The sequence below is a fragment of the Tiliqua scincoides genome, chromosome 1 (genome assembly GCF_035046505.1).
Source record: "Tiliqua scincoides isolate rTilSci1 chromosome 1, rTilSci1.hap2, whole genome shotgun sequence".
NCBI lineage: Eukaryota > Metazoa > Chordata > Lepidosauria > Squamata > Scincidae > Tiliqua > Tiliqua scincoides.
In genome coordinates, this window is record NC_089821.1 from 55,361,048 (window position 1) to 55,433,136 (window position 72,089).

A 72,089-nucleotide genomic window follows, 5' to 3' on the forward strand; every position below is an offset into this window, starting at 1 on the left:
ACCACTGACTGTTGCTTTTATGAACAGAACAATGGTATTACTTTAAGAAAAATAAAGTGGATGTTTTTAAATCCTTGAGAGAGCTAACCCCAGGGCCTGAGGATTAGGTGCGGCTTGCAAAAGGTTTAGTGGAATATTATTTTTCTTAAGTTGCTCTAAAAACATGGCAAATGTCACTTGCGGCCACATCCTGAATATCACTAAAACTAATATAATTTGTAATATATAGAGAAAGGGACCAGAGCTAAGGAAAAGCAGACAGTTTTAAAACTTGGTGTGAAAGAGGGTTATCTTAGACGTATCTGTGTGGCTTCAAAGAGAGAGCTGAGGGTCATGATAAGAAATGCTGGATCCTCAGCATGGTGGCCTTTAATGGGTTGTTTTTGCAAATCAAGTGGTGGGATCTTTGGAAAATGTATGAAATCTATCGGAGTTTTACTAGGAAGTAGTGACTTTCAGTCTCATGTCTAGGATTCATTACAGCTCATTTCAGTTCAGTAAGACCTTTATTGGCATAAAATACAGAGAAAGAACAAAACAAAACAAAAATATACAAAGACAACGCAACATAAACATCAGTCCTTTTCCCAGGGCTCTGCCTGACTATTATCCCGGATAGAAAGGAAGCGACATTATCCAGGGTCTCAGGATCAGGTGTGGAAAGGAGAGAGTGAAGCGTGATTGAATCCTCCCAGCCCTGCATCCTAGCTAACAATGGGCCTAGATATTTCTTGTAGTGGACAGTAAAAAAAGGTATGTATTAGAGTCTCAATGAAATCCCTACCACACTTGCATTTCCTCTCCGAGTAGGGAATACCGCTGAACCTGCGTTACATCTTGCAAGTGTGAATGCTCTCCGAGCCTGCGGGCACTCCAGGTGGTAAAAGAAGGAGGCTGGTTTTCCAAAACTGACTAGAATTTGGAGATGGAGTGGAGAGCATGTGGTTCTGGTGGCACTAAACAGCTCTTGCTGTTCAATATCAAGAATTCTTTCTTTAACGATTCTGTAAGCTGCATCACAGCCAATCATACCTAACTCTGCAGTGTCCAGCCCTATTGACTTAAATTTGATTCATTACAGCATTAAAACAAAATATGAGTATGACAAAAACAGGTCCAGTACTGGTTTTGCCACCTCATATGCTTGTCTGAAAGCACAAAGTGTAGTCATATGGTGAGCGATTATGCATTGCTGTCGCTGCCCTGAATGACTCCAATGGTGAATGGGAGGGGGTGCTTACACGATGCATTGTGGCACCTCCTGTACTTACTGCACTGCCTTGGCTAGATTACTAGAATGTACCCATAGTCCAAACCAAATGAGCAGTTAATCTATGGGAAGTCACATCTGTGAGTTTCCAGCTACACGGGATTTGTGACCACATGCTCACTGCAATCCAGGGATTTCTCTGATGAAAAAGCAATGCTATTCCCTCCTCCAGTGATGCCAGTCATTCTCCTGCAGACTTCCTGTGTCTGCATGTATCCCAGCAGCACTTATCAGGACTTTCAAACCTTCCCCCTGAGAGTCTGCCTTTCTGAGGGCAGTAAATGCCCTGCCCTTGACAGTGACAGTAGGATTGATGTACTGTTTGTTTTCTGTACCAGTGTGTACAGGGCTGACCCATTCATGCAAGGACAACCTGCTGACCACTCTTTGGGGTTTATACACAATTGTGCATCGCTTAATGACAGGGATGCAGACCGGCACCCTTGTCATCAAGTGAGGCCTCCAAAGACAAGGGGACCTGTACCCCCCTTGCCTCTGGAGGCTTTTCCAAGCCTTGCAGAGGCAGTGCACATCCAGTTTCCATCGGGAAACCGGAAGTCACATCATCAGCTTCAGAGGCTCCGCTTCAGAGGCTTGTGAGGGGGTGAACAGGGACCAGTGGTGTCCGATGCATATGTGGCCCGTTGCTGGTGGGAACGTCACTAAGTGATGTTCACCTGTATTAATATAATATTCCAAACCTTGTTGAGCCTTGGTTAAGCCTTGGTATGTTTGAATGGCATCCAGTTCCCCCTCCCTAATGCACTTGTGTATCACAAATCACCTTAGCTTATCTTGAATGTGTTTGAAAAGTGGACTGTGCTGAATGTGGGAGAACAGCAGCATCCGTCATACTTCTAGTCATGAAGATATTTATTGCTAACAACTCCCAGGAAAGTCTGGCACAAAAAAACTCACATTGGTGGAGGGAGACACACATAAGCACAAAGTATCTGTGAACCGTCTCTTTTTTTTTCAGTTCATTTGGATCCAGGACTGAGGAAATCATAACGGCAGAATCGCACACACAGGTTACTGCTATCAAACCAGCATTATTTTTTAAATAACAACAACAACAACAACAGAAGTCATCTTCATTTTGACACCCTCTGGACTTGTTGAGCCCGCTCATAGGAAGCTTTGATCTTGAACTATATTAAATACAGTATTTACAAAAACTGGGCACTGTAACATAAGCTCCAATATAATTTGGTGATCCTGTTGTGTTATGGGAATCAGCCTTTATAATTCCTTTGCCCCATCAGTACTGAAAAACGTGACACAAGCTTGGTCAGATGTGACTACAACCCCAAAGGAAGATTACAGGAAAGTGTTAAAATAACTTTTCTTCTCCCATTATCAAAAGAAAAAGAATCACAGACGAGATAAGCCTTGTTTAAATATCACAAGTAGCAGCTGAATCAGTGGGAGCCTTATACTGGAAATGTCAGGAAGGAATTTAGATTCACTGAGCAGTCGAGAGCCTGCAATTATCTTAAGTCACTTGTGAGGACCTCTTGCCCCAAAACGACTTATCCCCAGGAGAGAGAAAAGAGGGGGAACAAGGGTCCCAACAGTGGCAGGCAAAGTGACTCAAACTTGACCCTTGCATAAGGGTACAATTCAGACCTCTTCAGGCTACAAGCAAAGTTTCTGCACTGATTTTTTAATTCAACACAGAAACCCACATAAGAGGGAAAGGAGAATAGAAAAGGGGAGTAGAAAAGATGGGTAGTAATTGTGTAGCTACACCTCCATGAATAGAAAATTAAGCGAGGTGTACAGAGAGATTGTGGTGAGCAGGAGCAACTAACAGCCCATTCTAATGGCGCTGCCTGTGCTTCGGTACAAAGGCACTGAAATGGCCATCACTGGATCCCACAGCAGCAGGAAGACAGACAGAGGTCTCCTTGAGGTCAGGGAACATTAGTTCCCTTATCTCATGTCAAGTCTTGCAGCCGCTATAGATCTACTTGGATCTGTACCAGCTCAATCTCTGGCACAGAACCAAGTAGCCCCATACAGGGCCTTCTGGCCCAGGACTCAGAATAGGATCCAGTGGTTGCCTCTGCCACCATTCCCACCCCTCCCAGGCCTGACCGTCTTCCCTTCCCTCTTCCACCCAGTGCCTTCCACTCCTTGCCTTCCCCGACTCTCCCACGACCTGGAACTCCCTGCGCTATTTGACAGCAGACTTGAGTCTGATGGCTCATGGGGTTCCTCTGACCAGTGCAGAGGTCCAGCATCCACTGGCCTCCCTGCTGATGGCTCTGTCTTTTGGGCTACCACAAAGTGCCTTATGGCACTTTTTTGATGACCGTCTCCCAGGCAGTGTGCGCAAGACCAATGCTGACCCAGGTTGAATCCAGTCATAAGGCTGCAGTCCTATACACAATTTCCGGAGAGTAAACCCCACTGAACTCAATGGACTGAGTCGACATGAATAAAATTGTTCTCTTAGGGGACTTTAGGGCCCTATAGCACAGTCCTAACTTGCGCTGGAGCAGACAGGACAGCTGACCTGTACTGCATCCAGCGCAAGTTTGGGGCCAGAAATGACACAACCTGAGGCAAGGGGAAAACTTTCTCCTTACCCTGTGTTGTGCTGTACTGGCCCTAATGGGTCCACTAGGACCTGTACCACCTGAGGAGGTGGCACAGATCCGAGCAGAATGGAGCGGCCAAGGGTCACTCTGTGCCACCCAGGAATGGGGTCAGGATCTGGCATAACCACTGAATCCTGGCCCCGCCTCCCACTCCCCACTCACCCACCCCAGGAACACTCGCCATCCCCCGCTCCAAAATGCCTCCTCCCTGCCTCCTCCCTGCCCTCTCCACCCCCCCCCCCGATGCCTGTAGCTGCTGAGCTCGGCCGATGCAAACATACCCCGCCAGGCCTGGATCCAGCGTGGGGAGGCCAACACAACTCCTTGCACTGGCCTCTTCAACTCCTGGGTTGGCACAAACGTGCCTTACAGCACGTTTGTGACACCCCCGGGTTGGTGCAAGTGACTTGTGCCGGCCTAACCCAGGGGTTAGGATTGTGCCCTTAGGGAAACAGCCTGAAGATGGTGTTGTGGTGGAAACAGCTGGAAGGAAAGGGTGGGGCTAGGGCAAGAAAGCAGAGGGGGATAAAAGGGCCTTGGAAATGTTGACGTCAATTAGCGCATTGAGGTACTGGCCCTTTTGTAAGAAGTAGGGGATGGGGGGCATGACTCTTGTGGACTAATTTTCTTTCAGAGGTCATCTCTGCTTTCTTTTGGGGCAGGAGGAATATCTCTCAAATTCCCCCCCCCCCCAGCAACCATGAATAAGGGATCAATAACCATGAATAAGGGAATACGTATGTATGACTCATGTTACATTTAAGACTTCAATCCTCCATTCATTTGATTGGGAGTAAATCCTGTTGAACCCAATGAGACTTGCTTCTGAGTAAACTGGCATAGGTTAGCATTCTATATTTTATATTTAGTTAGGATACTTTTTAATCTTGTTTTTCAAATTTTATCCATTTGCTTTAAAATTATTACAAGCCTCTCCAGGAGTTTGGATGAAACGAATTAGATCCTTCAATGCACTGCAGTAAGTTTCAAAGTAGAAAAAAGAGACAGGAGGAAAAAACCACTCTAAGAAATATAATGTTGATTTTTGTTGGTGAACTTTACCACAGTTCTACTGCAGATGTCTCCTCAAACTCAATGTGAAGAAGAATCCAGTCAGGCGAGCTGGCAGTATTCAGTGTTTGCAGGGATTTTTTTCTAAGTAACGTACATAAGAACTCAGCCAAATGTATTTAACTGCATTTTTATTTCATTGACTTCATTGAACCTATGATGAAATCGGAGTGGGGATTTCACAGCCTGAAACAAAAAGAAAAGCAAGAGAGTGGACATTTGATTATGTGCAGGATGCTTTAACCAATGTTTTCAGTCTGAGAATACCTGAAGAATCCAATGTTTCACAGGACCAGAATCTGTGAGTGCCTATATACTATAGTTGTTTATATATTATCCTGCTTCATAAAAAGGATGTTTTCAGCTAACACCAATTTTGACCCATGAACATGAATTTCTGCCAGTGATCTAATTCATATCTAGGTCCACTGACATTATATATTACCTCACCTACGTTTTTTCATTGTTGGTACATAAAACGTTCTATATTTAACTGAGCATGACTAAATATGGCTCTCTGTGTTCAAAATGGTGACATTTCCGTGAGTCCAGACCTTTGAACCTAGAATGATGTTTTTCTTACATCATGACAGGTCGACTATTTCTTGCTTTAAATCAACTATCAGAACAGACATGGTAAAGTCGCTGAGTAAAACGTTCTATATTTAACTGAGCATGACTAAACATGGCTCTCTATGTTCAAAATGGTGGCATTTCCGTGAGTCCAGACCTTTGAACCTAGAATGATGTTGTTCTTACATCATGATGGGCTGACTATTTCTTGCCTTAAATCAACTACCAGAACAGATATGGTAAAGTTGCTGTATCTGTTGTTTCTGTGACTGACTATAGACTATAATCTAAAGTAGCTGTTCCAAAACTTACTGTGGTCAATACGCCCTTCCTTCATGATGGCTTCTTCCCGTCTTTCCCAGTTGCCAACATCTTGGATCTCACGAGATTTCACATGATTCCCACAAGATCTTGCATGATCCAAGATAGTGGCACCCAGTTGCCATGGCACAGAGTTTCAGAACCACTGGTCTAAAGGATGAAAAAAGGAGCAGAAGGTGAGGGGCAGGACAGAGGATGCATGCATTTCAAGAACATAATTATATGTTATTGATACATTAAATAATGCAGCTAACAGTGACAAATGACTTTATAGGAACTGGAATATGCACAGCTCTTTCTCCTCTGTCATTTCTCATGTGCACCTGCAGCTGCAGCAAAATCATGCTGCCTGTGGAAAAGGTAGTAATATATACAATGATGTGCGGTAAACATCCATTTGTGGCATATCCAAAGCAAGCTTGGTGCTTTTAGCCATTTCAAATATTTCTGCATAATTTGATCATTATGGAAACTATGAAGGCCATAGTTCTAAAAACAAAAGACCACAGCAACACACATCTGACTGTGACATGCGTGTGGAGATCCTTGAAAAGTCTTGGGGAAGCTCAGTTCCCCCTCTTCTCCCCAACCCCTTGGAAGAGAAGAACAGGGCAGAACAGAGATTCAAATACAAGGATTTCCAAAGTCATTTTCCTCTTCCCTTGTGAGTCTTTTGCTGGCACAAGCGCAGCCTCCCTCACTCCTGAATGTATCTACCTGAGGAGGGCTTGGGCTTCAAGGAGCATGCAGCTTCAGAGCTCAATTCGCCTTCCCCTTCCTATTGTTCCATTGTTGAAGCCTACTGAAAGGACTCATTTTCCAGGAAACACAAGGCAGGAGAATCCTTCAGATTGGTCCTAGGCTAGAGCTCTTGGGATGAAGCAAGGGCCTCTCTGTACTCATTCCACAGACTGGTCCTTGTGTTGGTTGAGAGGAAGTGAGCTGCTCTTTCATTTCTCCAGCCAGCACAGTTGAAACCCACTCCTGGCTCTAAGGTCACTTCTGATAGCATTAGGGAAGCATTCTGAGTTTGTAGGAATTTATTTCTAAGAATTCGGTCATAAGTATTTTAGGGCGCAATCCTAACCCCTTATGTCAATGCTTTCTGGCACTGGCATAGCGGTGCCAATGGGACATGTGCTGCATCTTGCAGTCGGGTGTCATTCACAGAGACCTGCTCAAAGTAAGGGAATGTTTGTTCCCTTACCTCGGAGCTTCATTGTCCTTATGTCAGTGCTGGAAAGGGGTTAGGATTGCGCCCTAACTGTATTTTTATTCCAGTGACTTCATTGAACCTTAGGCATGCCTTAGGGCAGGAATGTCAAACTTGTTTCATACAGAAGACTGAGATTAGCTTTCATGGTGCCTGCTGAGGGCCGGAAGTGACACCATTAAGCAGATAATGGCCAGAAATAAGCACTTTATTCTCATATAGAAACTGATGAACTGCAAATGACAGAAGACAAAATGTGCAGTTCTTATTCATATTTTTAAGATATGAGAGAGCCCGATTATTAAGCTGGGAGAGCCCAATTATAATGGAGCCATATAAATTGCTTCTAGGGGATGCATTTGGCCTGTGGCCTTATGTTTGACACCCCTGACTTAGGAACTAACTAGACTTTAAGGAACAGTATGCATGTCTACTGCTGATTCACATCACTCCAGCATGTCTCTGTGGTAATGTCTAATAGCATAAGTGTGTGACCTTTAAAGCCATTCATGGTTTGGGACCAAGATTTCTAAAAGACTTCCTCCTTCCATTTCCCCTAGTCTGTCTCCTAGATACCAGTAATAGCCACTGGAAAAGTTGCCATGCTGGGGTGAAGAGGGACAGCTGCTCTCCCCCTTCTCAGTTTAAGAGAAAACCCTTGAAAAGATGCCTCTTTGCCCAGTTAGCAGGAAGCTAACTGTCCTAAATGCCAGTGGCTTTCATTCTTCATAGACACTTTTCATCACTCCAACTTTGATCACTATATACAGCAGTGCCAATGTACATATTCTTTGCCTTCCAGCATAGACACTAATTTAATATATTATTACAAATAAGTATTATAATGATTAATTGTTATTTAATTTAAGAATAATAAATTTCCTGAAATAACCCAGGAGGCTGCAAAATATTTAACAGCTGCTTGTGCTTTTCAGTGCCATTCGCTCAATCAGAAATGGGTAAGTATTGAATGTGTTTAAAAGAAGGAACAGGTTGAGAGAAGTTGAAATGAGAAATCCTGCCAGCTGTAATCACCCATGATTCCTTGTCACAACACGGCTGCAGATAGGCCTGTTGGATGAATGACTTTCTAAGAAGATTGGAACATCAATTATTGTTTGCGTAATTTGTCCAAAGCTCTCAACCACGGTAACTGGTGATTTCTTGTGAATACTAGATTCTAAAAAAGGGAACTCAGCATTGAAGAAGTCCATGTAAGTAAAAGATCTGCAGAACTCTTGAACAAAAAAAATTCCCATCTCATAAAATATACTATTTTACTTGTTTAGGCTTAAGATATGTTTTGCAATAGCTAATGTACTCAACTCCTGAAGGAGTGTCTGAAAGTAATTGCCACATATGACATTAGTGATTGGTAAGCTGTGTTGAATAGATGTGAGTTCTTTGGGGCTGGATGGCTTCCATAGGACAATACTAGTGGAGGAAGACTTTCTTCTTTTGGAAACCAAGAGACAAAGCTAGCCAACCTCACAGGCTCCTGGGAGAATTGCATCATTGCTAGTTCCAATATATCTGCACTTAGTAGGTCATGCCAATGATTCATGCTTGCACTTTATTTTAGCTATAGTACCAGAGCATTATTGGAGGAGAGGGAGCTCAAAATACAATCGTCAGTCTCTCAACTTTTCTGAGTCAATGGTGAGTTCAGACACCTCTATAGATCTGTTTCAGCTCAACACGGGCATAGCTGGGTTTCCCAAGCCACAAGCACTTGCTGCCATTGCTGATTCCAGCTTGGACTTCAGGATGGTCTCAGTCTACATGGTATTGTTTGATGCATAAGCCAGCAGTATAGACTCCTAGCCATCGGTTTTTGTGGAATGATCTGCCTGGGTGTTACATAGCACTGCATGTATTTTATCCTCCTGTGCCCTGAACATTGATTATATGGCTTTCTCTGACCTTTTGCCTGTTGTTCTTTTGCTTTCTGTTTGTAACTGAAAAAAAGTTTTATTAAAAAAAGAAAAGAAAAAAAAGAAATATGAGCAGTGAGGAGTTTGCCTGCTATAACTTATTCTAGCATCCTTCCTGCTTCTGCCTTTTTGCTGCCAGGGTTTGGAAAGACCAAATTATACTTAAGTACTTCTGCATTGATTGGATATCTCTGTTTTGGACAGGATACCAATATGACATTTCAAAATTTTTGTTTGCTTGCTATCTATTTTCTGATCCTTCTTCATTTCAATTCTTACAGTAGCATTTCCAGCACTGGGAAGAACTTTTTCTTTTTCTTGCCTTGAAGTTAAAGCTGGTATTTCCTAACACTTCCAATGAATGCCAAGCTGCCTTGGGGCACTTATAAGCAGCACCAACAATTATGGCTTAGTTTTCATATATATTTATACTAAATCAGTGGTTTTCAAACTGGGGCATCGCGACGCCCCAGCCTGAAGGCGCTGGTCTCTTTCCCCTTAAGGGGTAGGGGCAGCGAGGAGGCAGGGAAGAGGCAGTGGCGCCATCCCCAGGATTGCGTCACTTACAGGGCTGCAGGGACTGGGATGCACTCACCATTCCCTGCAGCAGCCATCCTGGGGTGCGGGGAGCCCTGCACGAGTGTCTGCAGGGCTCCCCGGCTCATCAGAAGTGAAAGTGGAGCAATCGCGCTCCACTTCCAGTTTTGCGGAAGTGGAGCGCAATCACTCCCCTTTCATTTCTAATGAGCAGGGGAGTCCTGCAGGTGCTTCCTGCCACTGCTTGCACGGTTGGGCAGCTGGGCATCCTGTGATACCCTGGCGAAGCTCTCATGATGCCCAGGTGTGTGTAATACACACGTTAGGAACCTCTGGTCTAGGAGGTCCCACTGCAGGTCTTTCACCCAAGGGCCCACAGAAACCTGGAGATGATGTTGTGAGAATCTCCTGCAAAAACGCAGGAGCAGTTCTCTTTCAAAAACATTTGTGTATCTCAAGCAGGCAACTCTAGAATTTTGACTTTCCAGCCAGTTGCCCGTTTCCCCCCTATTTCTGATCACCAGCCCTGGGACTGGAGCCAGGAAATGCACCCCTGGCAACCTTTTCCAGCTCTCTGCTGACCCAGCGAGCACTGCCACTTTAACAGGCTATCTTTGGGCATGTTCTGAAGGCATAGTTAACTCTGTTAACTGCGTGGTTCCATTAACTTTAATGATGCAACTCCAGAACGCGCAGTCTGCAGACTGCAGAGAGTTTCTGATTCCCTATATAATGTGACACTGCAAAGTTTGGAAAGTGATGTGGACTTTAATTCTATTTTTTCCTGTTGTTGTTCACATCTCAGAGAGGTTGCCAGTGATGCCGAGGCGTGAGGTATCATTATGGGTAATTAAACTCTATCGCTTTTGGTTCTGCTGATTGGAGCTGCAAAAGTGGCATGGCACTGTTTTATAGTGAAAGCTAAACTGTGCTGTAATTGCTGCGAGTGACAGACTGTAATCATTCAAGATTGTAGGAGAGGGAGGGAGAGAGACAAAACTGCATGGAGTTTGGCAGGACCTAGGAGAGGGGTGTAAAAGGGGTAATTTGTACCCGGGCCTAGAGTCAGAAAGGGGGCCCAGGAGGGGGCCCAGAAAGTTCCTGGGATCTTACATTTTCCTATCTCACCTGAATTTGCTACCTGTACATGATGCTGGAGACACAATCGCCACTGCAAGCCATACACACCGGGCCCAGGAATGCATCCATGACCCTCCTTAACACAGTGTCAAATCTGGGAAGGAACAGGTCTGCTGCTGTAGCTCTTTGGCTTGTGCATCCCATAACCATGAAGGAGTGTATAGGAGCTCAGGGACCCAGCTGTGGGGCTACAGCTGCTGCAGAAGTTCATTTTGGTGCACACAGCACACTGTCCATTCTAGTATGAACCCAAATATGAAGATGCTAATTTCTGCAGTGGCTTTTCTATATTTCAAAGATTTTAAAGAGAATTAGGAGTGTGTTTGGTTTTCCGTATTACTTTATCTAGCTGCCGGTGCAGCATGGTCAGGTAGACCTGGGCTCTACATCAAGAAGCCTGGTAGACCTGGGTTCAAAAAACTATTCTAGCTGTCAGCACCTTCATCCTGCCCTATTTTGCCCTGCCCTTCTGCCTACCCCTATTGCCCCTCCCCCTTTGGGAAGGGGCCCAAAAGAAACTTTGTACCCCCTGATAAAGTTCCTCTCAGAGGCCCTGGAGCTTGGGCATCATGTATGAATATCCATGAAATCTTGTTTTTGTCTCCTCCCAGCTGCAAGCAGTTACCATGTTCACAAAAGTATATACAGCTCTTGAGAACTGAGGGAGCCAATGATGGAGAACTGATGGAGCCAATACAAGGCAAGTGTGGCTTTTCCTATATCTTATGCTCTTCTGTCAACATGTGGAAAACAATCTAAGCCCTCCAATGGATGCATATGCCCAACTTTGTACATGCACACATGGCTTCGCTTGCAGGGAGGGAAGTGTGCATGGAAGGGGAAGGGTAGCAACAGAAGCAGGGCTGGGTTCCCTTAGATTCGATGCTTCTTTGGGGTGGCACCAGTGAGTAGGTCTACATGCTAGAGACCCACCGTCTGCAAGCGGGCCATCCGCCCCCTGCTAGGGATGAGTTGAAAAGTTAAAGGCATATGGTGACTCTAGACATTCCATGTACAATTTATACCGCTTGTATGCTCTGAGTGCAGATGACCCCCGAGGAGCAAGTTGATAGACTGGGAGGGCAGAGGAGGAGGCCATCCCCATGTAACTCTCACACAGGCAGTTCATCCACCCTGGTGGCCAATCAACTTGTTCACCAGGGACCCCAACAACTCACATCATCACTAAGAAGGGATTCCCCATGCATCAGGCACATCAGGTGTATCTCTAACAAGTGATGGGGTGCAAAAGGTCCCAATCCAGGTTGGAGTAGAAAATATCCTGCCTGAAATCGTGGATCATCACTTGATAGGCCAGTGATGTGACTGATAAGGTAACCTCATATGTTCAACCACATAAAGTGAACATTAGAAAATCAGGCCTGAGGTCAGTCCCTATTCTAGGTGCAGTTCATTTAATTTGGGCAGCATGGCATGTATTACACTCTGCAGCAGTCTCTGAAGATGCTATGAGGTGCTGATAGCGCACTTAGAGCCCAGTTCTATCCTTCTGCGCCTCCCACTGATGCAGCCATGCCAAAAACTTGTGCACTGAATCCAGCAAAGGGGGGTGGTCCTGACTGGGAGGCTTCAGAGGCGAAAGGGGATTGAAATACCCTCATATCTCCATAAGCCTCCTGCACTGCAATGGGTCTCCTTGGACCTACTCTAGCTATTTCATTAGCACAAGTCTGAGGAGAGAAAAGGGGCTGCAGGGCCCATGATAGAGGGTGCAGAGAGTAATTTGTGTCCAAGCCCAGGATCAAAAAGGAGTCAAAGGAGGGGGCCAAGAATTTCCTGGGATCTTACATATTCTGATCTCACCTGGACATTTTGGTATACACAGGACACTTTCCATTCTAGTGTGAGCCTAAATAGGATGATGCGAATTTTTTGCAATGATTTTCTATATTTAAAAACTTTATAGAGACTTAGGAGTGTTTTGCTTTCTGTATTACTGTATCTATAGCTGCTGACACCGCCTGGGCAGGTAGACTTGGACTCCAATGACTTTTACGGCTGTTACCACCCCTGTTTTGCCCCCTGCATGCCCTCCTTCTGCCCACCACTGCATCCTCTCCCTGCCCCACACTGTTTCATTCCCTCCCCTCCCCCATTAGGAAGGCGCCCAAAGGAAACTTTGTACCCCCTGATAAAAATCCTCTCAGAGGCCTGGGGAGGCAAGGAGGCTGCAAGAAGGGGAATAGGATCTGGTATGAGCCATCACCATTGGATTCACCCCTTCCACAATCTCCCTACCCTATTGCACCCCCTTTCCACTCCATTACACCCTACTCCACCCCTTCTACCTCTCCTGCTGACCTACCTGCACTGGTGGGTGGTGGGAGAGCCAATGCTGTGTGCGGGAAGACTCCGGTGTCCCAACAGCACCATATTGAGTGTGCTGCCAGGAAGTGCTGTACAGAGCTTTACTAGCAGTTAGTGCTGGTGGAATGTTCTTGGTAAGCTTCCATGTGGTCCCACCCAGGGCTCAGTTGGCCAGTTGGAGTCCAGTATTGTTCTCCTGGTGGATACAGCAATGGGGCATTCCCTCTAGTATTTTGAGACCGAACAACAAATGTTGGCCCTTAAATCCTACCTTACAGCAGCACCATTGGGTACAGGGTGGTCAGGAGGAAGAGAAGGATATTTTCAAATGAAAACTTGAACACATTGGTTTCAAGATGATGAGAGAGATTAGAACACACAGAGATGAAGCCATGGCAGTGAGGAGACAACTGTGCTAGAATCCTCAGCTCTCAGAACTGAACACACAATGCAGGTGTTTGTGGAAGCCACATATTTTTTGTCACAGTCCATGACACCTCCCAGATTGTAAGAAAGGGATGATTTGGTGGCTGCACTTTTGCACACAGTGCACTGTGGACTGAATGGCACTTGCAAGCCACCAAAGAAGGAAAGGAAGTAGTGGCTGCCACAGGTAGAGCAGTCCTGGGCATCAGACCCCTGTGAGAATACTGGCCTGATCTCTGCAGATTCCATGGACTTCTGATACTTAACCTGGAATTTAATCATTCAGGGATTTTGATCAGACAATCTCTGAATCCAAGAACTTCAAAGAAGGCATTTGATGAAGGACTATAAGATGACAAAGGTTAAATTAATCTGCCTGGCTCTACAGCTGAGAAAGATTATCCTGTTTTTCTTCCATACCACTATTAACCTAATGATATGAAGGCAGAATAAGCATCCAAAGGATTGACATGTTGCATTTGATAATGTCATTTCTTCAAAATCCTCACCAAGTGGGGTGTTCTTTCATGTGTCACACATAAAAAGAGTCCTGCTGGATCAGGCCAAAGCTCATCTAATTCAGCTTCCTGTATCTCACAGTGGCCCACCAAATGCCTCCAGGAACACACAAGACAACATGTGACCTGCATTTTGTTGCCACTCCCTTGTACCTGGCATCTCATAAGAACATACGCCCTGCTAGATCAGGCCAAATGCCAATCTAGTCCAGCTTCCAGTATCTCACAGTGGCCCACTAGATGCCTCAGGGAGCACACAAGGCAACAAATTACCTACATCCTGTTGCCACTCCCTTTGCACCTGGCATTCTGAGGTAGCCTACTGCTAAAACCAGGAGGCTGCACATACCCTTCATGGCTTATAACCTGCAATGGACTTTTCTTCTAGAAATCTGTCCAATTCCCTTTTAAAGGCATCTAAGCCAGACACTGTGTGCCACATCCTGTGGCAAGGAGTTCCACAGACTAATTACGCGATGGGTAAAGAAATATTGTCTTTTGTCTGTTCTAACTCTCCTGACACTCAGTTTTAGTGGATGTTTCCTGGATGTCCCACACACTTCATATTGGCTTGTCTTTCTTCACTAACAGAATGACTTCCTAATCGGCACAGACCCAAATGCTAAGATGGGCAGGCACCCCAAGTCACCGTTTGCATGAGCCCGCAGTTCTCCAGGGAACAGCTTGCCTCCTCAGGCAACAGCTTGCCTCCTCACCTCAGTCTGATTCAGCTCAGCACCTGCCTACCTTTGCAGGATTACCAACTGCTTTGAGGTGGGGGAAGGAATATTTCCTTTCATCCCACACTGGCCTTAGAACAGGGTTCAATGGTTACCAATGGAAACCCCAGAAAGCCCCATCAAGAATGGAAGGGAGGCTGTAGCTTCACATTGTGGAGGGTCAGTGCATCAATTGCTTTTAGTGGTGAGATTCAGATGGAACCTCTGGGTTCTGAAGTTGGGCAACTGACTATCCGATACTGGGGAGAAGTTGAAAAAATCAAGCCTACTATATACAAAGAACAGTTTGCCGTGGAGTCTCTTCCATTTATATTTAAGGGCGGGAGCATCAATGCAAAATATATCATTATATCATTATATTTCTTTCAGAAAACAGATCTGTGGGACAAAGTTTGCCCTCTCCTGAACTTTATGTTGTCCCTTCCCTGTCTCCCCCCCCCCATTTTGTTCTGGTGGCACCCGTGATTGCAGCACCTTGACTAGGGATCAGGTCCAACTAAAGAGCTCCAACTCCATGCACAAGAATTCAGCTTCTAAGGTCATTCTCCCTCCTCCCCCAGTTCTGTTCCCCTTCCTTCACCCTTTCCTGTGTAGCCCTGGGTGAACAGAACCATGCTTCTCAGCACACCAGAAGGCCAGCGTTTCCTGCAAATGTTTCAGGAGACCCTGAAATGTTTTAGCCATTTTGCCGGACATTTGCTACACAGTCAGGCCAGCCAAGTGAGAATCTTACCCATTTCATCAGCTCACCTCAAGGTCCCACATGAAAGTCCTAGCTGCTGTTTACATTTGTTTGGTCTCTTTTCCAAACCCATATGAGTAAAGACCTGTACCTCTTCTTGTTTTTGCTCCTTCATTTGCTTGCTTGCTTGTTGTTTGGTAGCATGAAGCTACCTTTCTTATAACTCACACTGAAGTAGCATAATAGGAAATAAAGCATGCACACGAGAAGAGCAAGCTGCAATCAAACACTGGGCAAATCTTTTGCCTAACAAATATTTTTTGGTTTCAGTAGAAGAGCCAACACTGGATTCACAGAAGCTGGGTACCTGCAATCTTGCAACGATTAGATTTAATTGGACACGAGTGCTTCTTTCCTTCCTCCTCCCCTTTTCTCTCCCTCAGGCTGAAGGGAGGGAGGTGGAAAGAGGGAGATAGGAGAGGGTCTTTGACGTCAGACATGTCCTATAAAAACCCAGAAAGAGAAGGGAAAGCAACAGTGAAAGCAGAGTCCGAACACCAGCAAGAATGCCAACCCCAAACACTTCCAGTTCTTCAGCCAAAGGTTTCCGGCGAGCGGTGTCAGAGCTGGACTCCAAGCAGGCAGAGGCCATCCTGGTAAGAAAAGACCCCCCCACCCTTCCCAGCCTAGGCACCTCCGGCCACAGCACAGGGTTGGTTTGCAGTGTCAGGCAAGGGCAGGCAAAAGAGAAATCTATGTTCCTCTGTAGAGTATCATTCTAAGAAGGAAGACCTTGAAAATGTTTTAGAAATGTTGTAAGAAACAATGATAAGAGTTGGGCTCAAGCTAGAACAACAGCAAAAGATTCTATTTATTAGTGTCACTAACTGAAACTTGAGATGCTGTGCAGATTTTTGATTTCCTAGCAAAAAAGTGGGAGATAGTTTCTATTAAAGTGTAATGGAAGTCCGTGTTTTTATTAAACTCCACAAAACAGTGCAAATAACAGAGAATTCAGGCCAGTTGCTAAGTGTTCCAATGCAATACTGTGCCTTTTAAATTTTGCCTTCTGTTATTTTGAACTTTCATGTCTGAGTTATGTCAGGATTTTGCATAGAGCAGAGAGGCAAGGAGAAGAGGGGAGAAAGTCCCCCATGACTGCCTGAATGAGGCAGAACCAGAGTCTTGCAGATTTGATAGCCAGGTTGGCAAGACATGATGTTTGGTTTCCATTGCCTTCAGCCACCTCGTTTGGCTTATGCTTAACTTTGCCGTTTTCCATAGATGTCAGTAACACTTGGGAGTCATAGATGCATGTTCACTGCTACACATTAGTCACTGTGTTGCATGTGTGGCTTTCCCAGCTCAGTTCCAGCACCACAGATAGCACCCATCATAGGCAATGCTTTTCAGGGGACTCGGGATCAAACATTATAAGACATGCATCCTTAGCACTTCCATGGAGTTTATTTTTTTTCTCCTGTGAATAGCAGCTGCAGGGAGTCTAAACAGATTTGGGCTATGGCATGGAGGGCCTTAACCCTTTGCCCCCAACAGATTTGTCCCTAACAATTTGTCCAAATCCCATCCCACCCTCCTGGCACTGCCATTTGTCACAGAAATAAAGCTCCTACTGGCAATAATGGGATTTTCTTTCTGGGCAAATCGCAGCTCTTGAGGGAGGGGCTGATTCAACTTGGGAGCGTGGCATGGGGGAGGGGAGGCTTAAAACCTCCTCCCGCTGTCGTAGTCCTGATCTGAAATTTCTCCTGCTTCTGGCTGCTATTTATGATACAAACATGTAGGACCACTAAGCACTCACTTCTCATAATGCTTAGTCTGACCTTTAGTTCACGCAGTCAGCTGTCAGTTAAGGGAAAGACCTGTAATTATTTTGAGGGGTTCAGACTAGCTTCACAGCTGTGCCTTGTGGCTTCATAAGACACCTGAGAGACTGTTTCCCACTTGGATGTCTTCTGCACAAGCCCCAATGGAATGCATAAGCATTGCGCAAGAATCTAGAACTCATCTGCATGGATCTTGAATAAGACAAGTTTGTGACTCTTTTGCCTTTGAATGAGTGCTTCCATTCTGATTCTGGAGCAACACTACTGATTTCCTACATGGAAGTCATTTCCATGTAGGAAGAGTGTACAATTTCTGTTTCAGATGGTTGGGGTTCTACAGAGGTATAAATGATTGAACGTACACATCGTCAGTAGTGATAACCAATTGTGGCTCCCACCGCATTATTATTGTACAATCTTCCACTTCCTCAGTCTTTGATAGACTGTGATAGAAATCACATATTTTCCTACATGGAGATGATTTTTTTTAAAAACAAGGAATTGATAATGGTCAGTTCCCAAAGATCCAAGGAATGAAACTGCTAATCCCAAAAAGGGGTTTAGAGGCCAATCCTATGCATGTCTACTCAAAAGTATGTTCCATTATAGACAGTGAGGCTTACTCCAAGGTAGTGTAGATAGGAGACTAATGGTCCAATCTTATGGGCCAGCTACTGCATCAGATCTAACCATCAGCAGCTGCAAGTGACCTTATGATGGCCCAAACATTGCTGAAGACTCTGGATGCTCCTCCAGAGCAGGTAAGGTGGTGGAGCATAATTCATGGGCATATTGGGGTGGGGAGTTGGGAGTGGGCCAAACTAGGGAACGGTTTGAGGGTAGGAGGGGGAGGATTGCAGCAGCAATCATGCATGCTGAATTCTCTCCCCCTTTCCCAGCCCAGACCTGCCCCCTTCCTCTCCTCAAATTTACACTAGTAAAATAGGTAATGTGGGTCCTTTGGTGATCAGACGGCCTACCAAGAGGTAAGTAAAAGATACTTTTACTTACCTCTCGCTGGCCATCTGATAACCCCCCCCCCACCATAGCATGCTGTGGGCACCGCATTGGCACAGCTGCATTCTATGGACTGGCAGGGGATAGGATTTTCTGTTTGTCTGAAACGGCAGCCACTTCCCCTTCATGGCAAACTGCTTTTGAAATTGAGGCAATTTTCAAAACCAGTCTGCAGTACGGCAGGGGAAAGGTCAACAGTCCAAAGAAAAATAGTCTAAAATTCCACCCTTCAGAATGTTAGCACCTCTGTTGATCCCAGTGACTTTGTGCCGTCTTGACAGCTAATATTTACCTTATGATAAAACAACTGCAGGAAAGAAATGCCAAAGTACCTTTTTATTTGCATTTAAATTCAAGCAATATAAAGTTGTCTTTCCCCAAGTGCAGGACATATGTCTCAGCACTTTGGATTTAATTTAGTAAGTGAGGTTTTACTTTCAAAAGTACCCTGCTTCCCTGATTTAATAATTTCTCAATCCAGCTTTACACTGCTGCCTTCCTTAGAAAGAAATCCCAGTTGAATTTTGTTTCATTTTACTCCAGAAATTAGAGGAAAAAAAGGAAAATACACAAGAGATGCTATTTTAAATACATTTTGGGCCCAATCCTATCCAACTTTCCAGTGCTGATGCAGCTGTGCAAAAGGAGCATGTGTTGCATCCTGTGGTGGTGAGGGGAATCATGGAGGCCTCCTCAAGGCAAGGGAATGTTTGTTCCCTTACCTTGCTTCTGCATCAGTGCTGGAAAGTTGGATTGGGTTGGGCCTATAAAGACTGCTCTGTAAAACAGGGTCATTCAGAACTTCCCATGTACTGGATGCAAAAGAGAGTCCTTCCTCCTTCAGTGCAATTTATTTTTCTAAGGCTAATTTTTCTAAGAACAGAGGGCATGCTGAAAGAGCAGGCTTGCAGCTTGGGGGTTATCCTGGACTCACAGGTGCTCCTGGATGCCCAGGTGTCGGCTGTGGCCAGGAGCGCCTTTGCCCAGCTTCGGCTGGTGCACCAGCTGCAGCCGTACCTGCCTCAGTCAGAACTGGCCACGGTGGTCCACACCATGGTGACATCAAGATTAGACTATTGCAACACGCTATACGTGGGGCTGCCCTTGAAGACGGTCTGGAAGTTGCAGCTAGTGGTTGCTGGAGGTTGGCGGTTTGACTCTGTCATGCCACTGCTCCAGCAGCTACACTGGCTGCCCATTTATTTCCAGTCCCAATTCAAGGTGCTGGTTTTGACCTTTAAAGCCCTATTGAGAGATCGCCTTCTTCCATATAGTCCAGCCCATCCTCTTCAGTCATCAGGAGGGGCCCTGTTGGCTGTGCCGCCATTGAAAGAGGTGAGGGGGATGGCGGCCAGAAATAGGGCTTTCTCAGTGGTGGCTCCTGTACTGTGGAATTCCCTCCCCTTTGAGGTTCAAACAGCTCCTTCTCTGTTAACTTTCCAGCAAGGCCTGAAGACTCTCTTATTTCAGAAAGCATTTGATGCCTGATAGAGGACATGATGGCTGCTTTTTAAACAATTGCTTTTATACTGCTTGTTTTAACACTGCTGGCCTTGCTGTTTTATTATTTATTTTATTACTGTATTTTATAATTTTATGTATTTTATGTGCTGTTAGCCGTCTTGGGTGCCCTTTGGGGAGAAAAGCAGATTATAAGTCCAATTAATAATAATAATAATAATAATAATAATAATAATAATAATAATAATAATAATAATAATAATAATAATAATAATGCTTGTTTTGTGCATTCTAATATAGTTAGGGTCACATTTTAACTTTGAACTGCTGAGGCTTGTTCAAGAAGACCTGGCTGTCAGCGCAGAAGCCATGGGTCTCCATTCCAATGCCATTGGGTTACATTAACTCTCTACAAAGCCCTTCTGAGCTGCTGCCACCTGGAAGACTCAGAGGGAGAAAAGGCTGAAGGACCTTTGCCTTGGTTGTTGTGAAATGATGAGGGTGACTTGTTTTTCTGACTTTCTCCTCCCAGTCCCCCCAGTTCATTGGCCGGCGGCAGAGCCTGATTGAAGATGCCAGGAAGGAGAGAGAAGCTGCAGCCGCTGCTGCCTCCGAAGCTGCTGAATCAACTGAGACCATTGTTTTTGAAGAGAAGGATGGGATGGCCATGCTGAACCTCTTGTTCACGCTCAAAGGCGCCAAGAATTCATTGCCATCTCGGGCCCTGAAAGTATTTGAGGTGAGTGGCCAATCTTGTCTTTTTGGCTAAACACCAAAGTGTCACTTGGGGGTGAAAATGAATGACTTGGTCCAGATGTTTTTAGATGGCTGGACATAAACAAAAGGCAGGTCCAGCCCTCCTTGATAGGAATGGTTAACAAGAGCCCAAATTCATGGTTTTTGGTATTCGTGGGGGGAAATTACATTTTCCATTGGTTTACCTGGAACAATTTCACTTTTAAGGGCACAGTCTTATCCAACTTTCCAGCACCAATGCAGCCATGCCAAAGGGGCATGCACTGCATCCTGTGTTGGGGAGGCAGTCTTGTAGCCCTCTTCAAAATAAGGGAATGTTTGTTCCCTTACCTTGAGGCTGCACTGCAGCTGCATTGGTTTTGGAAAATTAGAGCACAATCCTATCTACTCACACAGTCTACGCATTGCATCAAATAGGGCTTACTCCCAGGAAACTGTGGATAGGATTGGGCTCCAAGTTCCTTAAGGACTCTTGAGCTGAAGGCATCCGGATCCAGCAATTTGTTCAGATCAATTTGTGAAACTGTCTGAGAGAAGGAAGAGTGGCTTTTGCTCCAAATGGCATTTTGAGCTTTCAGAGGAGATTTACATTTCAGATTTAAGTGGAAAAGCTGCCTCAGTTTATTGTGAAGAGAGCTTACGAAAAGCAAACACCAAAGTATGTCAGGCTTGCACTGCAAAAGATTCATTTCCCTAGTCCCTCCGGCACTGCAGGTACAAGATATGAGAACAGATGGGTGTAATGACATTTGCCTCCTGATGAAACAGGCTGGGGGGAAACCGGTTTCATTTGACTGTTTTACATTACATACAACTCAAGCAAAGGTAATGCAATCAGGTCTGTCAGATGTAATGCTAAGATATTGATTGTTGTGGGGGGCAGTGTTTGAAAGAGGCAGTCGAAAAGATGGGGCTAAATTGAATTTGTTGGTGACACTGCCTCTGTTCCTTTTTGTCTATCTATCTCTGATTAAGTAAAAATTGCAGCCTTTCCCCCTGCTAAATCTCTAGGAGGAGACGGGTTTTAACTCTTTCAGAAATGCAAACTAAGTACCAGTCTTCAGCATGGAACAAAAAGAACTGGGATGCCATCAGGAGTTTTGCACTAGAGTCACCCACATTTAATTTCAGAGACAATTGAGCAATTGAGAAAATGTGATGATCTAATGGAGCACAGAGTGGTAAGAAGGATGTTTAAACCATCTGCCATTTTCCCCTATAAACCCCCCACCCCACTGCCTCTTTTTCCCCAGCTGAGGTTTGGTCTGCAAGAAAATGATTTGGCAGGGGAGTGGCAAAGCACATTGGGGAGCCAGGTACAACTTGGCAAGCTTCATCTGTTCCAATGATTCTCCCCTGCTAAGCAGCCCCTCCTAGCACTGCTTTGCAAAGGAGAAGCAGCTTCTGGGGTTTAAAGCCTGCAATGGAGGCAGGACGTGAATTTTAACTCTTTTACGTTTTATGTTCAGCACCTTGGCCAGAGCAAAGGACCCAGGATGTTCAAACAATGTATAGAATTTTGGCTGCTTTCTGGGAAAGATCCAGAATTTCTTCAGCTCAAAAAGAGCCTTTTCCTCTGGTTGTAATGCTTGGACTGTATGCATTTGCTGTCCATAAGAGTTTCATGGCTTGCTTTTTAAGTAATGCAATCATCACGGTTTGCATTCATACGGTGCTTCATCATATGTTCTCAAAGGATGGCAGCAGACATTAGCTTAGCAATCCTTACAAGAACCCTGTACGGCAGGCCGGTGTTATTATCCACAGTACAACTTGGAGGCAGTTGCCACTTGGCAACTTGGAGCCAACTTGGAGGTAAGTGGCTTGCCCAAGATGGCTGAGCAAGTTGATGGCAGCTCTGAGATTTGAATTGGGACCTTCCAGGTCAGAATTCAGGTCCTGACTACTATGCTTCACTGTTCATATCAGTCATGAGCCTGCTGCCAAAAAAGTGCTCCCTTGATATTTCCCCATTGTGGTGAAGATTTTTACATCATGATTAAATGCATTCAAATGAAGCTTTTCTTTGGGGGTTGCACAGAGCCTCTGTACCTATAACTATGAGGGGAAGGGAATTTTGGGAAGATGTTGCAGGCAAATAAGGGCTTGTGCTTGTCTTTTTGGAGATAGGCCTGGCCTGGGGGAGGCCTTTGTCTACTCTTCCCTGTGGAATCAAGAGATTTTGCTGGCTTCCTACTAAGAATGAAGGAAGATAGTGATGGAGTAGCACAGCAATTCTCAAACTCTCCAGGAGTTTGGGAGCCACAGTAGATCTTTGTGCGGGAGGGGGGAATGTAGCAGTGCAATCTGCTGCATCGCTGCCGGGGGCAACAGGGATTTCATTTTACTCACCAGCAGCAGCAGCCTCTGGGGGGTGTGGCGAGCCCCACAGAAGCCTCCTCAGGGCTCCCCAAGCCTCAGAAAATCCAAAAATAAAAATTACAACCTGGTTTTTTATCGCAGTTTTTGTTTCCAGTTTTTGATCGCTAAAGCGGAATTGGGTCACTATCCTTATTTTTAGATATTCCAAGTCTTGGGGAGCTCTGCAGAGGCTTCCGTGGAGTTCCTCACACCCCTGGGAGGCTGCAGTTGCTGGTGGTGCGTAAAATGAATACCCTGTTTACTCCTGGCAGTGGCACGATCCTAGGGATCGCCTTGCTGCATTTCCCCCTCCCTGCTTCTAAAGGGGCAAAGACCTTTAAGAAGGGGCAAAGACCTCAGGCTGATGTGTTGTCACACCCCAGTTTTAGAACCTCTGGGGTAGCATGAAGAAGGATAATATCCTCTTTCTGATCTCTGAGACTCCACCTAGAAGCAAGTCTGTACCATCTGACATGGATGGTTATTGGAAGTACCAGGATGGGGTGAGGTGAGAATGTACAGGCAATGAAAACAATATGATAGTTGTCAGTGAGGCTGTTCTGCTTACAAAGTATCCATTTAGGGACCTTCCAATGTTAGCATATTTAGAAAGTATTGGAAATAAAAGTGGCCCAATCTAATAGGCACTCTTTGCCGGTGGAACATGCATTCCATTGGCATAATGCACTCTGCAGCTATTGCAAACATAACACCATCATAGCACATGGTCTGGCTGCTGCCCTAGTGAGTCTGTGTGAAGATGGACTGAGGATGTCCACTGGTGCAGGTAAGGCTGCACGGGGGTCAAGAGGGAGACAGGGAGGGGGGAATAAGGAGGGAGTGGTTTGAATGGGCCTGGGAAAGGGGGGTTCGATGGCAGTGGTGCTTGCCAAATTCTAATCCCCTACATAGACCTAATCCACCTTCATGGGTCAACGTGGACTCGCGCCAGCAATATCACTGGTGCAGGTCTGAGTTGACTCATGTCAGCAGCTGGGGCTTATCCCAGGGCAAGGAAACAAATGTTCACTTACCCCAAAGAGGTATCAATATGCTGAAACTCCCCTCAGGATACAGTGGATGCTGTGTTGGCACCTCTGCATCACTGCGAGGGGAGTTACAGTGGATTGGACTGTCTGTTTTGCAGTTGTGACAGTTTATTACATACCCATAACAAATTATTAAAAGCAAAACTATGGAAGTAGTACTCATGGTTCAATAGAAGGAATTAGCAAACCAAGGAAAAAACAAGTATATGTGCATAGGCATCATAATCGACAGGACATGAAGGACAAGGGTACATAGCACTGATAAGTAATTTGTGTTGTCCACCCCTTCCCATACTTTCCCTTTGCTGAATTGTAAACTGGAAATTAAAATAAAGCTGCAGTCCTAAGCATGCTTAGTTTAAAGTGGGTGCCATCAAAATCAATGGGACTTACTTACCATTGATTTATGTTTAGGAAATATATTTAGGATGGACATATCAATATTAAAAATATCACTGTTTCTCTTTCTGAAATCTAACATGTGAGATGAAGTTTGTTCTCCCTTGAAATGCACTTTATACCTTCTGTGACCCCCTGATATTTTTTGGCTGCCGTTGCTGCCACTGTGATGATCAGAGGATAATTGAAAACAAACCCTTGCTTCTGTAGGTCTTTCTCCTGCTTGAAAATGGCCTGTTTATTAAAAGTGGTTTTTGTTTTGGGTTACCAAAAATGTCACTGTTCAGTGTTTTAAATTATGCTTTCTCCCTTCCTCTCCTCTGTTCTCCTCTCCTCTCCTCAAGACATTTGAAGCCAAAATTTACCATCTAGAAACAAGGCCTAGCAAGAAACTACGAGAAGGATCTGCTGATCTGGAATACTTTGTGAGATGTGAACTCCACAGCTCTGACCTGAGCACTCTCATCAGTTCCCTCAAAAGGGTTTCAGAAGACGTAAGGAGCACAAAAGAAGACAAGTGTAAGGAGTCTAGCTTAGCTATTGCAACATGCAACCCTATGCACACTTACCTGGGAGTAAGTCCCATTGAACTCAGTGGAGTAGAGCTGCATAAGATTGCACTGTGAGGGTTGTTTTGCACATGACTTTTTCTTCCTGGCATGGAGAGGAACTCTGTTAAACAACTATATAAAGGGTGAAACTTCTCTTTAAGCCTGTGCTTGTCAGACAGAGATTGCTGGAATGCTGAGAATGTCTCTTTGGGAGGGATCAGTATGAAACAGAAGAGGCAAGTGAAAGACTTTGGGGCCAAACAATTCTGGGTCTTATTAACCAAATGCCAGGTATTAGTTTTCCCTTAGTCAACAGTCATAATTCGAGTGCTCTCTTGGAGCTGGAGGAGCATTAACAGGTTAGAAAAGACCGCCATTCTCCACTTCTGCAAGGGGAGATGCCTTCCAGTTGGAGAAGGTGAGAATTCTGACAGCCCAATCCCAATTAAATTTCCCTAAACTGATGCAGTAGTGCTGATGCAGGCTTCACTGCATCCTATAGGGGAATTTCGGCTGCTGGAGTTCTCCTCAGGGTAAGAGTACATTCGTTCCCATGCTCGCTGGCGCAAGTCCACATTGATCTGTGTCAGTGGATCAGGCCCAGGAAGGGGGTTAGAATATGGTGCATGCCGGCGCTGCTGATCCCACTCTCCTCTGGGCCCAATCAGTCTACCCCCATTGATACCCTCCCCCATCTCATTTCACTCCTCTCTACCACCCCCCTACCTCTGCCTAAGTCCAAATGCCATAAGATAAGACACACTCAGCCTCGCTTCCTCCCACTTCACAGAGCTCTTATTAACTAATTGAATAGGCTGCTCTCTGAAGGCTGATCCATATGGATATTTTATTCCTATTGATTTGTAGAGAGCAGAACCCAATCAAAAGTTCTTAGAATTTGCAAAGCATGTAGGAGCATGGCATCTGATTTGGCCATGTGTTTGAGGGTTTATCCAAAAGTGGTGCTAACCAGTGAAACTCATAGAGCTCATGTATTTCACCACTGTGGGGATTATGAACACTACAATGAATGTTCAAGAAATGAATGCACCAGTGACTTGTACCTCAATAGCTATTTCTAGGTAATGTTGAAAACCAAGCAATCAGTATTAAGATAAGGAAACAATTTCTTCCTAGAGAGTGCTCTTTTTTATGATCTCACATCCCTGTCTGTTTCTCTCTTTGGACTGTAGTTCACTGGTTTCCAAGAAAAATCTCTGAGCTGGATAGATGTCACCATTTGGTCACCAAGTTTGACCCTGATTTGGACCTAGATCATCCGGTGAGTGAGGAACTCAGCCATCACAAGTCCTCATCCTCTGAAACAGGCTTCCTTTCTCTACTGGAGCCATTTTAGCTATCTCCTTGTGGGATAGCTTGGGCTGCTACCATCTTGACTAGACTCAGGAGAGGAAATTGTCAGTGTGTAGTAGCAGAAATATCTGTACCAAAGTAGCAAAACCTGTCCATGTCACCATTGTAACATTCTGTAGAATCCTTTAAATTTGGGCATTTCAAAAGGAAGATGTGTCCTGTATGTTGACTTGAAGATCATGTTAGCTCTGGGTACAAAGAATGGGAGGTCCAGTTGACAGAGAAGCAGCTCCCAGTGAATGCATCTTGGCCTCCGCAGTTCAAAGAACCTATAGTCAGCATTGTTCGTTGCCATGATTAAAACTTTTCAGTGCAAAAATGTAAGATAACATTCTTGCTCTGCTCTTTCCTCCAAGGGATTCTCTGACCAAGTATATCGGCAACGAAGGAAAATGATAGCCGAAATTGCCTTCCACTATAAGCAGTAAGACTGGCTGCATTGCATAGCATCACCTGCTGAGAACTTGCTTCTCTCTTTGCTCTCCATGTTTTGACCTTTCACTCTGTCGGTGCTTCTCTTTCACTCTCTTGCTTTGTGTTTCCAGTGCTCCATGGTGCCTGATTCCATAGAGCTGTTGCAATCATTGCTGAAGGGCCCAAATACAACAGTGATTAGATACCCAGAGAAGTGAATGTAGCTCTCATTGAAGGCGACCATTTGTGACCTATTTAGGGTGTCTGCTTCACCCTTTGTCCCGGACAGCTCTGCGATAGCAATGTTATTATGACTGAAGAAACTGAAAACATGTAGATTTGGAGATTTAGACATTGGACTGAAATGAAAATCAGTAAAGCCTGCCACACTCAGATTCAGTGCTGGTTTCTGCTCTCAGTAGAGGGGTCCAAAATTGGTAGCCAAATTTGAAATTGAAGGAGTGAAAAACTAAATTGTCTAACTATTGTCCTTCCCCCCCTCTATGATTTGCATTTGTGATTTTAAATTGAAATGTGTTCTCTGTATTTGTTTTAGCTTTTTATATTGTATGCTTTCTGTATGTGTGTTCCCTTATTTTAAATTCATCAACCCCATTGCAAACATTATAGACTTATTGTTAGGGTCAAACTGGATATGACATAAAATGTATCATCTTTCTGGTTTTTTTATTTTTTTAATATTCAAAAATAACAACTGTGTAAGGGGGGGGGCACTCTGGACTAGGACCTTGGCATGGGAAGATTGAATTTAACCCTTTCTTCCCACACCACTGTGTTGGGCTCCTGAAAATGCTTTTGCCCTGGTAGGAAAGCTGCTATAGACACAAAGAGCAGCTTCCCTTCTGGGACAAGTAGCTGCTTCAGGGGCCAATTTTTATCTGTGTCCCGTCAGCTACTTTTAAAAGGAAGCATGAAAAAGGCCAAACGATGGTGTATTTAATGTCACATCTGGTTTGACCTCCAGCCCACAGTGGGTCACACTGGAGGTGTATCATGGGAACCTATGATCAAGAGTCCTTGATCTACACTGCATTCGTGTGCAATTGGAGACACCAGACTATTGGTGATGGACAGTTTTTGACTCAACAGCATAGGGTAGCATCTAAAGAGTTCTTCCTCTTATCTGGCAGCGGCTTCTCCTGCTTCATGAGAGACCACTTCCAAAGTCTCCAAAGTTTTGTAGGCACCTTGTTCAGTGACACAAGGGGCTGCTTCTGGAGCCCGAGAACTCAATAGTGCCATAGTGAGTGGTGCAGTTCACTGCATGGCACCTTGAACTAAAGCCTGATTCTTCCTCTGATCTTTCCCCCAATGTAGTATGACTCATCAATTTGTGATTAGAGGAATTTAGAAATTTCTTTAAAATCTTGCTCAACAAGTGGTCAGTACTGAAGATGAGAGTTGGAGCAAGGTGGATTTCTGCTAGAGAGTGAAGGTGTTTTTCCCTTAATCATACTCTTTGGAAGGTCTAGTTTTCTCATGCATTTATTTTTAATTATATTGGAGATCTTTTATTTTTAATTATGTCTGAGATTATATCTGAGATAAGGGCAAAGAGGGATTCCACATTTTCAGATGATTTGGTGCCTCCTCCTCTACAGGGTGGCATGGCATATTTATTTGAGCTTCCTAGGGCACAATCCTGACTCCCCGTTAGGCTGGCACAAGTCCCTTGTGCCAGCCCAGGAGCGTCACAAATATACTGTAAAGCATGTTTGCCCCTCCTTGGGAGTTGGCTAGACAGGTGCAGGGACATTTGTTGGCCCGCGAAGGCTGCATCCAGCCTCCACACTGACTTAGGGAGGAGGGGTGGGGTTGGCCGAGCATTCTGGGGTGGTGGTGGTGGAGGGTGGTCCCAGGGGCAGGCAGGGAGTGGTAGGTAGGTCTGGGACTCAGCTGTTATGCCAGATCCCAACCCTGTTCCCCGAGCAGTGCAGAGTGGCTTGCAGCTGCTCTGTTTTCTTCAGACTTATGCCACCTCCTGAGGTAGCACAAGTCCGAGGAGACCCATTGGGGCTGTGGTGGCTTACCTGGGGGTAAGGGGAAGAGTTTTCCCTCACTTCCAGCTGAGCCACTTCTGGATCCAATCTTGCGCTGTATACAGTGCAGGCCTCCTGGCCTGCCTGTTCCAGAGCAAGGTAGGATTGTGCTGTCAGTCAGTTAATACTAAAATTATTGTTTATCTGGCATTATTTTCACAATAAAGGATCATCTATCCCTTTACCAATCCTTAACAAACATGTTAAGGGATTACTGAACTACATTATAGTCCTTAAATGTGCACTTTATAATCTGAATGATGTAATTTTGTATGATGCGGGTTAATTCTGGTGCCTGCTTCAGTCTGGTGTTTTCTGCCAATCCTACTATTCCTGGCAGTGCTATATTCATACATGCAATGCTTCTGCTTCCACATTTACATCTGCAATCATGAAGGATAGAACCTGCTTTTTTGCAAGTAGTTTTCCAAAGTGGTCTTTGCCCTCATCAATATGCCTGAGGAGCTTCTCATCTCCATAACAGAGAGGTCTTGGTCTGGTTGGCAACCTTCAATCTCGAAAGACTACGGTATAAGCCTACAGCACCCGGTATTCCCAGGCGGTCTCCCATCCAAGTACTAACCAGGCCTGACCCTGCTTAGCTTCCAAGATCAGATGAGATCAGGCATGTGCTCACCTATTAGGAGATATGCTTTCAGTTGTTCATTTTGTGATTCTAAGTACCATAAACCTTATTGGCTTATACCCTTTTCTCTCCATTAGACATGTGATAACTCTGTGCCTGAGTCTCAGGCATGACTGGGCAAAGACTGAATCTAGTTATGTATAATGGTGTTGGCCTCTAACATTTGCTATAGTATTTTTTTAAATCCCTCTTTGCCCTAAGCTTGTATTCCTCTTGCAGTGGTGACCCAATTCCTCAAGTAGAATACACAACAGAGGAGATCAGTACCTGGTGAGTGTGTGCACCTTTCGTAGCTCCTTCTGGCTAAAGTCAATATGACTCTCAACAATATTTGTGCCCCACTTCATAGGCTTTCTCACACTCTTTCTGGATCTTATGGGGAGTCCAAACTATTTGGGTGCTTCTGGCAATGGATCTCCAAATCTGCCACCATAAGTGCTGGTGCAGCGCCACAAAAGGTGCACCGCTGTCACATACCACGGGAGTACCAGCGCATATGACCAGAGACCCCGTGCATGCACCAAAAGCCCACCCAGGTTGCACTGGAGTGGAAAAGGTGGCAGCCCAGTTGAGTTGTGGGCAGTTAGGGGGAGGATTGGGATGAAGAGTGGGCCAGGCAGAGGCAGGAGGGAGCAGAAGGGGTGGTTCTCAATACCTGCAGCACATGTCAGGATCCCATCCCCCCCTGATACTCCTTGGACTTATATTAGCTAAATAACTGGCATAGGTCTGAGGAGACCCAAAAACTGGTGGGGGAGAGTAGAATTGGGGCATAAATGTCATATATGGAACATCAGCAAGAAGAGCCTACATGTATACTGACCTATGTGTGCACTGTTTGTGTGTATACTGACCTATGTGTGTAGGCTCTCTACCTGATGCTGAATCCTGATCATGCAGGGTTTCTGATCAGGTGTTATCTAAACCAGTTTGTCTTCAACAAACAAAAAACAAAATATGAGACTGGGGACCACCATTGATCCTGGCCCCACCTCCTGGGACCCTATCTGCCTATTCTGTCACCACCCACTCCCCTTCCTGTTCACTGTAACCAAAGAGTCTTATTAGAGTTGAAAAAGTTATCATGGAGATTGGCACTAGTGAAAGCTATTTTATCACAAGAACCTGAGCAGGACTGGGACACAGCCTCCTGGTATCTTAAGGGGTACACCAGATGCCTCCCTTTAACTGGTGATGCTCTAGTCCTGTTGTTTTTGCTGCAACCCCACAACTGAGGCTTCGTGATCCCAAGGTACACAGATACAGAAGAATGCACATAGGTCCCCTTTCTGATGTTTCACTGAACATGCTGGGAAGGCTAGTCCCCCTTCCCCCTTCACGTATACAATATATAGACAGAGGGGCATTGTGTGCATACCGGGGCCTTAAACAACCTCTGGTTGTTTCCAGCTGTGTTATCTTGAGATTTACAAAACTCTGCTCATGTCCTTACAGGTCTGGCTCCTTCTACAGTCCTAATGCATTATTACCTCATTAGGGCTTTTGCCTACCAATAGCTTAAGTTCCCTGGAAAGGCAAGTTCCCACCATGTACCTCTGATTTCTTTGACTGAGAACTGTTTGGGCACAAGGGTAGAAACTCTTCCAGCTCCTCAAAGAAACTGATCCCACCTACTAGGGCAGCACAGAGTGGTGAGGGAAGCTTCCCGCAGAGCTTGGTGAGGGAAGGTATGACTTGATGCTGTTTTGAGCACTTTGGGCAGCCTCTTGACTTTGGGGGAGGGATGGGGAGATCAGCCTACAATCAAATAATCTGTCTGGGGAATTTCAGGCTTTCAGATGCTGCTAATACCAAGTCCTTTTCGACAGACCCACCTATCCTTTTCCTATAATGATTGCCCCTTGTGTGGTAGACAAACTTCATACTGGGTGCAACACTTTCCAAAAACAGAACGTTGTGGCTTTCTCCATTTCATACCAGTAGTCACATGGAAGAACACGGGGAACTATGAAGACGATCTGATTGGGGTTTACCACCTTTGGTCATTCAAATACTCCTCCTGACTTTTTAATCTGTCCTTTTGAAGGAGGGAGGTATACAGTACACTGAAGAGTCTCTACCCCACTCATGCCTGCAAAGAGCACCTGGAGGCCTTCCATTTACTGGAGAGATACAGTGGTTACAGTGAAAACAACATCCCTCAACTGGAAGATGTCTCCCGCTTCCTCAAAGGTGGGCCTTGAGGCACTTGTAGGATCAGAAGCAATCAGGGCCTGTTAACCAAGCTGCAGCCAAGTGCTCTCAGTTGTTCTTTGAATTCAATGTGTTCTTTGAATAAGCCAACTACTCTTGGTTTATTCAAAGAACAAGTGCCATAAATATTTGGAGCTTGGCTGTTTGTTGGGTTAAAGTCTACAAAATGGCAGACGATGCGATCAGTTAAATAACCGTAATATTCTTTATATTGATTCATACAGAACACTCAAGGAGGTGTTGTGGCTAAGTGGCAGAGCACATGTATTGCATGCAAAAGTCCCAAGTTCTGTCCCTGGCATTTCCAATTAAAATGATGCCAGACAAGATGGTTGGCAACCTTCAGTCTCGAAAGACTATGGTATAAGCCTACAGCCCCCAGTATTCCCAGGAGGTCTCCCATCCAAGTACTAACCAGGTCTGACCCTGCTTAGCTTCCAAGATCAGGCATCTGCAGGGTAACAGTTGAACTGGGAAAAACTTTGGAGAGTGACTGCTAGTTGCAGACAGAATAGGTGGGCCAGAGTCTGACTGTCTCATCCAGAATAGAGCAGGTATGTGTGTTCAGGTGTATAAATATCACCAGGATGTGACTGATGCTGCCACCAGAATTTGCTCAGGTCTGATAGGAAGCCTTTAAGTGGTTCCTTAGAACTTTTGTATGGGTGCATATCCTAAAGAATATCACCCATATCAGGAAACCTAGGGGCAGTCTGACTGCACAGGGGCCTTGCCACAGAGCTCAGAGCACCCTGGCACCAGAATTGTCATACAATATCCATCAAAATGAATTCATAAGCACACACAGTTATAAAAATAGTTTATCAAATAGTTCTATACAAAGGGTGGACTGTGATGAACTGTTGAAATAAACAATTCCAATTAGATCACATGCAAAGGCAACTTCTATAGTAATCGACATATTTCCATAGGAATAGAAAAATGTTAATTCATGATGGTCCTTTCCCCCCAATTGTTTAGGAATACACATTTTATAAGTAGAAATTGTTCCTATTGATCAGGAACAATTGTACAGCTCTGTGAAATGTGGCCCAAATGACATAACCAGTTTCAACAGGTGATTTGGATCATTGCAGAGAGAACTGGGTTCCAGCTTCGACCGGTGGCTGGTCTGCTATCTGCTCGTGACTTCTTAGCTAGCTTGGCCTTCAGGGTATTTCAATGCACGCAGTATATCCGGCATGCTTCTTCACCCATGCACTCTCCAGAGCCGTGAGTACTCCCTAGAATCATGATATTAATCCCATTAGATCATATCATTGGCACCTGGTTTGCTGCTCCAGCCCCCAACAGCTGATCTGTCCTCCTCCTTTCTGATGCCAGGGACTGCTGCCATGAACTCCTGGGACATGTACCAATGTTGGCAGACAAGACCTTTGCACAGTTCTCCCAGGTAAGTGAGATGAACAGTGCAGCATTTGCTTAACTTAAAAATCTCCAGAGCTCTTGTGTGATTCATTCAACCTCCTGGAGGTACAATTACTCCAGGAATGGGCTAAAGTAAGATGCTGAGTACGTGTGTACCATTCCTGACTTCTGTATCCTTCAGCTTTTGAAACAAGTCCTTCAAGGTTCTTTGAACCACTCATAAATAGATCTCTTATAAAAATTAAAACCATTACAATCAATAAGGCTTCTCCTATACCCCAAACTTTATAGCCCCAGGACCCACTTTTAAAAATTACACTCTACCAGGACCACCTAGCTTTATGAGACAAAAAGAAAACCAATTTCACCTTATCATCTACTCAAGCCTCTGCTTTTATCCCTTTTATTATGGTATAACTCCCCATCTTTAGTTAGCAGCTGGGGTTGGCAGAACAGGGACCCCTAAAATCCTTCCCTACAACCCTTCCTTTTTCTGATTTCCTTGGATGCACCAAATACTCTTCACACACAACCACCATGAAAGCTAGGTACACTGGATTCAAGCATTAGGACCAAGAAATATCATTTCTCCATGTGCATTATTTTTACCTTTGTTCTTTTGTAACAAACCATAATCTTTTGTTGAAAGTTATCTTTCTCTGTCTCCTCTTTAAGCAAAAGGGAATTTCTCTGCATTATGCCACCTTGTTATCCAGCCTATGATCCTCATGTTCCAATAAGGGCAGTGTAATAATTCCCCTAAACAAAACAGCCCTTTTGGTAACACCCAGATATACGCAGCAGGTAGACCTGGGTTCCAAGTCCAGATGGGAGCCCAGGTCTACCCACCCAGCAAATAACCACAGAGGTCATAAGCTTAATTAGGAATCCAGGTCAACCCGGTTAACCAGGTCCACCTGGTTGACCAGGGCTCTGAAGGTAGTGCTCAAGGCCCCCCCCCCCCAATACAGACACTGGATCCAACCCTGGTTCTAAGGAGATTCAACTCTCAGAAAGATAGGAGAATTCAGCTCTACTAGGTAGATTCAATAATTCAAATCTTCAGTACTTTGCTTTTTAAAAGTAATGAATATTGTAAAAAACTAATGTTCCAATGGCATTACTGTATTTGACTTGCATATCTTTCCTCTTGCTTTTATGTAAGTAAATTTTATTTTAGTATGTTTCAATGTATCAGCAATGTGTCATCAGCTAATGAAAGGCTTTCAATACAAGCAAATACTACCTGTATCACACACACAAAAAAAACTGCCAACCTGTATCACAGTGATATGTTTTACTTTTGCAGGGATGCAAACCTGTGTATTGTGCTGGTGTGTAAATTGAAAGGATATGTTGCATGTTATTTCTATGTAGACAAATACATTGCATACAGAGATGCATTGATTCTATGCAAATTATTGTTACATTGCTTTACAGATAATGAATGCGTGTTTCAGTAACCCCCCCAAAATATTTTCTCTTCATGAAATTTGGGGGAGTTACAGGTCTTTGATGTTTCTCCGCACATATCCCTTCATTTTGCACACCAGTATAGATACCCAACATAACTGCCCCCCCCCCAAAAAAAAAATAGTCCCCCCCATCTCTAAAATCCTGGCTACGGGCCTGGTGAGGGAACTATTAGTCAACAGGGCTTTAAAAATGCATCATCTTCCGAGAGGCCTAGAGAAGACTGCTGAAAACCTGAATTATAGTACACACAGGTGTACATACTAACAATTTTTTTTTTTAAATGGCATGCCCAACATTTCACAAAAAGGCAAAATAGGGGCAATACAGGGACAGAATTTTACCAGGAACAAATATCAGAAAATAGGGACAACTGGGTATGCAATGCCACTAAACACATCATTTCCTCACTCTAGCTGAGCCACTGCCTATAATGTGCTCACATTATTTTTAAAAAGAAGTATTGGCACTTTATCCAATAGACAGTCCCATCTGTACCAATCCTAGGCTAACTGGCAGAATTATGAAGTTGTCTTCGCTCCAGTCTTGCCTGAGGTAAAAACCTCCAGTCTCAGTCTGACTCAGATAACACAATCCCATGGAGAGCAAGGGGTTTGCTCGAGAGGACTGTAGCTTTTTTCCTTCTCTGGTAACAGCTCATTCATCTCTGTGACCTGCCCCAGCCTCCCTGGTGGGGAAAGTTCATCAAAGTGCAGGAGTAGAAGTCAAGTGCAGACAACAAGCAGGGCACGCTGAATGTGTGAAGGGGGCAAGTGAGAGGGCAGCAGTGAGCTTCACCTCTAAGCTCTGTGCAATCGGCTGAAAGTCTGTACAGAGCCAATATGCAGACCACATTGCAGTGCGTTGGTTCTGGAAGTGCCATCAGGAATGCAGAAAGCTGACTTTCTGAACACCACTCCAGGCGTTTTCTCCACTTCATACCCTTATTAGGAGGAAGTATGGAATGGAAATCATAATCTGATCTCAGGCGACCTGTTGCCAATCTGTGAACCCTTGGCTCCAGTGAGATGATGAAACACACATGTAAAACACATGCCCATTAGAAAAAAATAAATCTCGTCTTTCTTGGTTTATACCCAATTTTCTTTCTTTTGGTCCTAGGACATTGGACTGGCATCTTTAGGGGCAACAGATGAAGAGATTGAAAAACTTGCAACGGTAAGGACCAAATATTTCATCTACTTGATCCAGGGCTAAATATACAGTATTTCTCTTGAGTGCAACTGTACTAAATGCCAGGTGAAGGGGAAATATCTCCTCAAGTGGCAGCTACTCCACCTGCCAGGTCTTCTGAGTAAGTCCGATACTTTCCTTTACTGACATCTATCTGGGAACTTTTGATCCAGAACTGGCCTTCCAGTATCACCCAGACAACTCCTACCAGGACAGCTGCTTCTTCCAAAAAAAGATCATGGAGGCCAGTTGTTTTGTTGACCACTGACCAGTGGTGTAGCCAGAGGGGGTGGCTCAGTACTTTCTGCCGGCACTGTTGTAAGCAGCCTCGGCCACTCGCTGTTGGAGGCATTCTGGACAGTGGAGGACACCAGGATGCAGGTCTCTTGTTATCTGGTGTGCTCCTTGGGGCATTTGGTGGGCCGCTGTGAGATACAGGAAGCTGGACTAGATGGGCCTATGGCCTGATCCAGTGGGGCTGTTCTTATGTTCTTATGTTCACATTGCCCAGAATGGCTCTGATAGGAAGTGGGAGGAGCTGCTTACATTGCACTTTGTGGTGCCTGCAGTATTTATTTGTGCTGCTGCACCCTCTGGCTATGCTACTATCATTGACCTGTTCTATCAGCAGCAGCAGCAGAGTCATCACAAACAGGGTTGACCCACCCATGAGGCCAACTGAGGCACTCAGGCATCAGATTGGCAGAGGTTGCCCAGTGTCCACTTCCATCTGATACTCCGGCCTCCGATACACTTCTTCCTCCTGCTCCCTTGATTGGAAAAATAAGAAGGGAATGAGTGGGACAGAAGTAGAGAGGAGGGGTGGAGATGGAGAAGGAGCAGCAGGGTCATGGGGAGAAGCATTTTGCATGAGACCTCAGGAGCCAAGAAGTCTTGGGTCAGCCATGACACAGATGTCATGAACCCCGTTCCTCCATCACCCAGCAGGACTGGAAGGGACCAATGCCTGAAGATATCTAAAATTCCTTTTCTTTCTCTCCCTGAAATGATGTAATACTTCCTGTCCAACACCATCTCTGTACATGCTCCATTCATTGCCGCTCCGCTCATCCACTGGCCTTCCAGTACTTCCAGAGGGACATTTCACAAAGAAGGTGCACTGTGTAGCTGCTGCCTGATGTGAACTGTAAACAGGAGGCAGAAAATAAAAGTCCACAGATTTTTATAAATGGTGGGTTAAAACCAGAGGCGTATCTAGGGTGTGGCAAGTGAGGACATCTGCCGTGGGTGCCACTTGCCCACCACAGCCAGTGGTGCATTTTGGTGGAATGAACAGGGCTGGCTTCCCACCCCATGATCTCCCCTTCTCTGTGTAACCTGCTGAATACATTCACTTGGTGGGATAGTCAGGGCTGGCTTCCCACCCCATGACCTCCCTTTCTCTGTTTGGATAGGGGCACAATTTCAGTGCTTGCCATGGTCACCATTTTCCCTAGATGTGCCACTGTTTAAAATGCATGAAAGGAGTGAATCCATTCCAGAAGACAGAAGTATTATCAATCTAGCAGGAAACAGTAAAACAAGATCCAGGGCCTGACAATCTAAATTTGACAAAGGGTGCAATCCTGTCCTGCGCTGGAACAAGCAAGCCAAGAGGCTTGCACTGTATCCAGCACAGGATTGTGGCCAGAAGTGGCTTAGCCAGAAGCAAGGGGAATCTTTTCCCCTTACCCCTGAGTAAGGGCCGCTGGCCCTTATGGGTCTCCTCAGACTTGCACCACCTCTGGAGGTGGCACAAGTCAGAGGAGAGCAGAGCGGCTTGAAGCCACTCTGTTCTCCCCAAGAATGGGGTTGGGATCCTGCATAACTGCCAGATCCCAGCCCTGCCTCCCGCTCCCCACCCGCCCACCCCCGGGACCACCCACTGCCCACCCTCCCTCTGCCCAGGAACACCTCCCTTTGGCCTCCTCCCTGCCTCCCCCCACCTACCTTTTCTGCTTGCGTCGATGCAAGCATCGGAGGGGAAGCCGGCACGGATGACCTGGAGACAGGCTTGAGCAGTGAGGTTGCAAAGTTTGCAGACAACACCAAACTTTTCCGAGTGGTGAAGACCAGAAGTGATGGTGAGGAGCTCCAGAAGGATCTCTCCAGACTGGCAGAATGGGCAGCAAAACGGCAGATGCGCTTCAATGTCAGTAAGTGTAAAGTCATGCACATTGGGGCAAAAAATCAAATCTTCACATATAGGCTAATAAGTTCTGAGCTGTCTGTGACAGATCAGGAGAGAGATCTTGGGGTGGTGGTGGACAGGTCGATGAAAGTGTCGACCCAATGTGCAGCAGCAGTGAAGAAGGCCAATTCTATGCTTGGGATCATTAGGAAGGGTATTGAGAACAAAACAGCTAATATTATAATGCCGTTGTACAAATCGATGGTAAGGCCACACCTGGAGTATTGTGTCCAGTTCTGGTCGCTGCATCTCAAAAAAGACATAGTGGAAATGGAAAAGGTGCAAAAGAGAGCGACTAAGATGATTACAGGGCTGGGGCACCTTCCTTATGAGGAAAGGCTACGGCGTTTGGGCCTCTTCAGCCTAGAAAAGAGACTCCTGAGGGGGGACATGATTGAGGCATACAAAATTATGCATGGGAAGGATAAAGTGGATAGGGAGATGCTCTTTACACTCTCACATAACACCAGAACCAGGGGACATCCACTAAAATTGAGTGTTGGGCAGGTTAGGACAGACAAAAGAAAATATTTCTTTACTCAGCGTGTGGTCGGTCTGTGGAACTCCTTGCCACAGGATGTGGTGATGGCGTCTAGCCTGGACGCCTTTAAAAGGGGATTGGACGAGTTTCTGGAGGAAAAATCCATTATGGGGTACAAGCCATGATGTGTATGCGCAACCTCCTGATTTTAGGAATGGGTTAAGTCAGAATGCCAGATGTAGGGGAGGGCACCAGGATGAGGTCTCTTGTTATCTGGTGTGCTCCCTGGGGCATTTGGTGGGCCGCTGTGAGATACAGGAAGCTGGACTAGATGGGCCTATGGCCTGATCCAGTGGGGCTGTTCTTATGTTCTTATGGATGCTTATGTCAGCCTCCACAGGCTGATGCTTCTTGGAGCACCAGCCTGGCTTCCTCTCAAGGAGGCGCAGATGTGCTTTATGGTACTTTTGCGACCCTCCCAGGCTGGTGTAAGGGACTTGTGCTGGCCAAAGTCCATTCTAGGATTGCGCCCAAAGTCACACTATAGAGATGGAAAAAGACTGACGGCTATTATTAAAATACTGTAGTCACCATTTCCTGCTGACTTTAAAAGAAAGCCAGGCCTTCTTCTAAAGAAAGTTCTCTAGTTCATTTGGCAGTTGGTGAACTCCATCCAAAAATCACAAGATGCAATCCTGGACTCTAAACATGTGAGTCCTTTTGGGATAGGGAGCCATTTGGTCTTGCTTGTAAACTACTTTATGGACATTGTTGTTGAAAAGCAATATTCAGTGCTGTATATCATCATCATCATCATCATCATCATCATCATCATCATCATCATCAGTTTAAATAACAAAAACTGAGCAGCTATAATTAACTGACTTGCTTGAGGATCTCATTTTCCCGTAGCTTTATTGGTTCACAGTGGAGTTTGGGCTCTGCAAACAGAATGGGATCATCAAAGCCTATGGAGCTGGACTCCTCTCTTCGTACGGGGAGTTAATAGTAAGTGCCCTGACCTTTCCCACTCTGTCCTAGTTGAACAAAAGTATCTGGCTTTTCAGGTATGTTTCCACTGAGCACACTCCTTGTTGCAGCAATCATTGTGGGCCTTCTTTCTGCTTTGTTCAGCACTCTTTGTCGGATGAACCAGAGCTCCGAGACTTTGACCCCGATGCAACTGCCATGCAGCCCTATCAGGATCAGACCTACCAACCAGTTTATTTTGTATCCGAGAGCTTCAGTGATGCCAAAGCCAAACTCAGGTAAGATAACATTGGATCTATTGCCACAGTAATGGCGACACAGGTATTGGTGGTTCCATCAGTATTGTACTGCATGTGCTATCAACTGCTGAGAATAAACTTTCTTCTTAAATGTAAACCCATTGAATGATTGTGTGACCAGTTCTAAGCACTATAAGCAAGGGTAGGTACAGGGCTAAATGAAATCTAAATCTGTTGGAGGAAATTAAAAGTAGTTTCCTCTTTGGGGGGAAGCAGAATAGGTTAAGCAGCGAACCCTCCCCCCTTTTGGGTATCACCCCAGGAAACCTCCCTCACCCGGCTGACTGCTAATCACTAAAAAAAGACAAAGAGGCAATGGCTTGTTAAAGTTGCAAAAAAGAAGTTATTTACCGTATTTTTCGCTCTGTAAGACGCACCTGACCATAAGACGCACCTAGTTTTTAGAGGAGGAAAACAGGGAAAAAATATTCTGAACCAAATAGTGTAATAAAATATATCTCTGCTGCTCTGTTTCCATGCTCCTTAGCATATTTTACTACCTCTAGTTTAAAAGGAATTTTATATGCTAGCCTTTTCTGCTTTATCATCCTTGCACTGGTAGAATGAGGTACTGTAGTATTTTTCTGCAAGTGCATTGTCACTAAGTGATGAACATTTGCATTACCACTGAGCGCCTGCATTTGCATTTCAATTTGCATTAGCATTACCATTGCATTTGCATTTGCATTACCAATGAGCACAGGCAGGCCCCTAGTCAGGGGCAGAAGCACCTGCCAAGGAGGCTCTGCTGCCCTGAGAACGCTTTGCAGTATTCGCTCCATAAGACGCACACACTTCCCCCCCCCCCACTTTTTGGGGGGGAAAAAGTGCGTCTTATGGAGCGAAAAATACAGTACTTACAGTTCCATTGAGTGTATATTTACAGCATCTGATTAGGATCAGAGGTTCAGCTGCCTCACTCTGCATGCCTTGTGCTCAAGATGGCCTGGGCATCAAAGCCCTGGTGTACACATCTTAACAGTTCAGTGGTCAGAGCACAAGACGAAGTGCTCAGAAGAGAAGGGAAGGATAAAGGGTTAGGGCCACACCCCACAAGGATCACAGAGAGAACAGGTAGAAAGTCAGAGTCACTGGGCCATAGCTTGACCCCTTCTGGACAGCATCCTGCCCCCTCTGGACAGCAGACGGAGTTGCATCAACTCCAAAAAAATCATTGTTCGCAACCTTCAGTCTCAGAAGACTATGGTATTGCACTCTGAATGGAGGTTCTGGAACAGTGTCTAGCGTGGCTGAAAAGGCTGATTCGTATAATGTTTTTAACTGCTTTTAATGTCGATAATGTTTTTAATTTTCAACAGGGGAAATGACGCGCCTCAAATTGCTAGTGTTTCTGATGTTTGGGCTTTTTTTCAAGAGAACTCTGAAATGCATGTGTTAGGCATGGAAGGGACAGAATAACTTAGCTCAGTGGTTCCCAAACTCCTACAGGGGTGTTGAGAATCAGATAAGTATTTGTGTGGGCAGGGAGGGAGGCAGGGAGGGGGACAGCAAAGGCAGAGCAGTAATCATAGTGTTGCTGCTGCCAAGGGGTTATTTCTTACCGGGGGGGGGGGGAGGCAGAGCTGGCCTCCTTCAGGGTCCTGGAGGCTTGCAGCCCCTCCGATGTCCTCCAAGATGTCTGTAAACAATCTTTATCTCCGATCAGCAGCTACTACCGTTTTCGTGGAAAAACAGAAGAAGCTGCTGATTGGAGATAAAGAGTGTTGACGGTGCTTGGAGGCTTCAGAAGACTTTCATAACACCTAGGAACATTGAGCAAGGTTCCATAGGGAACTAGGTAAGTATCCCCTGGAGAGGGGGGTGACACAGGGCTAGGTCCACACCTGAGTGAGAGAAATGATACCTCAAGGAAGTGGTTCTTACTAACATGAGGTTTTGTTTAAAAAAATAAAATCAGATTCTAGGCTGCTTGTGCTGATAATTATCTCAGAGACCCACTTGAGATCCCACAAGGGGAAGAGCCCCACAAAGGGTTAAGCACCCACTCCATGCCTGGCTGCCATATCCATGCTCCCACTTATAGTAGCGTATGTGGGTGGTGAGTGGAAGGGGACGCTTTCACAGCATGTTCATGACCTGTGGTACTTACTGTGCCAACCCCCTATAGCTACTTCACTGCCCCCCCCCCCGGAAGGGGCATTCCTTCTTCAGAAAGGGCTGCTGAGCAACAGTTATACACTCTTGTATGTAACGTGCAGCTTGTCTTCAGACACCAAGGAGCTTGAAACTGTCCCCATTTAAAGGCTCACATACTCTTATTATCCATAGAGCCCATCTTGTCTCAATCCTCTTATCGACTGAGTCTTCAGTCCGGTTAGCTCTCACATCCTGCCTCTTCTCAAGAGAATATTTACAATTAACATTCATAGATAAAAGAAGTCTAAATCTGGATAGCAGTGAGAAGCAGCACTCTAAAGGCACTAACATAAAGGACCTGGACCAGGTGCCCCCACATGATTAGTTGCCAGGGCCACATCACTCACTCCTGCCCTTATGGAGGACACAGCAGATCAGTGATAGAAAGTAATATGGACACTTCACACAAAATGATTTGTAGTTGCAGGGCTGCTTGCTGTTTCTCTCCTAGCTGTACTGTGTCTATGGCTGGCAGGGTAGACGGAGAAGAAAAAGGAATGGGGAAGCTGCTTGTCTTTATAATGCCCCTGGGGTCAAAATGTGTTGGTGGTCTGAGTGTACCTTGCAGAGCATAGCTTGGGTATCCTTGGCCTGGGGAGAAAGGCAGGCTTCTTTACTGAGGTGGATGAAAAGCACCACTAGAGGGCGCCACAGCACAAGCAATGAAGCAGCATTCAAGCTGTTCTGGGATCCTTTTTGGAAAAGCTGAGGAATCTGTTGTATCATGAACTTCAGTGGGCCAGAGAACACTTGATCAGAAAGCAGGCGGGAAAGGGTGAGGTAATGTGGCCTCAAGGCCATCATGTTCTTCCATGCATGAAGTGTATGGTTTTCTAATATCAGGGTTTTCGCTCCTAGATGGTCCTGTTCACCTGATCCAACTCTATTCCCCCACCTCTTTAAATTGCCACTATGCCCTATATTGGATTAACATAAAATAAATTGATGTTCACATACTGGGCAGTTTTACAGCCTGCTTGCTCACCTGGCTTTCCAACTTTTGTATAATCTACAAGCAGCACCTACTTCCTTCTCAGTTCCTAACAATTATAGGGTACTACTGGTTTCTTGTGCTCATTGGTTTTGCCCTACATGATTATACTTGTAGTACTGTAGCTCCAAGTCACTGTGGCTTCTTTCCTCCTACCACATATTTGCCAGGGCTGTGATCCTGGATTCCCTGCCCCTCATCTCCCTAAAATTTGTGAACTTTAGAAGTCCCTCTTGAGACATGAACAAGTACTGAAGATGCACCTCCTTGCAAAACTCAGTGTGCCTCAGTAGTAGGAATAAAAATGGGGATATAAAAGCCAATAAAACAAACAGTTTTTTTAAAAAAGAATAACAACTTCTCATGTTGAACTCAAAATCAAATTCTCTTTATTTATTTGGGAAATGTTTGGGAGGGGACCTCATTGCAAAAAATGCAAAGCTAAGGAACAGAATGGGTCCAAAGTGTAAATTCCCCCCCCCAGTCCTGTATCCAATTTAGATGTTCCTAGACGCTGTTCTGCCCCGTGCCTCCCCTTGCTTTCTCTATCCCTGAATTGTAAAGTTGGCCTGCCTGTGCTGGCAGCTTTTCATGCTTGTACGTTCCATTTCAGGGCCTATGCAGCACGTATCAAGCGTCCATTTTTGGTGAAGTATGATCCCTACACGTACAGCATGGAGCTCCTGGACAACCCGCAGAAAATCCGCCACTCCCTGGAGAACGTGCGTGACGAGCTCCACTCATTAATCGATGCACTGAATATTATCAGCTAACACCGACATGCCGATGACCTGTTTTGCCTCCATGCCAACGCCTGCGCCTGCAATCATGAAATTGGCTTCTTGCAATGGCTACTTGCCACTGTGCTGCCGGAGCCAATATCTTCAATATGGTTTCTTTTAGGGGTTGTGTTGCTGCCCATTGCCATAGTAGCCGACCATCTGTTTACAGAGGGGAGGCATATTTAGTGACAAGCTTGGTCGGAGAGAGGAAAGGAGGCTTAAGAGCTTAACCCAGAGTACCTCCAGTGTCTTTTTGACTCCTTTCAAGCGATCTGGATCACGCTCACGTAGTGTTGTGTTATGACAAGAAATAACTGCACTGTGCTTGGAACTTTCCCCACTAAATAAAAAGAGAAAGAAGAAGAAAAAGTCAGGTGTTCCCTGCCCTTCTGTTTGTTTAGCGGTTTACAACTATTTAGAACACGCGCAAAATAATTCTAAGAACATTTATGCAGAGGACAGTCCCACCGAGTTCAGTGGGATTTACACCCCAGTCAATGTGCTCTGTATTGCAACCACATGGCAATTTTGCAATGTACCCAATTTTGCATGACGTTAATTATGTCAAAGACTAACGTTCCTCTATAAATTTCCTGTTACGGTAAGAATCTTTCTAAACTTGCTTAAGTGAATTCAGACAGGTGCGTACCTCAGTATTCCAGCCCCCATGTAAACAGTGACAGTAGGTTGAGCTCTTTCCTTCTCAATGGGATGACTCAGAACAAACTCCAGATCCCAACCACAGTCTGGGTGGAACAACCGTACTAGTGCTGATCTCTCAGTCTGGAAGGAATTTCCTTTGGGATGAAGAAACCTTTTGACCAGTAGATCCTTGCTGCAATTCTCTGCGTACTTGTTTAGGAATAAGTTCCACAGAACTTAGTGTTAACTTAGTGCCAAGTGGAGAATTGAAGGATCCCCTAACATAGCAAAAGTTAAAACCTCCTAGGAACCATGATGTCGATCCTGATCTGTTTCATAGGGGACACTTCCTGATCTAGCAGGTTGAACACAGGCAGCATATATTTTTTTCTTGTTATTTTCTTGTTATTTATAACCTAGGTTGGTTTATTTTTATTTTTTTTTATTTTTGCTCTATGTATGGCTGCTGCAAGATGCAAGCAACACTTATTGCTTGTTGGGCGCTTACTACAGCACACAAGGTTTAGAGGCCCAAACTGGCCACTGCCTCTGATCTGACCAAGTCCAAGGTGAGCATGCTCTGAGACCACTGCAATGGAATGAGGCCTCTGGGGTGTACTTTTAGGATCTGGCCTTGTCTGCATCCATGTGCGCTGCCTTTGAGCTGGCCGTAGCTCTCAGAAAGTGTGTGGGTCACCAATTGGCATGTACTTTCATGGTTTGTAGAGCCAGCAACAGATTGCTAGGGCCTCTGGGGCAAAGCCCTGCTGTGGGTTCCCCATGGCGCTCCTACCATCTCCTGATGTTACGTTGGGCACTGTCACTGGTACTGAGTGTTGAAGATTTGACCCAAATAGGTGGGCTTTCAGCCAGTTTCCCATCTGACCCACCCCTCATACCATTCCTGATGTTGTCTCTTTGTGTAGAGTCCACCTAGGTGGTAAGCAAGGGCTCTGCTGCTGATGTGCTACTTGAGGACCAACAAAGCCATAGACCCATCTCAGGTACCCCTGAAGAAGTCTCTGCTTTTGCCATTCTACTATCCATGGGCAAAGTGGAGGGGAAAGAAATGACCACGCAAGGGCTTAGACAGATATGGTATTCTTGAACAGGAGAGGGGGAGGGGGAGAGAGAAAATTGGTATTGGTCCCTTATCCCATATTACAGGCAAGGAGAGTAGTGAATATATTGGCTAATAGTTCTGTGATGAATGAGCTCTCTTTGCTCCTTTCTTTCCCCCCAAATGTTTCTTCTGAGAAAGCTTCAGCCTAAGAAGTTACTTTGGAGCAGAGACACCAAGGGTCACTGTTTCAGTTCTACAACTGTTGCAACCCAACCCAGAGGACATTCCCAGACAGCGCCAGGTGAGGCTTGAGGTCAGTGGCCAGAAAGTGCAGGGCAAAAAGAACCAGGGGTGAGAATGTTAGTCTATCACAGCTGAGTCTTTTATCAGCCAGCTGAGCCATGGCTGAAGTTCCAAAGATAGCCCCCTGAGTGTGAACTTCTGGTGGACCCTAAGGTGAAGTCTTGTCTCACGTTCCCAGGCTGGGAAGGGAAATGGGTGGGAGCTGCCCAGGCAAAAGCACCCACACCCATGAGCCAGGGAAATGATGTGTGTGCCTTCCTGAGCAGGCACAATGCAGAGAGTGAGAGTTCTGTGCAACCTCCCAAAGCTGGGCAGGGAGCCAGCCCAGAAAGCCCAGGGGAGAGCACCTTCTGACTCTTTCAGCCCCAGGGAAATGAGTCCCAAGGGAAAGGGGGAGGATGTGCTGTTTCCTCACACCCATGGCTCATGTTGGCAGGGGATCCAGCCTAGCTGAGAAGAAAAGGCCTTCCTTTGCCCATGTGGGGGGGGGGGGAGAGGGGAAGTCCAACTCTAAACCAAGGAGGAAAGGAGAAAGGGGTCACTCCCTGTTGGTGAGCCCAAGGGAAAAGCCTCTTCCAGATATTCTCCCTGGCAAAGCCACATTTGTCCAAACCCCTGGGGGAAGAACAACAGAGAAACACTTCTGTGCCCTCTATGATGCAGCGTTCTGTGTTGTGGGACATGCTGTGGACAGAGGTGAGGGAGGCAAAGAGACTGGTGTGGCTAAGAAGACATAGAGTGAAGACCAGTCAGTCCCTGTCGCTTCCAGCAAGAGTCAAGTTCTGGGACCTCTCTTGCCATGCTTGTTGCATCAAGGGTCCCGGGAAGCTGCAGAGCCAGCTTCAAGCCCCAACCCCTTTCTTCTCAGGAGAGTCCTTTTCCTGGGAGGGGCACGATTGCCAGTTTGCTTCAGTGCGAACTGGACCGGGCAGTGTTCCGAATGGACATTTTCCTCTTGCAGCCTGCAAGATTGCCCATTGGTTTCACTGCTGCACCTGCCTGGTCGCCTGCACTCCAAGGAGACTGCCAGTCCAACTGCAATGGTCATGAACCCCGTCTGTGCCCCTGTGTGCTGAATTAAGTTTGCTGTTACTTAACCTGAATAAAAGTTGCCTGTGTCTGTGTACAATCTTGCTGGGGAAGATGCCATGGCGGGGGGGGGGGGGGGAGAGATCATTCTGAATGTGCTGTTGATGCTTTGTGCTTTGATTCAATTAGGAACCAGTGTAAAAGTTTTTGTGCTTTGGAACCAGTTTGGGCTAACTCATGTGCGAAGATCATGTGATCACCTCATGTTCACTCTTATGCTCTTGGTGCTTGTTATGGTTTACTTTGCTCATGTGTATCACCTTGTAGCCAATCGCCAAGACTGGAATGCTTTGAATCTGTTTTGAACTGTGATAACCCACGAAACGCCTTGTTACCTGCTTATTTTGAATGTTTCTCTTTTGATGTTTTTTCCTTATTGCCATTTTCTTGAGTAATTGTATCCCTATCTCCTGATACGTATGGAGTGGAACCTGTGTGCTTTGCCTCGTCGTTTTATCCACCCGTGAACTAATATCAATCGAGTTTGTGAGGAACCAGCCAAAGGCTTTATAGTTTTGGAGGGAGGTGTGATGATGGAGTTTAAAGCCTCAGCATTCGTTTTGATGTGAAAGAGGCTTCCCCAAGACACTTTGAAATCAGAAAGCTCACAGGGCCAGGCAGATAGGTTATTCTGTATATGCCGTGTCTTCTTTCTCTGGTTTCCCAGAGTATGAGAGGTCCTCACCAGCCCACTGATAGGATTGGCAGGAACCAGTCTGCGGGGCCCCCAAGCCCACCAGACCAGATCAGTGGGTGGGTAGGTCAGGATACCTCAGTGGTTATAAAACATCCAAGAGGACAGGGCAATGACATCATCCAATCCAGGTTTCTGAAAGTCAAGCCCAAGAATGCCCTTGTGTGTTCCAGCTTGGCTGCCTCAGAGAACACATCTGTGTTTACCTGCCTCCCTGGAGATCAGAGAGATATGAAGGACCCCTCAGTCTGATACTGGAGTAAGTACAGCTCAGAACAATGAGATTTAGAGGCAGTAGGGAATTATTTTGGTTTCACATTTGTCTGTAATCTCCTGCTTATACTTTTGCTCAGATCTACACTTGGGGACTGCCAACCCCAAACCATTTTCCAAAGCTGCTTGTTTTCTTCTTGTACTATCCAACTCCCAGTGTTGTTATTATTTTTAATAAATTCTTTTTATGTTTTAACTCTTTATCTGCTCGTGGTTGGTTGAACTCCTTGAATAACTGCATGCTATTGGATAGATGTTGAGAGGATTAAGTCGGAGGGAGGTTTTTGAGGATTGTCTCTCTCTGCCTGGCTATGTCTCTGTGATGGCAGCATTGCCTACCAGTATTGCCCTTGGCATGGGGGAGATCAAGGGGAAAAGGAAGGAGGCACTGGCTTTAGGGCTTCCTTCCCATTGTTGCAGAAACTCAAGTCAGTGGTGACTTTTCCCATTGACTTCACAGGTTTCAGGTGTAGTGTGGCATTTCTCAGATGTCTGGCATTCAGGTGTCATAGTTGGCAGTGGCAGTAGCCTATGGGAGCAGCAACAGCCGTGCAACCATGCAATCCAGAACACTGGAATAGCTGCGCAGTTTGGAACCCCAGCATTACAAATCGTGCAGTTACTCTCTTCTCAGGGACAACATTTGCCTCATCAGACTAATGCTCTCCCCATAGAGAGTGGCAAGGGGCAGAGCTATGAGCATGGCAGGAATGGAGGCATGGCTTATCAGCACACTAGGATGTGAGGTTGTAAGGACTCTTTATGGTTACATGATGCCTAATAAAGGCTGTGGCTCTCAGCTGCCTTGAACATATTACATTCTTTCTCTTGGCTTGTGATAATCACTGTGGTCATGCACACTATCGCCATGGGGTGTCAATTTGACCATCTCAGGTTGTGGTGAAATGGAGAGGCCTGTGTTATGCCCACATTCTCCAGCAATCTGTTGCCAACACAACACTACTCATTCACATGTACATGTGTGTCCTCCATGTATCACAACATGAAATTGGGGAAATTAGTGAGCGAGAGGTCAAATTCAGCACTGTGACAATGTTTTGGATCTTTGACATGGATGAGTGGTGCAAACGATCTCAAAGTGCTTCAGAATGAGGCTACCAGGAACCACAAGACAGAGCTTTTTCAAAGAAGATAGAGTTTATTAAAGAAATATAGATTCCTGTAAAGGCACATTTAATTTCAGATACTTTGCTTAAGAAATCAGTTACAGGGTTTAAAAATGGTGAGAGAGAGAGAGAGAGAGAGAGAGAGAGAGAGAGAGAGACTCTCTGCACCATTATAGCTGTACACGAATAGCTGTGTTTAGGAGTTAGTTGGGGGGGAGAGAGAGAGAGAGAGAGAGACTCTGCACCATTATAGCTGTACACGAATAGCTGTATTTAGGAGTTAGTTGGGGGGGGGAGAGAGAGAGAGAGACTCTGCACCATTATAGCTGTACACGAATAGCTGTGTTTAGGAGTTAGTTGGGGGGGGGAGAGAGAGAGAGAGAGAGAGAATTGCTATGAAGATCAAAAAGAGGGGGGAGAGATTACCTAGCCTAGTCTGCTGTGAAGTCCTTCTAAGCAGCAAAGACAGGTTCTAGAATAGAAAAATACCCAAAATGGGGGAGGTTTTCTTCTGGGAAAAGAAACCTCCAAGCAAACAGAGAAAGGACACTGCATTCAAGGGTCTAGCAGTGACAGAGCTCTGCTTCCAGGGCAGGGAAAGTTATAAAACTTTTTACAGAGGAAGCAAAGAAATTTTTGGCAGGGCAAAGGAGTTTGGATCTTTTCTTCAGCTATGCAGCCTGAGCTTTCTGGGCCTGATCGGGTTCTTCCAGGAGGACACAAAAAGAGTTTGATGGCCCTTCCAGGGAAGTTCCCGCTGAACTATACTGTGGCAGGGTGTGTTGCCTCAGGTTCAGGTTGGGCGACTTCTTGGCTCAGAGTCTGAAAAGAAGTACCCAGTTGGGCAGTTGTACTTTGATTCAATATTCAGCTAGAACTTTGTTCTTTCTGGCTATCCTTTTGTCAGAACTTAAGCACCCAAATTTAATTAAACATAAACATAAGAACATAAGAACAGCCCCACTGGATCAGGCCATAGGCCCATCTAGTCCAGCTTCCTGTATCTCACAGTGGCCCACCAAATGCCCCAGGGAGCACACCAGATAACAAGAGACCTCATCCTGGTGCTCTCCCCTACATCTGGCATTCTGACTTAACCCATTCCTAAAATCAGGAGGTTGCGCATACACATCATGGCTTGTACCCCATAATGGATTTTTCCTCCAGAAACTCGTCCAATCCCCTTTTAAAGGCGTCTAGGCTAGACGCCATCACCACATCCTGTGGCAAGGAGTTCCACAGACCGACCACACGCTGAGTAAAGAAATATTTTCTTTTGTCTGTCCTAACCCGCCCAACACTCAATTTTAGTGGATGTCCCCTGGTTCTGGTATTATGTGAGAGTGTAAAGAGCATCTCCCTATCCACTCTGTCCATCCCCTGCATAATTTTGTATGTCTCAATCATGTCCCCCCTCAAGCGTCTCTTTTCTAGGCTGAAGAGGCCCAAACACCGTAGCCTTTCCTCATAAGGAAGGTGCCCCAGCCCCGTAATCATCTTAGTCGCTCTCTTTTGCACCTTTTCCATTTCCACTATGTCTTTTTTGAGATGCGGCGACCAGAACTGGACACAATACTCCAGGTGTGGCCTTACCATCGATTTGTACAACGGCATTATAATACTAACCGTTTTGTTCTCAATACCCTTCCTAATGATCCCAAGCATAGAATTGGCCTTCTTCACTGCCGCCGCACATTGGGTCGACACTTTCATCGACCTGTCCACCACCACCCCAAGATCTCTCTCCTGATCTGTCACAGACAGCTCAGAACCCATCAGCCTATATCTAAAGTTTTGATTTTTTGCCCCAATGTGCATGACTTTACACTTACTGACATTGAAGCGCATCTGCCATTTTGCTGCCCATTCTGCCAGTCTGGAGAGATCCTTCTGGAGCTCCTCACAATCACTTCTGGTCTTTACCACTCGGAAAAGTTTGGTGTCATCTGCAAACTTAGCCACTTCACTGCTCAACCCTGTCTCCAGGTCATTTATGAAGAGGTTGAAAAGCACCGGTCCCAGGACAGATCCTTGGGGCACACCGCTTTTCACCTCTCTCCATTGTGAAAATTGCCCATTGACACCCACTCTCTGCTTCCTGGCCTCCAACCAGTTCTCAATCCACGAGAGGACCTGTCCTCTAATTCCCTGACTGTGGAGTTTTTTCAGTAGCCTTTGGTGCGGGACCGTGTCAAACGCCTTCTGAAAGTCCAGATATATAATGTCCACGGGTTCTCCCGCATCCACATGCCTGTTGACCTTTTCAAAGAATTCTATAAGGTTCGTGAGGCAAGACTTACCCTTACAGAAGCCATGCTGACTCTCCCTCAGCAAGGCCTGTTCGTCTATGTGTTTTGAGATCCTATCTTTGATGAGGCATTCCACCATCTTACCCGGTATGGATGTTAGGCTGACCGGCCTATAGTTTCCCGGGTCCCCCCTCTTTCCCTTTTTAAAAATAGGCGCGACATTTGCTATCCTCCAATCTTCTGGCACCATGGCCGTTTTGAGGGACAAGTTGCATACCTTAGTCAAGAGATCTGCAACTTCATTCTTCAATTCCTTAATAACCCTTGGGTGTATGCCATCAGGGCCCGGTGACTTATTGATCTTTAATTTATCAATGAGGTCTGAAACATCTTCTCTTTTAACCTCTATCTGACTTAACTCCTTGGTTAGGAGGGGCCGTTCGGGCAGCGGTATCTGCCCGAGGTCTTCTGCCGTGAAGACAGATGCAAAGAACTCATTTAATTTCTCTGCCATCTCTAAGTCTCCTTTTATCTCCCCTTTCCCTCCCTCACCATCCAGAGGGCCAACCGCTTCTCTGGCGGGTTTCCTGCTTCTAACATATTTGAAGAAGCTTTTATTATTCCCCTTAATGTTGCTGGCCATGCGTTCCTCATAGTCTCGCTTGGCCTCCCGTATCACCTTCTTACATTTCTTTTGCCACAGTTTATGTTCCTTTTTATTCTCTTCATTAGGGCAAGACTTCCATTTACGGAAGGAAGCTTCCTTGCCCTTCACAGCCTCTCTAACTTGGCTGGTTAGCCATGCGGGCACCCTCCTGGATTTAGTGGAACCCTTCTTTCTTTGCGGTATACACCTCTGCTGGGCCTCTATTACTGTTGATTAATTTTAGAGAAGCCTTTCCTTCCTGGGAGTCAGCACAACCTCTCCCTTATCACAGAGCACAAGCGCCTGCTTGACTCTGAAACCAAGATGAAGTCAGTTGATCTGCTCATGTGTTTGGGAAAGAGAGTGTACGTAACACCTGTCCCCCAGAATGGTCTGTCTTCTAGAATTCTCTCTGTGCTTTCTGGCTTATCAGGCAGGAATCTTTGTGTGGGAGGAGGAAAGCATCATTCCTGGGAAACCTCTTTGTTGTTATTACTACAGTGAAAGAATCTTTGAACAGCAACTACTATGGAAACGTCTATGGAGACCACACTAGAGCTGCCATTTGCTGGAAAGTCAGGGGACTGACGGAAAGCAGCCAGACCAAGAGCCCAGGTATTTCAATCTTCAACAGTTCTGAAACTGTTTTGTATCAAAATGCCCTGGAGAAACCAATTCAGAATCAGATCACTTGTTCAAATTCCTCATGTTCTGAAATGAGATCCAGAGGAAATACACACAGAGAGAGCTTCCTTTTCTGCCTGACTTTGGTTCACTCATGATGTCTGTGTGCCTGCAAGCCTCAAGGAATGGGTCTTGCTGTTTTTTGCTGCTGCTATGTGGGTGGAAGTGTCTGTCTTGCTGCATAATGAAGACATTTATTTCTAAGTTTTGAGTTATGCTGCTGCTGAGAGACTAGGATTATTCATATTAAAATTTTACTTCTGGTCTAGCATCTTGGGTTTGGCTTCATTTGATTATTAGTTTTCAAATCCCAGGCTGGGCTCTTTCTATTTATTTATCACACTTGTAATAGGCATTTCCTCTGAAAAGTTTGGAACGGCTTGGGTAGGGTTCCCAGGTGGTCTCCAGGTTATGCAGCTCCTAGGGCCACACTTGATGAGTTTCACCAGAAGACCTACACTGCTCAAGTGCCTTGCAAGCATTCCTTGGTGCCAATACATGCACACAAAAGATATTTGTTGAGCCTTCAGATGATGCTCTGCCTAAACATTTCAGAGAGTATTACTCACTTCCCCTGATCAGAGTGCTAAGAGATCCCCCAAGGCAGATCTCTGTTCACAAATGTGATGGAATTCAGGAATGTGGAGTGGCCACAGCACAGGTATTGACTGTAGTTTTGGACTCAAGAGTGTTGGACTTTGACTTTAGATAGAAAGACCCACGCTCAAATCCCCCTTCAACCATGAAGCTCACTTGGGGAAGCTACCACTCAGCTAACAGGATTGTTTTGGGAATGAAATGAGGGGCAGCAGCCATGAACTCTGAGCTCCTTGGAAGCAGATGTGAAGAGAAAAAAAGGTAGCCACAAATGGTGATTGGCTGTCTTTCAGTGTATGCACTGATACTTCCAATGTAATCACACCATCACTTCTATTTGCACTTAGGAGAATCTGAATGTTTGAACAGGCCCTAAGGCTTTTACTGAAGGATGTGTTTGTCCAAGTAGACTAAATGAGACTCACTTTTAAGTGAACGTCCTTAAAAGAATGGATTTCCTGGACAAAATGGGTTGCTTGTGATTCTTTTGTGAGATCCTCTTGAGTTTCATAACTAGTAGCAAGGTTTATCCAGTAGCATAAAGATTCACCTGCACCATGATACTGGTTCAATGTGACGCCACTGCCATGGTGGCAACCATACTTTGGAGATGGTGGTTGCATATGGCCTAGTGGGCCATAGACTGTGCAGGCATGTGTGAAGCAGATTTTTGGACACTTAGAAAACATGCCTTTTGGCTAATACGCATAATTCCTTCTTACTGTAGTTTTATGACTGGCCTATCCCTCACAAAGCAGAAGATGCTCCTTCAAAGGAAAATGAATTGTAGGCCCAATATAGCCTGAAGCATCACCCTTACTTCCCCTCCCCCACTCTGCCCATCATACGTGTATGCAGTACAGGACATGAACCTGCACGAATGAACAAGAATACACCTGGACCATATAAAACATACTCCAAACCAAGCTTGTCATTGAAAATAAACAGAGGAAAGTGACATGATTTCTTTGGTTTATTTTTGCATTTCACCATTTCTTTTTAAAGGAGGCCAGCTGTTGAATCACTGTATTTGGGTGCCAGCAGAAGTGTCAGATTGTTAGGGAAAAACTATTTTTAAAAGGGCTAACAATAACAGGAAAGATTCTTTTTTTAAAAAAAAAATCTAACAGTAAGCTGGCCCATAAGCTAACAGTACAATCAACTCTTCTTAGAAGTAAGCCCAACTGAGTTCAACAGGACCTCCTCTCAGGTCAGTGCGTATATAGGACTGTGGCCTAAGGGATGTTGCAATCCAACTTTCCTGGTTAAAGGACATCATAGAATTCAAATGAGGTTTTGAATTTACTGGGACTGTGAAGGTGTAATAAGTAATACATTGTGGATTACAGATTTGTTAGGTCAGTAGAATGATTCTTGTTCTATATTTTGAATATTTTGACATCTATGTCAGATTTGGTAAGGCATGATCTTGTAGAAAAGATCCCCTTATGCTGCAATCAGACTAGCCACCTCGCAATTCACATAACCTCCTTTTCTCTCTCTGAACTATACTACACTGCACTACCCTGTGTCCAGAGTTCCCATTAATTTTCTGTTCCTCCTCTGCCTTGAGTGGCTCGCGGACTTCAGTCATTTGTATCACTTTACTCAGCCATATCTCTAGCTGATTCTGGTTTAGTGGGACACTTTTCCCCAAAACAGCTCCTACACCTTGAAAAGCTGCACAATGGGCAGAAGTTCAAAAGGGGAAGCCATCCCTCTCCACGTTGGGGAAAGTACCTTCTATTGGATTTCTGTCATGCTGCTCTTAAAAGGAAAACTTTCAAGCTGAACAAGACCTAAAAAGAAAGTTCCCCTTTCCAAAAAAAAGATTTAGTAGCACCTTGACATTACAACTAAATTTAAAAAGTGAGGATTTTAATTGCTTAATTACAGTTGCTATCCTAAAGGTACCTACTTGTCTATAAATAAGTGAAAACAGCTTTACTTACTATTTACAGCTTCAAGAGAGGGAGCTATGTTAGGTCTGTTGAAGACAAAAGAGTCACCAACTGATTTCAGCAGAAACTTTTATGGAGTATAGTCGCCATGCCTCAACACATGCCTGGTGCATGCAGTCCACCAAAGTGAAGGTTGATCTCAATGGGTGAATCTTTGAGGTGCTGCCAGACTCTTTGTCCTTCCTCCTGTTTAGAATCACGACACTGATCACAAACACAGAGATTTGTCTTGTGGGAAGGTCTGTAAAGCAGAGCATGTCTTTTCCAAACCTACTGCATTCCTTGTTTGCCCCTCATATTTTTGGGAGAGGGGCTTTCACTGCCACTTCTGCCTTTTTGTGGGACTATGATAACAGCAATGAGGACTGCCACTGTTAAGAATCAGGCCTTTCATCATACATCGCTGGCCAAAGCACCAACAAGTAGCTTCGTTTGTTTCTAGTCATAACTAAGAAATGCCAAGAGGTCTTGTGATGCCTCAAAGACCGATAGCAATTGTGTTGATGGACTAGAACACACCTTGCTGGATACACTTGTATGCCTAGTCCACAGGTGTACACATTTGGTTCCTGTTGTGTATATGCAACGTTGGGCAGAAAAGGGTTAAGGTGCCACAAAGCTTGCTGTTTTTATGGTGGTAGATGAATCCAGCTACTCCTCTGGAAACTGATATGAACAAAGAGGAACCCCATGCCCATGAGGTTCTCTGCCCAAACTCTGCCCATGAGGTAAGCTTTGCATTGATACGCCCCAGGTTCTCAGCTATTCTCATCTTTCACCGCTCCATAGAACTCAGGCAACATTTTTTGGAGATGTCCCATTTTCTGATTGTGAAAGCAAAAACAAAAATATCAGTTTATTTGTGTCAGATGGCACGAGTGAGACCACAAGGTCCAGCAATGGCAGGAAGAAGAGAAAGAGGAAACATCTGCAACAGAGGATATATTGTGAAACACGCTACTTCGGGGATCACAGGATCATGGCCTTCCATGTGGCTGTTACCAAGGAAGTCACACAATTGGATGGTTTTCTAACCAATCTGCAGGAACTTTTTAAAGTTTATCATCATCATCATCATCATCATCATCATCATCATCATCATCATCATCATCATCAGTATTTATATACGGCTTTTCAACAAAAAGTTCACAAAGCAGTTTACAGAGAAAATCAACTAACTAATGGCTCCCTGTCCCAAAAGGACTCACAATCTAAAAAGATGCAAAAGAAAACCAGCAGACAGCCACTAGAAAAGACACTGCTGAGGGGAAGAGGGACAATGACTCTCTCCTTGCTAAATAAGTGAGGAACACCCAGTTGAAAAAATACCTCTTACCCAGTTAGCAGGGCTAAGTTACTTTTGGAAACCACCAAGGACAGGTCATCTGATAATTTTGAGTGAAGAGATATGAATATGTACATGACATGTAGCTCTGCTTCTCTTTTACAACAGACCTGGGTGAATCAGTCAGATCTTTGAATGCCTGCCTGGACACAGTACTGAGCCAAATGAAGGTGAAGAAAATGACACAGTCCAGGTGAGATGACATTGCTTGCGGAGTTAAGGGATCCAGGAAATGTGGATTGATAGAGTTACATTTCTGCTGAAAGAAGGTCCACAACCTTCTGGGGATGTACCCGAGTCTGGCCATGCTCCTTAATGCTCAGGTGTGCTTCACCAGCTTCAGCTTTGTGTCAGTTGCTCCTTTTTCTGGATTGCAAGGACCCTCCTATTATATGGCAGGTCCTTGATACGTTCTGAACACCCTCTCTTTCCCAATATGTGTGCAGTTCTAAACTCCATTTTGGATTTCTGGACTGGCATTTCTGACAGCCAAGCAGGGTATTTGCTCTGCAAAGAGCAAATCATGCTGAAACTCTCAGGGGATGCCATGTTAATCAAAGGCCATTAAGAAGAGCTTTTGGAAGCCTCTCCCCAACCACCAGGTCTCATGCAAACTTGGGTGCTCCATTCTGATGAAATTGCTGTGCATTACAAGTGTAGCCTAACAAATTAAGTTTCAAATTACCCAGTGGCCAGGCCACCTGGACAATTTTTTCAGATTCCAATGCCAAGGAGTCTTTCCCATCAAGGACCTGAGCCTGGGTGCTGCACACACCCTCTCATGTCTTTTGTCCCTCAGGAACTTCTGTGATTAGGAAGCAATCAAGACTTTGGGCTGCAAAGAAAAGCTCCAAACCACTTTGTCCACCCAGAAATGCTTTCGTTTCCTTTTGTGAATAGTCCTGTAGCTGTTCCTGCTCTGGAAGCAGAATTTTGTCACTTCTAAACTCCTTGGAGAAGTCCATGCTGCAATGATGCTGAGTGTTTTTTCACTTTGCCATTTGATAAGGAGCACCTTTTGCTCTCCTGGGACCAGGAATCATGCAGTCCTGCCCTTGTGGCTTTGAGGACTTTGTACTCAAAACCCTGCCCAGTGGAATAAGGATTGGTAATCAGTCCTTCAGATCTCTCCCCCCCCATCCTAAAAGCTTCCATTATTTCAAATCTTCTTATTAAATTGCTTTCTTGGGAGGAAACCCAAATTAGTCCAGCCTCATTCAGTCACCTTCTCCAACTAACTCCTGCTGTCCAAATGCAGGTATTTCCAGGTATCTTTTCTACCAATTACCATCTAAAGCTCTGTAGTGGATCTTCTAATCAAAGGAATTGAAATGTGCCTTTTACTTGTTAGCTATATTTCTTCAATAGGTTTCATCTCCTTTTGAAAAGTTGGGTCTCATGGTTACTACTAGCCTAATTTTGAGGCAGAGTGCACCACTCATCCATGTCAATGATTCAAAACTGCCAGACAGATAAATTTGACCTATTGCTGAGAAGTTTTTCTAGTTGCCCCAAACTGGTTCAATTTGAGTAACTGTGTGTGAGAGCATGATACATGTAGGAACACACATGTGCATGCAAATGAGCAGTATTGGCAACTCATCACTTCTTCATTTTAACTAGATTGCCATTATATATTCTACCTGGGGCTGTTCTTGAGACTTCACAAACTGCAGCTAGTCCACAAAGCAGCAGCCCATTTGTTGTTTGGTCCACACACAGCAAATATATGACACCAAGTCAGCAAGTGTGCAACTTCTGTGCCAAATTCAAGGTGCTAATTTTGACTTTGAAAACCTAAATGGCCTGGATCTGTGATATTGGAGGGAATGTCTTGTCCCAGATAACATTTCCACTGCCCCAGCACCCAAGAATTGTGTGTTGAGGCCCCACTGTGAGTTCCATTGCTGAGGGAGTGAAATTGTTTTCTACTATAAACAATGCCTTCTTGGTGGTGGCTCCCTCTTTCTAGAACTCCCTTGTCAAAGAAATCTGTTAGATTCCCTACTCTTGGCTTGTTACAGGGCCAGTAAAAACTTTAGCATTGTGCCATAAAAGATATCTATCTCAAGCTGCATACTTTTTAAACATCATTTCATGTTGGATTTGGCTTTTATGTGTTTCCTTGTTGTGGCTTCATTGCTGAGGCCGTTTTTATTGCTTTTATCTTGTTGTCCATGGCTTTAGGAATGGTGAAGTTAAGAAAATAGCAACTGACTAGAAATAATGAATAAAATGAGCTTACTGCTTGAAAATGCCTTTTCCTCACTGCAAGTGTATCTCCCACTATAACCGAGGGGACGGGGGACGGGGCGGGCGGGATGACTTCTAAATATGTCTAAAATGTCTTGGAAAAAAGAAAGAAAGACTAAAATCATCAAGGAAAGAAGTGACATTTTGTGCTGTGGGTCTGAGTGACAGTTCAGGACCCTCTTGTTATCTTTGCCACTTTCCTGCCTCTCAGTGTGGTAGAGAAGTCATCTGAAGCTAACTCGACATCTTCCACTTTTGGCTGAAGAGAGAAGAGATTCCTGACTTCTCTCCCTCCAGGGGCTGAGAGAGGGAGATCCTCGTGCCTGTCTCCAGTGGAACCACTCCCCACCCTGCCTCTGGCTTCATCCCTGTGACCCCTGTAATACCAACAGTGCTTATCAGTAGGATTTACACCTCCTTGTCTAGATACTTGTAAATTCATAATCAAAGTCTACCTATCAACTGATTGGTCTGCCTCTTGGAATCCTCACATATCTTCAAACTTTTCCAAATAATCCAGGCAGGCAGGAATTGTTGTTGCTACATGACCTTGGGAGGCTAATATTTTAAATAGAGGGATGTGGGAGAGAGGGAGGAAAGAGAGCTACGATTTATTCCTTTCGTTGCTGCCATGCCTTACCCAATGCCAGCAACTAGTTGAGAACTAAAATCGCAACCCAACTCCATTTAAATCAATGGAAGTCTTGCCTCTTTGTTTAGTTATTTATTTAAATGGCTCCCTATGATAATGGGAGCTTCCAGGGGAGCTGAAGTGCACTCTGTTGGTGTACACATATAGTGATACATCATTTTCCAGAAGCCTGCAGAAAGTGTAACCGAACGACAGCTGCCTGTGGGGACAAACATCCATTTTCCCCCTGTACTTCTCTGCTGAAATTGGTTTTATGAATGTTTGCATCACCACAGAACATGTTTGATCAAAGACCAAAGATCAATGTCTGATGGTTTCAGTTATTTTGGTTCTGCCAAAACCAAATACTGGGCTGAAGCGCAATCTGGTTTTTTAATGGCTTGAATTGTAGGGTTCTACTGGACACTGTGTTCTTTTTGAATTAAGTTCTGTTGCACAGGTCTCTGCACATTTAATAAAGAATTCTTCCTCATCAGGCAGAATAAAGTGTTTGGTATAACTGAAAACACTGCCTGCGCCTACACCATTAGAAATTGAATTGGGAAACATATGCACACCCCACACCCACACCACCTTTCTTCTGTATTTTTCCTATTCATTGAGGCTAACATGGTAGCCATTTATACTGAAGATATATACCCTTTTCCAGCTGGGAAAAAACTCACATTGCTGATTTTTAGGGCTATTCTCTCAGCAGTGCTCTAAAGTGCTGCTTCCATGTGCAGTGTTGTGCCTTATCTTTCAACAAGCTCATAACCTCACCCCTCCCATTACATATGGAGATAATAGGCAGAGCATCTTGAGATAGCAGCCAGGAAAGAGATAAGGAGAGAGAGAACATCCATCAAGGTGCAGATCCAGAAAAGAGTCTCTGTGGCCAAATGCAGTATGTTCCTTTGTAGCTCCAGCACTGGTTTTCTGGAAACTGGCTCCCCTCTGCATCTGACATGTGGCTGCAGGCAGAGAGTAGTAAACCACATCACTCTCTAATAGACCTCTTTTCTTAAGGACAGGGTTTTAAAAGGCTAGGCAGAGAGGAAAGGTTTTACTGTGTCAGCAAGAGACAGTCAAACCTGAATACTGTACAGGGTCTGGGGCTTGCCTAAGACATGTCCCAATGAATTTAGATGGCTGGAACTGGAAGGAAGGAAAGATCTGGGAAGATGGTGTCAAGTTAATGTCTGAAGGCAGCTAACATTCACAGGTGTGGGGTTTGTGAGTCCCTGCCAGAGGAATCTGTTTTTTTACAGGGAGGGGGGAATGGTACTGACATTTTGAGGGTGACAGGTTGAGGGAGATATGGAGGTGGAGGCAGAGCTGTAACAGGTCATAATTGCACCTGTGGCAGGGCAGTGCCGTGCCATCACCTCCAGCATTACTGTGCCCCTGCATCATCACGCTTCCCCCCTATGCTGCCTCACCACAACCCCCAGTGTCTGAACTAGCTCAATTTCAGAGCCAAATGCACAGGAGAGAGGGCAGGTGGGAGGGTGGGTGGGAGGGACTCCGCTTTCACTTTTTTCCACTCCATTGTTGTCTTTGCCGCCACTTCTCCATCTATAAGTTGTACCCAGTGCCTCTCCTCAGCTGACGCCTGGAGTGCCCACCCTGCCTCATAACCCAAGATATACCTCTGGGTGGAGGGTAGGCAGGTCATGCCAGGAGAGCACGTAACCCCAGGGGTTCCTATTTAAGATAAAAACAACAGTAGTGTCTATAAGTTGTACCCAGTGCCTCTCCTCAACTGGCACCTGGAGCACCCACCCTGCCTCATAACTCAAGATATACCTCTGGGTGGAGGTTAGGCAGGTCATGCCAGGAGAGCACGTAACCCCAGGGGTTCCTATTTAAGATAAAAACAACAGTAGTGTCTGCAAGTGATCAGATATGACAGCCTATTGAAGTACCTGTGAACATGGACTAGGGAAGCAGAAGCCAAAAGATAATTTGTTTATTAAAAATCCAAAAGAAAGGGAATTTAAATTGGGGAAAAGAGGTGTAGAAAATATACAGGTTGTGGAAAATGGCTGAACTCGACTGAATGAACACAAAGAAAAAAGTTTGAGCAAATGGACGCAATAACGAGTAGTGCCCAGGAGAGGGAGCTGGGATGCCACTCAAGAACAAAGCACACAAAACCCCTAATCTGTTTCTAAATCTGTGAAGTTTGCAGGCTGGTTTTACTAAAAGCAGCAAAACAAAACAAAATTAATTCCCTAAACATGTCAAGCTAGACATACAATCCCAATTACTAGTTACTTACGTTGTCCCTGCAATTACTGGGGAGTAGGTAGGTGGGGCTTTCATGAACAGCACAAGACATGGCAGAAACATGGCAGAAACTTATTTATTTAATGTATTTATTTACTATTTTTCTATCCCGCTTTTCTCCCTGAAGGGACCTAAGGTGGCTTACAACAAAACTCAGAAAAACATAAATAACTATTAAAACAAATTAAAAACATTAAAACCATAAAAAAAAATTTAAAAAAATGTTAAAAACAGCAATCAAACATCGATACAATAAAAAGAGCATAGCAGCAATTTTTCAAAACCCCAAGCCTGTAAAAACCAGATGTTAAAAAAGTCAAGAACTCAGAAGGCTGGTCTAAAAAGAAATGTTTTCAGGCCATGCATGAACGTTTCAAAGGAGGGAGTAGTTCTTAGATCAAGGGGGAGGGAGTTCCATAACATTGGTGCTACTACTGAGAAAGCCCTATTTCTTGCTGCCACCCCATATACCTCCTTGGGCAATGGCACTCGTAGACAGCCTTCTCAGATGACCTAAGGGGGATGAGCTGGACTATATGGAAGTCGGTGGTCTCTTAGATACCCTGGCCCCAAGTCAAGAAACTTACAAGAGCATCCCTGTGCTTGAACTTAAGTACATTTAATAATGTCATAGTTACCTGATTGGATGAATGGAACCCACCTGTCGACCCTATCCTACCCTCTTTACCTAGACAGATAGGTTTGGCTGCCAATCTCTGGAGGAGACTTAGCTACCCCACCATGACAAAAGACCCCAGTCCACAAAAGTACAAGACTGGCTGATCATGTACAGTATTTTCAAACAAATGCTGCTCCAGGAGCATTTCCCAACAACGTTTAGGCTGCTGAACCTGCACAAGGGCTTCTGGGGAGTTACACATGCCCAAAAACATGGGAAAATGGGTCAAATATGGGGGAACGAAAGAGGGCATTCATCACAGGGGCATTTGCCCAGTGTAGGCTGGTGAGCCAGTGGTGTCTTTACCTGAACCAACAGGACCTGGCCACTATGGTCCACGCAATATGCTCTATGTAGGTCTGCCCTTGAAGACCATCTGACATGGCAATTGGTGCAGAATGTGCATGGCCCATGTGGTCTCAGAAGCATAGCAGTTTGATTCTATCAGGGGCTGCTTCTGCAGCTTCCTTGGTTGCCAGTTTGCTTCTGGGCATTATTCAGGGTGCTGGTTTTGACCTTTAAAGCCCTTTACAGTTTCAGATCAGAGTATCTGAGAGGCTACCTTCTCCTATGTGAGATGACTCACCCCCTGAGGCAATCTGGTCCTCCTACAGGACCTCCTATATTCCACCACTGGCTAAGGTTAGATTAGTGGCAATGAAGGGAAGGACTTTCCCTGTGGTGGTCGCACAAGTTTGGAATTCCTTCCTGCTTGAGCCAAGAGCAGCACCCTCCCTGTTAGCCCTCCAGTGGAGATGAAAGGCTTTACTCTTTTGCCTGGCCTTTTTTCTTGTTGGTTAACTCCTCTTGTTATGGTTATTGTTAATGATTGTATATGCTGTTTTAGTGGCATCACTAGGGGTGTGGACCACACTTGGTGACACCATGGGGGGGGGTGAAACCAAAGGAAGGGAAATGGAGAGCAGAAGATGGAGGCCAGGCTGACTAGGAGATCAGGTCCACTGGTGGGGTAGACCTGGGCTCCAATTTAGGAAACCTGGTAGATCTGGGCTCTCAATATTTTTCCAGCTGTTGCTGCTGTCGTCCCTCCATCCTATTTTGCCCCATTCCCTCCATGCTGGGTGATACCAACCATAGTGATGCCGCTGTGCTATTGTTTTATTGTATCATTGTAGATTTTTATATTTTTTCATATTTTGATAGTATCATTTTTAATATTATGTTGCAAGCTGCTTGAGCACCTTGAATGCATGGGAGAAAGTGGGGTATAAATATTTTAAACAAATAGAAAATAAAGTATAATTCCCATCAAAACTTGTGGCCTAGGCTATAGCTGTGTCTGTCTATGCATCACTTCCATGATCTCCTGCCAGGCGAGCCACAGCTTCCTTCCTTAGTGTTAGCAATAAATACAGTACTTAAATGCACATAGGCTTGCCAAAGTTCTTCCATTGTTAATAGCAGTGGGGGGGGGGCAGATTTTGCATCAGCACTAGAGTGGGGGAGGGTTAAACCTCCTCCCACATGCTGCATCCCAAATCTAGATCAAAAGAGGTTGAGAGATGCAGTAACATATCTTGAGCATGACATCTAGTTCTGCTCCTGTACATGCACAGGGGCCACTGGCGTCGCTAGGGGGGTGCGGGCCGCGATGCACCCTGGGGGAGGACACGCTAACTTTGCGGCTTTTGGAGCTACCCCATCGTGCCATACACCGTTGGATGTGGAATTCCCTGCGGAGTGCAATGCAAAAACCAGAATTGAAATCACTCCTTTCGTTCCAAAGTTATGGCCAAAAGACCAGAAAGAAAAAATGCATGGAGCCCTATGGAAAGTGAAAGTGAGCCGTATCGCGCATTTACTCGCAAGTAAGTGCACTTGCCATAGTCCGTCAGAAAGGGTAGGCTGAGAGGAATCCAACAACACCAGAATGGTCCTGATCCAATGCGTACAGACCCCAAAAACATGAGAAGGAGGTTCCTGCCTCCCTCCCAGCTGCATCTACTGAGCCCAAAACGAAGCCACATGGCTGCGTTAACTGGCGAGTAGGTGAACTTGCCTTAGTCCAGGCAAGGACTGAGAGGACTCAGGGCAGGCCGAGAGGACTCCAAGGATGTCAGAATGGTCCTGATCCAATGAATGCAACCCAAAAAAACACAAAAGGGAGAAGGAGGTCCCCCTCTTCCAGCCCTATGGAAAGCAAAGTAGCCTCATGGTCATGTTTACTTGTGAGTAGGCAGACGAGCCTTGGCTGGTGGTCAGGCTAGGTAAAGGGGAATGTGAGGACACCAGAATGGTGAACTGAAGCTCAACATATGTTCCAGAAAGCAGTCTCTCCCCCCCCCCCCCCCACTAAAAAGGACAAAAAAAGAGGCTTGAATGGTAAAGGGAAAGTTTTCTATTTTGCACTTGCAAAGCCAGGTGGGTCTTTATATGGATATGCCCAGTGCTTTTTTTGTAAATAAAAAGGTGCAGGAACTCACAACTTGTTAATCATTTATTTATTTATTTATTTATTTTTAAACCATTTTTTAATTGGAGAAATAAAATATTTTTTATGTGCTTCCCCCATAAAGATGAACTTACTTCTGAGTAGACATGCATAAGATTGGGCTGCCAATCTCCACATCCCCTTCCCCCTAGCTATTTTTTCTGGGAAAAATACTGTACAGGTGCACTTGTAGCGTGTAGTATGTGGTGTGGCACTACTTCGAGGAGAGGAAGCAGTGAATGGATTCCGAAAAATGGCTTACATTAGTTCCATGTAGTAAAATTACTCTAAGCAACTGTGGGAGTAAGAAGAAAAAAGGAATTCTTACACGAGAGGGGTCCTTAGGTGCACATAGAAACAGCTACGTTTGCAAACAAGCGATTAAATATGGTTTAATTCAGATATCAGAATACTCTGTGTCTTTGGGAAGGCACTTGGCATGCAATTGTATGTTCTCTGCTGCCCTGAGCAGCTGCTGTGCATTGCTGGAGAGGAGCTGCAAACGCTGGCTGGTGGAGGGCATGCTTGTGGGGGAAGGATGAGGAGGATCTCTGGCAAGGCTGGACAGCACGTTGTACACACATAGAATCCCTTTTCACCTGCCCTTAGCAGGGTGCAGATATATATCTCTGCCAGGATTAAGAGCCCAATCCTAGGTATGTCTACTCTGAAGTAAGTCTCGTTCGAGTCAATGGAGCTTACTCCCAGGAAAGTGCCTAGGATTGCAGCCTAAGAGCCCAATCCTATGCATGTCTACTCAGAAGTCCACTTTAGTGAATGGGGCTTACTGTGGATAGCATGGCAGCTTTAGTGAATGGGGCTTACTGTGGATAGGATAGGAAGCTGAGCTGGGAAGCAGAGCGCGGGGGGAGGGGAGGCAGGCTGGGCTCAGGCGAGAGCTTGGAGATGGGGGCAGGAGGGGGTCGTTGTGTGGTCAGGCAGGGGCCAGGCGCCCGCCCACCCTGCACCCCCCAGCACCCACCCAGCGAATGCCTCTATTTTGCTCCCCCCTCCTGGAATGCCTCCAAAGGGGAGGGGCCCCTGAAAAAAGGTGCCGGAACTCCGTCCCCCCACGTTCCATTAGAAAAAAAAGCCCTGGATATGCCTGAAATAGAAGAACTTTAAACTGGGCACTGGGGAGGGCTCCAAATCTCACTGATTCTTTTTTTTTTGGAGGGGGTTATTGCAGGCAAACTACAGAGTAAGCTCCATTGACCACATTGACCTCCATTGACCTCCATTGGCCTGAGCTCACAGGCTGCAATCCTACCCACACTTTCCTGAGACCACTATGGGACTTGCTTCAGAGTAGACATGCATAGGATTGGGCTCACAGGCTGCAATCCTACCCACACTTTCCTGAGAGTAAGCCTCATTGACCACTATGGGACTTACTTCAGAGTAGATTCACTTGGTGGAACAGGACTGGCTCCCCCTTATTTAATTATTTCTTTTATTTTAATTTAATTATTTATAATTATTTATTTTAATTTGCGTGATGATGTCACTTCTGTCCATGACATCGGGTCCTAGACAGATTGTCATTCTAAAAAGTGGGTCCCAGTGCTAAAAGTTTGAGAACTGCTGCAATAAGGTGTTTGCAAGTTGACATGGCTGTGTGTGTGTGTGTGAGAGAGAGAGAGAGAGAGAGAGACTCTATAAGTTTTCAAAATCACTAAAATCAGAGTTTGGAGGAATAATACCATCATGCTACATATCAATCAATGCGTAAATTCATGCAGAATGCAATGGAACAAACCACATTGAAATATCTGTGTTTTAACAAAAGATACAGCCAAAAAACCAGTGGGGGCTGGGCGATGGTACATCTCCACGCCCACCACCTGGGGCGTTGCCCAGCCCACTGCATGGGCTGATGCGCAGGCCTCCCGCACCAGGTGACGCGAATCCTAATGACGCCGCTGACAAGGGCTACACACCTCAAGCCTGCACACTAATATTCTGGTGACAACTAATACTCCAAAATAAACACACAATCCCAGTTTACTTTTTATATATTAATTTTACCCAAATTATATAAACATGTGTCAGTGTTTCTCCCCTGTCCACTCACTGATTGTTTTAAAACTCAGTTCAGATCTTGAGAGCTCTCTCTGACTGATGGGCATCTCATCTGCTGGTCTCCTACAGTCTCACAAATGGCTTTTTTTTCTTCTTACTCCCCCACATGAAGGATTCAGGAGTTTACTGGCCAAAGACTGTATTGTCCTAAGTCACTCCTGGCAGACTATAGAGATTGAGAGCAACAAGGCATGATTTTCTGTCATGAACTAGGACCACTGAAGGTACCACAAGAAACACAACCACTCAAACGGAGAGAGGTACAGTATTTCTTCAATGTACAGGATTTCTTCAGAGGATATGCACTCTGGGAATATAGAGCTTGGGAACTGGAAATGAAGACTGAAATGCTGATAAGAAGTAGCTCTAATTCAGCCCAACCTCAGCTTGGGAGGAGATAGTTTTCCCTCCCCTCCCTCATTCATTAGTGTTGTTAGGCCCATGGGTCACACCCTCTGTGGATACTTGTGCAATCCTAACCCCTTATGTCAGTGCTTTCCAGCAACCCAAGGGCAATGCAGCTCTGAGTTAAGCGAACAAACATTCCCTTAGTTTGAGGAGGCCTCCATGAGTGACACCCAACTGCAGGATGCAGCACATGTCCCATTGGCACCGCTATGCCAGTGCTGGAAAGCATTGACAAAAGGGTTAGGATTGTGCCCTTAGTTTGGGATCTAGTGATTTGTGACACCATCATTCACCAAGAGGTGGTGGTAGTTGTTAAACCTGCCACTGGTTGAACAAATGTTATTTTGTCCAGGGCTAGCCTCAGGTAGTGGTAAAGCTACCTTGACTGACCCTGGTAAGAAGGGGGCCTATGGAAGGCAGTTTGCCAAATGGACCAGAAACCTGGAGCTAGATCTGGCTTGGCCCTCTGACAAAGGCTGCTCTGAGCAAATTGGTGCTCTGAATAATGCAAGTGTGTGTTTTAATTCATCAGGTTTTATTTTGCAATGTCATGAACATCAAGCACCCGGAAATTTTGGTCTGCCAAAAAAGAAAGAAATAGAAAAGAAAAATGAGATGGACAGTGTCCCTAATTTCGATCTTACCAACCTGAAATTCACAGAACTGTGAGAACATCAGTGCTTCAGCTGGGGGTGGGGATTAAATAAAACCTGAAAAAATTACCGCCAAAGCTAGCTGACAATTACATAATGTACTTGCTGAGCTAATACAATTGCACACTTCTTCGCCATCTCTACTTTTCCACACAGATCATCAAACAGGAAATAGCAAAACCTCATCAAAAGGCAGATAGCCTGAGCACAGTCCATTTGTATCCTGATAGTCAAGGATATCAAAAGCCATGCTTCCTTTTAGAGATCAATTGGAAGTATGGATGTGAGGTTGTCATTGTCTGTTTTGAGATAGGCTGGGTCTCAGCTTTTGAGCCCAGGTCTTATTACCAAACTACTAAAATCCTCAGAAAGGTTTTTTTTGAAAGGATATGAATGAAATCTAGACAAGTTTGTGTAACCATTATTTATTCCAGATTAAGTACCCTGGAACAAATGAGTACACATGCTGTTGAAAAAGCTTCTGCCTTAGATTTTTTACATATGCATGGATGACACACACACTCACACACACAAATGCTCCAGATTTTTAATCTGGAATGAATATGACTCCCTTGTTGCATTCTCACAATCTCACAAGGTTCAAGTGCAGTCTCAAACCACTTGATGTGAAACAAAGTCTGTATATCCTGAAAGCCAGGATGGCACAGTGGTTTGGAAGTTAGAACTGGAAGATCCAGGTTCAGATTCCATCTCAGTCATGAAGCTTGTTGGGTGACATTGGACCTGTCACTATCTCTCAGCCTTACCTACCTCTCAGGGTTGTTGTGAAGACAAAAGGGGGGGAGGAACCATGTTCACCAACCTGAGCTCCTTGGAGGAAGGACAATATAAAAATGTGAAAAATAAATATGTGATAGAGATCAGACGTGATAGCAGGGATGCCCGTCAGACTGGCTCTGAAGTATATCTGCTGCCTTTTGCCATGTGCCACTTTACAGAGTGACAGGGCCAGATTGAAGGGTCCCTGAGGCAATGGCCTGGCCTGGTAGATTCAAGCATGCCACTGCTGGTTGGCAGCAGCTCCTTCCCCCTTCAAAGGGCAGGAGGAAGAGGAGCCACTCCTTTATCTGACGTGATAAAGGAAGGGGAGAAGAGGAGCTGCTGGTAGGCCTAAAGTTAACAGCACAAGACTAGGCATATCTATTCAGAAGTAAGCCCCATTGAGTTCAATGGGATTAGTCTGGATAGAATTGCAGCCTACGCGTATAATGGAGTCTAAGGCTAATAGGAAGGAATGGCTTGGGTAATATATACCATTATGCATTGAAAACAAACTCAAGATGAAAATAAAAAAAAAAAACATAAAGTTATGAAACCAATGATTCCTGCAAAGGACTCAGGATGACAGGCATCCATGGATTTCTCTCCCCTCCCCCAATCCTCCTCCTTTTGAGGAATTCTGTTCTTCTTAACTCTGTTAAGAAGACAAGGTTCAGAGCACAGTCCTGTACATGTCTACTCAGAAATAAGTCCTGTTGTGCTCAGTGGGGATTACTCCCAGGAAAGCAAAGCATTTAGGATTGCAGCCTAAGAGGCAGTGACTGGCCCCAGTGAGATTTGTGGTGGAGCTGGGAAATTAGCCTGAGGGTGAATCTGGCCCTGGCAACAGCTTTGCCTTTCCCACCACCAGTGAACTTCCTCCCAAAAGCCCTTGACCCCTTCTGGAGGCCAGGTTTTAACAAAAGTGAATGTAATAGAAAGAGGCAGGGTTGTTTGTTGTGTAGAGCAGTGGGAGGGTTGGCAACAGGGCCTCTTTGCTATACAGGGAGGTTTGGGATAGCCTGGGGCCAGAACTTAGCACAGCCATTTTCAACCACTGTACCATGGCACACTGGTGTGCCTTGAAAGGTCTACAGATGTGCCACAGGAATGTGGGGTAGGGTCATTTATTAGTAGGGCCATTAGGGGATGTGAGCCCCCACCAATAGCATGGTGTGCCTTGTCAATTGTCAAAAGACTGATGGTGTGCCTTTACAATTTTAGTACTTTGTCAGTGTGCCACAAGATAAAAAAGGTTGAAAATCACTGACTTAGCAGGACCAATGGCATAGCTAAGGGGGGCAGGTGGTACATTTCCCCAGGTATCATGCCTTGAGGGGATGCTTTAGAAGCCTCTGAAAGGCACTTCTGGTTTTCGCTGAAAACCAGAAGTGATTTTCAGAGGCCTCTGATGTCATATGGGGGTGGTAAAAAATTTGGGGAAGGGTGTTATGGGGTAGTTAAAAATTTTTGTGCCCCCAGGTGCCAGATGCTTTAACTCAGAAGTCTCCAAACTGGAGACTGCTGTGCAATGGGAAAGGCGCCCCTAGCGTGACCAGCGCTTACCGTTCTGCTGGGGAGCTGTCCTTCCATGCTGCCAATCTCCCCTAAACTGAGCTCCAGCCCACTGCGCCTGCCCAGAGTTTCAGGCACAGTGGCTGCTGGGGCAATGGAACCCAGAAGCAGCAGGCCAAATCTCAGGTTGGAGGAAATGGGCAGTGGGAAAGGACGGCTGCTCCACAGAACCGTAAGCACCATTCATGCAGGGGAGGGAAAAGACAGAGTTCTGGATCTGAATGCATGACCAGTAGCAGTAGCATGACCAGTGAATGCATGACCAGTAGCAGATCTGCATTAGAGGCCATCTGACATGCAGACAAAACTTCTGGGTCGGGTTGACTTTGTCTGCACTTTTCAGATGAACCTTGCATGACTTTTGCAGGCTTCTGCCAAGTATGGCATGAGTTATTGCTTGATAGTCTGAGTTATCTCCTCTGGGTAGTGTTTGGAGGAGCACTGTCATAACAAGAGGGAGTGGGGAGGTCTTCTCAAAACCACCAGCTTGAATAAAGACCATGCAGAACTCATTCAAGGCATTTGTATGGCTAATTACCATCTCTCATGCAGATTTAAAAATCTGATGGGAGACTGACCTGACATTTGCCCGGGGACAAAACAACATGGCCAAATAACTGCAGATGTATCACAACAATCCTTGAACAGCAAGGATCTGCAAAGAGCAGGGGCAGACGTTGCAGGACATGACCACCAACCAAACACATGGCGAGGTGGGCCCTCACAGCAGAGCTTTGCAGTGGTGACTAGAGGCGAGTGCAGAATGTATTCTTCCTCTTTGGATGCTGAGAATATATTCAGGGGAAATGTATCCTAACATTTTTAATAGGAAAATTCTACAGGAAAATGCTCATTTCTCTACTGTTTCTGTTTGCAATGTAAAGCCATCCTCAGCGACCTGGCAACTTTTCAAGAACCCACTTGGTAACTGCACCTTGATCAATTGTGTATCATGCAGACATTAATGGGTGATCATGTTTGTTTCAATGCTGTAGAAAGCTTCACATGAACTTTCAGTTCAAGCTGTTGTTCTACTGAACATGAACTGGCAGATCAAGCTGCTGTTTAAGGCACAGGAGCAGATCAGACCACTTTTTTGAATCAGTGGGCATCCCTGCTTGTTTTCAGTTTAGGTATCCCGTCCTACTGGGACACCATCCTCCAACTGGTGCAGCCAAAGCTAGGCAGGCAAGAAGGATAAGGCAAAAGGGAGACATGGGGGTGGGCAGACAAGTATGAGGGAAATGCGGCTGATGGAAGCAGTTGCTGCAGGCAGCTGATTGGGGAGATGTGCTTTGTCTTCGTGGATTCCGATGCAGAAGCAAGAAGGTGGCAGGTGGTGTGCTACTGGGAATTTGGCACATTGCCTCAGGTGTCAGGAGGCCTTGGGCCAGTCCTAGAGAGGTACCACACACACACACACACACACACACACACACACACACACACACTCCCCCCCCGTGTTTGCACTGTTCTGCTCCACAAGTGCAGTTTCTCCCTCTTTCAACTGAGAGCCGGAATTATCAGGCCATGCATAATTCTCATCTTTCCTGTCTCTATGCCAGCCTATTAAAATTGCCATTACTCCTCTCATTTCCTTCCTGTTCTCTCCAAGCCCTATCTGTAGACCACATCTTCGGGTTTTATATTGTTCCTTCTCCTATATTATAGGTGCCATCGGAAGCAGCACAGCAACAGGATGGCAAAAGGAGCAGCCATTATATGCTTGGCAATTCTTGTTCCCATCCAGTCTGCAGTATTAGAAGAGATCCTTCCTATGCCAAGGCAATCTAAAGTACTCCATCAGACGTCCTGTGGTTGCGAGAAGGAATTAAAAAGCTAGAGGTGTTTGCAGAAATAAACAGGAAAGGAATGAGACAACTGGTTTAAAGCATTATTCATTGTGTTATGAGCTTTGCTAGAAGACAGGTTCTGGCATAAGACACTGGGCATAATTTATAGCAGCGGTTCAATCTCAGGCTCATGGTAAGGATGCCAAATGGCCTGACCCGCTCATGTGCCTCCAGCAGCAGCTTGATCTGCAGAAGAGCAGAAGAGGCTTTTGAAAAGGTACAGGGTGGGGGAAAAAGACAACAACCGAATTAGGGGCTTGTGGGTGACTTGAATGTACAGTAGAATCAACGTCCTTTTTGGCT

At 45.3% G+C, this 72,089-nt stretch overlaps 1 protein-coding gene across 1 annotated transcript; it reads left to right on the forward strand.

Annotated features, from left to right (window-relative positions):
• Positions 1–15,925: 15,925 nt before the first annotated feature.
• On the forward strand, positions 15,926–43,446 carry TH (tyrosine hydroxylase). Its single transcript, XM_066631792.1, has 13 exons — positions 15,926–16,015; positions 20,217–20,423; positions 24,594–24,768; positions 25,994–26,082; positions 26,531–26,598; positions 29,514–29,564; positions 31,342–31,487; positions 32,606–32,741; positions 32,853–32,922; positions 35,493–35,549; positions 39,149–39,244; positions 39,371–39,504; positions 43,287–43,446. The coding sequence occupies exons 1-13, from the start codon at positions 15,926–15,928 to the stop codon at positions 43,444–43,446; spliced, it is 1,479 nt and encodes a 492-aa protein (XP_066487889.1).
• Positions 43,447–72,089: the final 28,643 nt, after the last annotated feature.

Bases quoted from the DNA above. Each gene is read 5' to 3' on its own strand.
- TH (XM_066631792.1), top strand. From the start codon at position 15,926: ATGCCAACCCCAAACACTTCCAGTTCTTCAGCCAAAGGTTTCCGGCGA. The intron at 32,742-32,852 runs GTGAGTACTCCC...TTCTGATGCCAG, and splicing joins CCCATGCACTCTCCAGAGCC to GGACTGCTGCCATGAACTCC. The intron at 35,550-39,148 runs GTAAGGACCAAA...ATTTTCCCGTAG, and splicing joins AGATTGAAAAACTTGCAACG to CTTTATTGGTTCACAGTGGA.